Source organism: Euphorbia lathyris, chromosome 2 (assembly GCF_963576675.1).
Source record: "Euphorbia lathyris chromosome 2, ddEupLath1.1, whole genome shotgun sequence".
NCBI lineage: Eukaryota > Viridiplantae > Streptophyta > Magnoliopsida > Malpighiales > Euphorbiaceae > Euphorbia > Euphorbia lathyris.
Window position 1 is genome coordinate 5,853,072 of NC_088911.1, and position 72,089 is coordinate 5,925,160.

The following is a 72,089-nucleotide window of genomic DNA, read 5'->3' on the forward strand; positions in this document are numbered from 1 at the left end:
AATGTAAAAACAAGATAAATAAATAAATAAATAAAAAAGTTGAACTAAAAATAGAAATTCCTCATAAATACTATTATATTCTCTCTTTTTTTATAAACCAAACGAACCCTTAATCTTTCAAAGGAATGTATTATGATATAGGAATAAAGATTAAATTTGATCTTAACAATTTTTAAGCGGTAATATATGAAATGGTACAAATTTAGTCTTAATGTTTCGAAACAAGACCAATTTTAGTCCTAACATTAGCAATAAAATTTTAAAATTTTAAAAGTTAGAGGTCTAACTCATGAGTGTCAACATTAAGTATTTTTATACCTTCTAAAAATTAGACCACGTTCTTTATTACTTAATTTCAGTATCAATAAGTTCAGTTTAGTCAACAATAAGTTCAGTTTAATAATCATTTCAGGTATAATTACTCATGAGTGTCAATAATAAGTTTATTTCAGTAACTTATCATTATTTATTATAATTATAATTATTACTATTTTTAAAGAATTGTGTTATTATTTTAATTTCAGTAGAATTCAGTTCAATTCTTTTTTGTAGTAAAAAAAAAAAAAGCAGAGCCCTTTGATAAAAAAAAAAGGAAAATGGAATAATGAGAAATGATTTTTTGTTTTTTTTAATTAATTTTCATGAAAAGTGTTCGTACGGTACTCCCTTTGAAAAAGGTACTCCACTTTTGACTTCACCAACAAAGATGCTACAAAATTAAAATTAAAAAAAAAATATCATGTATATGCCTAATAGTAATATTTGGAAGCAATCAAAATGAAAAAAATATTCAATAAAAAAGAATTAAGAGCATCTCCAAGAGACTCTTAGTACATTCTTTAAAAATAATATAAATAATTGACTCTTAGTGATTTAAGAGTGATTAAGACATTTCATCTCCAACAATGCTCCTTATATTCACTCTTTATTTATTATTTTATCATTAAAATTATTAATTGTTATTATATTTACCAATAGTGTGAGGAGAGCGACTGCTCAATAATAAATTATTAATAAAAAAATAAATTAAGAGGCACTAAGAGGTGGAGAGAGACTCTCTATTAATAGAGAGGATGGAGAGGCTCTTAGTGATTTGAGGAGCCACTAAGAGGCTGTTGGAGCTGATTTTTCATTATCCCTCCTCAAATTTTAACTTAAGAGCCAATTTAAGAGGCTGTTGGAGATGCTCTAAAGTAAAGTAAAGTAAAGAATGAGATTATCTTCCGACTAAAAGCCGAAAATCTCAAAATATAGATGAATAACTTGAGAGTTTTCTCGACGGTTGGGGCTTTGAACTTTACAGTTATATTAACATCGATAAAGCATGCTACTCATCATTTTCTACAATTTTATTAGTAAATTTTTTAGAAATTTACGTAGAAAATCAATTTTATAATTATATTAAATAATAAATTTAACTATATTAAACTAAGTAAATTATTATTTTCAATATATTTTAAGAACTAGTGTTTATAAATTAAAGGTTTAGAATATGTTTTTTTTAAGGTTTAGTATTTATAAATTGTATCTAAATTTTTAAAATCATAGTATAAAAGCATACTTGGTTTATAATATATACAAACAATAATATATTTAAAATTATTTTCTATGATATGATTTAATTGTAAAGGAAACTCATATAGTGATTTAGACTGGGCTCTAGCCCATCATATTTTGAAGGCCCATTTAGTAAGGTCTTGAGATAAATGATTTAAAACTCTAAACCATCTTATAAGGGTAAAATGGTATTTTACTAGTGTTAGAACGTATATGAGATAAGATGTAAAAATACTCATATGTTTATATATAGAAATAATTTTACCTCTAATATCGTGTAATTTTACCTCTAATGTTGGGAACCAAAAGCAATTTTACCTCTAACTTTAGCAAATTGGGTCAATTTGAGAAATAATTCATCAAACTGTTTTCTCGGTCATGAATCTTGTCATCTACACTTCGCATGTGTGTCATTTTATAACTCATTAGTAATAGATCACAAATATATGATTCGACGTAAAAAAAATAAATATAATACAAGTTTGATAAAAAAAAATTCAAATATTTCGCCGAATTTAAAAATATTAATCTCTAAATATATTATTACATCACAAAAAATATGAATTTTTTTTCCAATCACTCAAATGCAATTGGTGCATAATAAGGAACAAAATATCTGTGTTTTATAATAATGTCTGTAATTAACCCAATTTGTCAACGTTAGAGGTAAAATTGCTCTTGGCTACCAACGTTAGGAGTAAATTGCATAATTTTAGATGTTAAAAATAAAATTGTTCATGTTTGTAAAAGTTAGAGGTATCTTTACACCTAATCGCCTCATTATTACATCAATTATTTTCTCTTACTTCTCTATCTAACTTTGATATTGACCGAGAAGTAATAGAAAATGAACACTTCATCTTAGATGTCGTTATTAGTGTCAAAGTCGTTATTAGTGTGTAGATAGGGCTGTAATCGAGCCGAGCCGAGCCGAGTCAAGCTTTGGCATGTTCAAACTTTGCTTGCTATAAAATTAACGAGCTCGAGTCAGAGCTGAGCTTTGGCTTGCTCAAGCTCAGCTCAGCTTATTAGAAAATAAACAAGCTCGATCCGAGCTTCGAGCTTGTTTCGAGCCCAAAAACCTCTTTGAATTTGGTCCACTAAGAAAATTATCTAACGATGAATTGTTTGTGAGTAAACCGCTAATTATATTTATCAAGTTTGCTCTCAAATAGCTCTTTAATTCTGTACATAAACAAGCTCACAAGCAAAGTTCGTGAATAAATAAATAAGATGCTGACAAATAATTCGTCTATTACTCATTTATTATGTTTGTGAACGAACTCATCTAATAGTAAATAAAATAATATTAAGTTTATATATTTGTGAACTAACACAAAATTATATAGTTTTCTACAAAACTAAAATTTGTTCATAAATGTTCAAATCGAGCTTGCTCACGAGCTTTCGAGCCGAGCTTTAGCCTGCTCAAGCTCCGCTCGTTTACGAACCGAGCTAGTAAATGGTACTCAGCTCGTTTACAAGTCGAGTCGGCTGAGGTTTTATCGAGCCGACCACCGAACTGCTCATGAGCGGCTCGGCTCATTTACAACCCTATGTGTAGACGACCAACCATATATTGTTCACAAAATGAGACATTCCTATTTAGGCTTGTCAGTAGGGCGAATTGGGGATGGGGTGAGCAATTCCATCCCCATTCCCATTCATAATGGGGATTCCTCATCTCCGCCCAGTTCAAATGGGGATAAATTTGTCTATTTCCCCATACTAATGGGTAATAAGAATTCTCATGGATATACCCGTTCCATTTTGTAAAGTTTTTCTAAATTAATATCAAATATATACAATTTACTAAATATAATTTATTTAAAAAATATAAACATAAAATTGTGATTAAACTCAAAAAGTAAATAAAAAAAATATAGATGAGGAGAAGTAAAATTAACTTGCCTTATTAAATGAAGAATAGAGATGAACAGACCAATCTAATGAATTGAGTAAAAATTGTGGAATAAGACTTCCCAATTTATAAGTTTGAATTAAATAGGAAGTTAGAATTTACATAATCCTAATCGGAATTGAAATTTTATTATAATAGGAGATTAGGAATTAACATGTTTTATTTGTTTAGAATTCAAATGAAACAAACGAAAGTTGTAATTCTATTTAAAGTGGATTCTATAGACTATAGGATATAATTGCATTTTAGGATTAGTTTTTTTGCAAATTATATTAGTATTGAATATATATAGTATAAAATATAATTTTTTATATTAATAATACATTTTAATGGATATATTTTTGGGTATCCACATGGTAAACTCTAACGGTAATGAGTTGGGGATCCTCGTGGGGCGGGGATAGCGATTACCATCCCCATGAATGGGGATAATTTTCCTTCCCATCCCTAACCCTATAAAACTGGGTACTGAGAATTCTCCGATCCTAATGGAACGGGACCTAATGGATATGATATTACCCGCCCCATTGATAAGCCTATTCCTATTAGATGGAATTGGACATAAATTACATCGACTAAATTATTATAACGCCATTAATATTATCACCCTTATATTTCATTTTATGATACAAAAATTTATTAGTTTTATATTATTATAATATTAAAAATCTAAATAAAAAATATTCTATGAATTTAATCATTAGGGTCCATATGAACCGAAATAAACAAACAAGAGAATTCAAGGTCATTCAATTCATTTCTTCAATTAAATTTGTGCATGTTATTATCTTGTTGTTTATTTTATTTTTTCATATAGTTTTGTTGATTTGAATTTACTGTTCCAATAATAAAAAATTTAGAAAATTATATATGACCAAATGAAGTTTAAAAAACATATATATCTTGCCCATGGACTTGGAACTAAAATTTTAGGTGTGAATGTTACTAAATAATGGGCTTGATGAGCCCAAGACAACATCCCTAAACTAAGGCCTAGACATTGTGATAGGATTTTCTCAAAAATGGAACTAGCTCAAGAAAGAATAACAAAGGTTTTTTTTTTTTAAATACATGATAGCAAAATCCATGAAGCAAGAAAGATTTAATTATAGATATGGTACACGGATGATGTGATATATCGGGTTAATAGTTTCGTGGAGAAGAGGCGACACATTACATCGTATGTGGCTGTTGTAGTATTCATAGTGCGCATGAAGTTTTTTATGTGGATAGTAGAGTCCCGGGTTTCATTGTACTCTTTCAGCAATGGGTATTTGAACCTTATTGATATTGGCTCGATCATAATCATCGTACATAACAATATTTCGACTTCCATTATTTTGGGTTTCTTTGAGTCGATACATGCTTTGGCAATAGTGTTCTTCAACTCCGTCAACTCTTTTCGGATTGCCTCGTACTTAGCTTCGGAATCTCCGACTCTTTACAGGTTGTCTCTCTCCTTGGGTGGCCATCGATTCCAAATCTTAGGCTCGGTAACCTTTTTCTTATCTTTATGGCTCATGGATCGAGACTCGACCAGCCTGTGTCGAGTCCTTCAGCATTTTGAATTCGGGGTCCTCCTGTTCAGGGAGGGCTATTTTTCTTCTCTCACCCGGTTCAATTTCAGGGGAGATTGCTCGTTGGCACTCCTCAGGTTTCATGCAAGTGGGGTCTTTGATTTATGATGTCTTATTGATGAGTCTTCTCTTCCCATTGGCTTATCGCTCGAGCCTCTTAGCTGATTCATCAACGATCCATCTCGTTGGTGGCGGTAGCTTCAGATAGTGTGATATTTAGTAGAGCAAGTTGTATTCTCATATCTATTAATGTATCAGATGATCTCTTTGACTATCTCTAATTTCTCCTTTACCTCTGACATTTTAAATGGCATGCTTTTATCGCATTATGTTGACAATGTCTTGGACTGATCCGAGGTTTTTCGCCAATCAACTAGAGATTGCGCCCAAGATCCTTTATTTTTGTGGGCTAGAAGTGTCAATATCTTCCTCCATTCTAGGGTTAGGTCATTATTCACATGTTGCAATCGGCACACTTCTTCTGATGTCTTATAGACTCCAGATGTAGAAGTATACTGAAGGAAGTGAAATAAATGAAACTATTTAAACAAGTCATGGTTATATTTGTTTCACGCTTACTGCACCTATTTGATGTGGCTAAATCCTACAGGTCCTTAGGTAAGCCCGAAATAAGACAAAAAAAAAGGGTCAAAGGAGGGATTTGAGTCTAGTTAACCCGCTCTGAAGCCTAAGTCAGCTTTTGGAGACGATTTAAGGATGAACACAATAGTAAATGAAAGCTTGAGTATAAACTTAGTGAATATACAGTAAAACCTCTATAAATTAATACTCAATAAATTAATAAACTCTTTAAAATAATAATTTCTTATGGTCTCGACTTGGGCCAGTTCAAAAAATGATCAATTTTAATAAATTAATAAGATAATAATTTTCTGGAACAACCCTTTATAAATACATTGTATTATTACCTCTATAAATTAATAAGTTCTCAAATATATAGATATATATACTTAGGATAATTTAGCAAAATATGAATCTATAATATTTTGTTTTTTCTTAAAATTTAAATCTAGTTGAATTTCATCTTTAACTATTTTCAGTGCATTCAAAAGTTCCAGTGTATCCTTATCAAATTGTAACAAAAAAAATTGTAAAGAGTGGATGATGCTATAATTGCTTCCTTTCTTGTGACTAGTTTCAAATGTACCGAATCATCCTCAGCTTCATCCTCAATTGAATTTTGCATAACGCTCAACATAATTTCTTCTAAACTTTGGACTTGTGAGCATTCATTGTTTTCACCTGGATAATCTAATATTTGATTGACATTCATTTGATTGCGGTAACCAAGCTGACCAATCATTCCTTCAAGTTCATAAGTGTCTTCTTCAGTGATTGCTTCCTCTAAATTCGTTGTGACAGATTCATCCCTTGTATAAATTTGACAATATTTGAAACAATTTTTTATTGAAACAATTAGTAATTTAAAAATTTATTTTAAAGAAATTTAAAATCACTCTATAAATTAATAATTATTAATTTATCGATTAATTAATATCTCTATAAATTAATACAATTTCATGGTCCCAACATTATTAATTTATAGAGGTTTTACTGTAAATGGATTATGTACCTTAGATGGTGTCTTACTCTATTTATATTGTGCTCGAACAAGAAGAGGCAATTATAAGCTTTGGAGCGTGGTGTTTTATGTCACATGTTGATAGGCGATTGTGTGCCCACATAACGGGGTTCAGTATCACTCAAGCACACTTGGTTTGTGATTAACAGGACGGGACACAAATTTTTAAGAGGTTGATTTTTGACAGAGTCAATTGTTATCTCTTGAATTAAGACTATGAGATTGAGTCGTAGACTATGAGATTGAGTCGTATAAGGAACGGGTGTTGCTTCTTATCACCCCCAATTTACCTCATACCGCCCCCATTTGGACAATTTTACCCTTTTGAAAAAAAAAATTTGAGAAAAAAAAACGTCAAATTTGGTCTAGGTGGGTGCTAGATCCACCCAACCAATGGGATGGGCGGATCCAGCACCCGCCCAGCCATGGTCTGGACGAATCCAGCATCCGCCCAGCCAATGGCTTGGGCGGGTGGTATATCCACCCAATCCATTGGCTGGGCGGATGCTGGATCCGCCCAGACCATGGCTGGGCGGATCTAGCACCCACCTAGACCAAATTTGGACCTATGTACAATCCTATACTTTTTAGCGACGGAAAATATAAAATTCTCTAATTTTTTGTGACGAAAAATGCCAATCGTCACAAAAAATATGCATTATGTTCATGATTGTTTTGACAAAAAAAAATGTAAATTTTATTGTTTCCGACTCATAATCATCCATTTTCGAGATTCAAATTGTCGCATATCAATTATTTTCATAATTTCAATTATTATTGTTCGAGTTTGTGATTTTAGAGAAAGAATTTTTAGTTTTTTATCAAAATTATGAAAAGGACAAAAAAGTCCAAATGGGGGCGGTAACAGTAATTGAGAGGCGGTATGAAGGAATTCACATAAGGAACTAATTATCTTTGATGATTCCATGTGAGATCTGATTCCACGTGAGCATATAAATACGCGTCTTATAATCTTAATATTGCAAAGAAATAGATATTGAGAAACCTTATTTGTAAACAAACATGAGAAAGAAAAGGTTGAGAAAATGTGTAAATATTAAAAATATAAAACATGTTTATAAAGCCGCCGACTGTATATTTCTGCTCCTGTTGAGAGCATACTCCTATTGAGAGTATTGTTTTTCTGTTTTTGTGATATGGTATTGTGATTGTGAGTTGTTTTTCGATCATCTTTCTCAGCGCCGGCTGTCCATCGCCGCCTTCTTCCGTGCGGAGCGTCTGTCATCTCCGAGCTCGAAGCCGCCGTTTGTCCGATGCCTTCCACCTTCTCCGAGATCGAAGTCGTCGTCCGTCCTCTACGAGATTAAAACCGCCGTCTGTCCGACGCCTTCCGTCCAGCGCCGCCGCTTGTCCGAGATCGAAGCCACCGTTGGTCTGAGATCGTTGCTGGTGTCTGTCATTACCATCTATTCAGGGGACGATGTCGTTGCCAATCTGAGAGTGACGCCGTGTTTTCCTCTGAGTTTTCACAGATCTGAGTTTTCTTGAGTTATATCTCAGAAAAGAGAAAATAAATTTTACATGATGGCTATGAAATTTGTTTGAGATTGACGCCACCATTGTTTGCTGGAGTTGTGATATAAAGCTAATTTTTTCCCTGTTTGATCAGATAATAATTCATAATAAGGCTATGGCATTTGGTTGAGATTGATGACGCCGCTTGTTCGTGGTTAATTCTCGGATTTGTGATATAACGCTGATTTTTTATTGGTTGATAGGAAATAAAAATTACAATAAGAATATGGAAGAACAGATTCAGCAATTAAAAATCGTTGACGATGGATTCGAGTTTGGGGTGACAACCACCGAAGAAGAAACAACTGATTATAAGTGGTGTCTAATTGGATCACTTGTAACAAACAAAAACTTCAATTTTGAAATCTTCAAACATCGAATGGCTAGTATATGGAGACCTGGGAAAGGTTTAACAATTTCTGAAATTGGAGGAAAATTGATTTTGTTTCGGTTTTATCATCCGTATGATCTGAAATGGGTTAGTGAAAATGGACCCTGGACTTTTGATAATCAATTGTTAATCTTGTACACTCTGAAAGAAGGGGAAGATCCATCTGCGGCTCAGTTGACACATTCAAACTTCTGGATACAGATTCATGGTCTTACACAGAATCTGTTTACTGAGACAGTGGCACGAGAATTGGGAAATTTTATTGGGACTTATGTATCTATAAACCCAAAAGCAAAATGGATAAATGATCAGAGCTATCTCCGTGTGCGAGTTAGCGTGGATATTAGACAACCATTACAGAAAGGAAAAAAAGTAAGAAGGGCAGGAGGTGATTGGTTGAACTGTGTATTTAAATATGAAAAATTGCCAACTATATGTTTTATCTGTGGCCTAATTGGACATTTGGATAGACATTGTGAGATCTTTTTTCGTAGTAAGGAAGAAGACTTAGTGAGGGCTTGGGATGCTTCTATAAAGGCTCCCTTACGCCGTGTTAGTGTTATGGGAGGAGAAAGATGGTTGAAGGAAGAGGCTAGGCCTGAAGGAAATATGGTGTATGGCTCAAACAGAGATGCTGGTAGTGGCGCAGAGGGGCAGTTGAAGAAACAAATTCCTAGACATAATCTACGGCAGCTATCAAAGAACTTTGGTGTAAGCTTTTGTGATCAGGAGGATGAGGAAACCCCTTCAGTGAATCTCATGCAATCAGAAACCGAATTAGAGGTAGGAGAGGAAAGGAAAAGACGAAGGGGGGAACTTGTCTCATTTCAATCAAAACCAATGGAGACTATACAAGAGGTAACCATTCAAACTATGGAAGTGGATGATCTATCTCCAAACAAGGAAAACAATAGTGATAATAAGGATTGTGAGCAAGAACATAAAAATATGAAGGTTCAAAATAAGGCTAAACAGCAAACAGGAAAGACAGGCTAAATGGTCTGCCCAGAGCAATGAAAATCTTTAGTTGGAACTGCCAAGGTCTGGGCAACACTAAGGCAGTTCCCATTCTGTGTGAGCTAATTAAAGCTCATAGGCCTGATATTATTTTCTTGTATGAAACGTTGGTTGGTCAATCTCGCATTGAAGCTATCAGGGTACGCATTGGTTTCGAAGGTTGCTTTGTTGTTGATCGGATTGGGAGAAGTGGAGGAATTTGTGCTTTATGGAGGAAGGCTAGTATGTGATCCTTAAGATCTTTTTCATCAAATTTTATTGATTTAATGGTAAATGATCATAGGGATGGAGATTGGCGCCTTACTGGTTTTTATGGGTACCCGGAGAGAGCTAGACGAAGGACTTCTTGGGATTTACTAAGGAGCCTTGCTGCCGCCTCTTCCCTCCCATGGTCTATTTTGGGAGATTTTAATGATCTACTTGTTCACATTGATAAAAAAAAAGGGCTAAATGAGCATCCAGAATGGTGTTATAAGGGATTTAGAGATGCTCTGAATGATTGTGGCCTTATAAATATTCCGTTACAAGGCTATCTGTATACATGGGTCCGACATAGAGGTAAATCAAATGAAGTTCAGGAGAAGCTAGATCGAAGCCTTTGTACTGAAGCGTGGGGGAGAAGTTTTCCTGGTAATTTTTGTGTTAATTCTATTGCTGCCACTTCTGATCACTCTCCAATAATTTTGCATACGTCAATAGATTCAACAGGTCCGAGGCAAAAACATTTCAAATTTGAGCAACGATGGCTAAGGGATGAGGAGATTGGGAATGTGATAAAGGAGGCATGGGAATCAGACAGGCAAATGGTATTGAGTTCACGTTTAACGCATGTGGCAGAAGCGCTTATGAGATGGGGCAGGAATATTGATGTGAATTTTCATCAGAGAATTAAAAATTTACAGGCACAACTAGTACAACTACGTGATGTGGGGGGTCTGATTAATAGTGATGAGTATGAGTCGATCCGAGCTGAGTATGTGAGACTTCTAGTTCAAGAGGAAGACCACTGGAAACAGAGAGCAAAAGTCTTATGGCATCAGGAGGGAGATTTGAATACTCGCTTTTACCACTCTTTTGCCAATGGAAGGCGGAAGCAGAACAGTTTAACAGGTCTTAGGAATAATGTAGGAGAATGGATTGATGATAAAGATGAGATGGGGCATATTGCAATACAATATTTTGAATCAGTTTTCTCTGAAAGTAATAGCGAATGGGGTGAAGTGGTAGATTTAATGCAGCCACGTATCACTGATCGGGATAATGAGCAATTATTGCGATCACTTACAAAACAGGAATTCAAGAGAGCACTATTTGATATGCATCCTGATAAGGCTCCAGGACCTGATGGATTTAATCCATGATTTTATCAAAAATTCTGGAACATAATTGGGGATGATATCTTCAATGCTGGGTCAACATGGTTTGATCAAGGTATGTTCCTCTCTGAGCTTAACAATACTATCATTACTCTTATTCCAAAGTGTGAGAATCCTGTTATTATGACTGAACTTCGTCCAATAGCACTGTGTAATGTCATAATCAGAATTTTTTCCAAAGTCTTAGCGAATAGATTGAAAATGATTTTACCTGGGATTATCTCTGAAAATCAATCTGCTTTTATTAAAGGGAGGTCTATTCATGACAACGTTTTGATAGCATTTGAACTTATTCATAGCATTAATAGTAATGTTGCTAAAAAGGAAGGAAATGTGGCAATAAAAGTTGATATGAGTAAAGCATATGATAGGGTGGATTGGAATTATCTAAGAGAGGTAATGCTGAAGTTAGGTTTTGCTGATAAATGGGTTAATTTGATTATGCATTGGGTATCTTCTGTACAATATATGGTGAGAATAAATGATCAGTTAGTTGGTCCTGTTTGCCCAAAAAGAGGACTTCGCCAAGGTGATCCACTATCACTGTACTTATTTCTGCTTTGTGTGGAAGGGTTAACGTCATTATTGGTGGCAGCTGAGAATAGAGGGTTACTGCATGGATGCCGAGTTAAGAGAGGGGCGCCTGCAATTTCACATTTGCTCTTTGCTGATGATGCATTTTTATTTTGCCAGGCTACCATATCTGAAATTAGAATGTTAAAGAAAGTACTCAGAACATATGAGTTAGCTTCAGGGCAAGCTATAAATTATCAAAAATCTGGAATCATGTTCAGTAGGAATGTGGCAAATGATCTGGCTATGGGAATTTCTAGCATTTTGGGTATTACTAGTCCGTTGAATACGGGAAGATATCTGGGTCTTCCATCTTTGGTGGGTAGAACGAAAAGAGCAATATTTGCACATTTCAGAGACAGGTTATGGCAGCGGCTACAACGATGGAGAGTGAAAGGAATATCAAAAGCTGGCAAAGCTACACTTATTCGAGCGGCTGGGCAAGCTATCCCAATCTATTTCATGAGTGTTTTCCTGCTCCCTATATCGACGGCTGAGGAATTACAACGAATGTTGAATTCGTTTTGGTGGGGTAATAAAAAATCAGGTGAGAGAGGAATGAATTGGATGGCTTGGGACAAATTATGTGCTCCAAAATTGATGGGAGGATTGAGTTTCCGAAATTTCACGGCCTTTAATCTTGCTATGTTGGGAAAACAGGGATGGCGATTATTTACCAATCCATCTTCGCTTGTTAGTAAAGTTTTCAAAGCTAAATATTATCCAAAAGGGGATTTTATGGGGGCCTCATTGGGGCATTCACCAAGTTTTATATGGCGAAGTATCTGGAGTTCTCAATTAATTATTAAAGAAGGAGTTAGATGGAAAATTGGAAACGGTCAGTCAATAAATATGTGGAATGAGAGATGGTTGCGTGATGAAGAGGATGGCTATATAAGAACTCCTATGGTGGAAGGGTTGGAGTATTTGAAAGTAAATGATTTGTTTATCCATAATTCCAGGGATTGGGATGAAGAGCTGTTGGAGGAACTTTTCGAGCATAGAGATATTATAGAAATTCATAAACTGTCTGTTGGTACTTTGAGGAGTGAGGATCGGTTAATATGGCAATTCCATTCTTCAGGAAGATATACAGTGAAAAACGCTTACCGACTGGCTACAAAGTTGGAAGCGGGAGAGAGGTTTCATGTTCAGGGAGCCTGGAAAAAATTGTGGTATGCTGAAATTCCACACAAGGTCCGACACTTTGGCTGGCAATTAGCACGTAATTGTCTTCCAACACGGGTAAATTTGCAATTCCGCGGGTTACATGTATGTAGTAATTGCGTGATATGTAATGAACCTTGGGAGGATGGATGTCATCTGTTTATTGAATGTGCAGGAGCTATAAGAGTGTGGCAGAAGGCGGGACTTCTGGAACGAATTAATGTAGAGGCGGCGGTGGCTGAGAACTTGGCAGCATGGTTTCATAATATGATTAGAGCAACCCCGGAACAAATTGTGAAAACATTTTTGATGCACCTCTGGAGTTTATGGCAAGCAAGAAATATTCGTCTTTGGCAGTATGAGATTCGCACAACAGATCAAATAGTGACTCAAGCTTGCACTGTATTGAAAGATTGGACAGAAGCTAATGCCTTGAGGAATCGGACTGGTACGAGAGAACAACAGATTGGAAATACATCAGCAGGAAATATTTCATATGATGTTTGCACGGAGTGGCATACGCCACCAGAAGGATTTCTCTCGTGTTGTGTTGATGTCGCATGTTTTAACGATGATGGGCGTGCAGGGATGGGAGCAGCAGTACGAGATGCAAATGGGCAGTTTGTAATAGGAAGGTGTGCGAGATTGTTGTACTGTCCAACAACACGAGAATGTGAGGTTGAAGCTCTATTACAGGCTATGCAGTGGTTAGAAGCTGATGGAATAAGGAATGTGGTATTCGAGTCTGATGCTAAACAAGTGATTGATGCAATAAATTCTAGCTCCGTTGACGATTCTGAATTTGGAGATAGAATTGTTCAAATACGATCGATTCTAATATCAAATGACTCTTACTCAGTCAAATGGATACGGCGGCAAGCGAATGGGATGACACATGTGTTAGCACAGTCTTCTCGTTTATCCACTTGCCCTTCTTTTTTTAATTTATTACCTAGTTCTGTTTCTGTTTCATTGTTACAATTTTGCCAAAATTTGACACATTAATGCTTTTTTCTGTTTGATTCAAAAAAAAAAAAAAAACATGTTTATAAATTTTGATAATATAATAATAGATTTAAAAACATTATAAATAAATACCTATAAATGCAACTTTCATAGTAAAGATAACTATAATACAAAATAAATAAATATAAAAATAAGCTTTTACCTTTTGAGAGATCAGCAAAAAGTAATAAAATTATAATTATTATTTGTAAATATAATTCGAACCTTCTATAATTTTATATCGCATCCTTAAAAAAGATTGTAAAATTACATGTAGCCTGTAAACATATTATGTGAACCCAACGTGATATTAACAGATTTTTAGACACACATGGTTAACATATTGATCCAAAAATAACATAAAATATTTAGGAGTATAATAGTAAACTAATAATATATCGTCCTATATTTTTAAATATTACAATTAATATAGGTACACAGTATAATTACATATGATCCGAAAACACAATACGAAATCGATACTAATCCAATTAGATGGACACGATTATAATACGAAATTATTTAGATTATGTTAGAATGGACTAATTTTATACTAACCCGATAATTGAAAATACACTAACCCGACTAAAATTTGGGCATCTAAATGGATGAAAGAAAATCAATTAATTATATGATAGAAAAAGACATGAAACATCTGCTGGATCATGCTTACTTTCGTAACTTATCTACAATGTATAAATTATTCAAATTGAAAAGTTTATAATGAAGCCTACTCTTTCTAAAAAAAAACTTGCAATTGACAATCACATACAAAACAGTTCATGATCTTTGACTCCTCTATGGTTCTGTGATTGCGGTTCCTGGATTCACTGACAGTGGTGCTTCGGATGCTCTTTGGTCATCTATAGGTCCTAATTGATATTTTTAAAGTGTTTTTGCAGAAAAAAATAAATAAATAAAGCCACGTACACAACTTCCATGGAGTTCTCCGGTATTTTTGGACGATCATTGGGTGCTCATCGCTCACGCCCCAGGATTCATCCCTGAATGGATCTAAAGGCGGGCTTGAGCACCCACTGGCTGTCAGAAAACTCAATAGAATCTGTATACCGGGTGTTAATTTTTTCTACAGAAACACTCAAAAAGTATCAATTGAACACCCAGAGATCATTTCTAGTCTGTGTCTGCATAGACAAAAATTCATGGCGATCGCTAGATGAACACAAATTTTCAGCATATATATGCATTGAGGTTCCTAGCACCACATTCACCATGATCCTACCACAGGATTGCTTAAAAACTGATTAAGAAACTAACCTGCCATTGCCAACATCCAATGTCTCTGAATTCAATCGTCCAAGTATTCTGAAAGTAATGCACTGCCCTCAAAGAAAGCTTCGAGATTTCCTACAATAAGTTCACTTACATCCTTCAAAGATTCAGGTGTAAACACAGCACAATGTGGAGACAACACAACATTGTCCAATTTAAGTAACTCATGAGGAACATTAGGTTCATTCTCAAACACATCCAACCCAGCACCTGCAATCTCTCCTGAAACCAAACACTTCACCAGTTCCTTCTCATCGATTATCTCCCCGCGCCCGATGTTAACTACAACTCCTTTCTTCCCCAGTGCTGATAACACTTCCTTGTTGATCATGTGCCGGGTTTTGTCAGTCAATCCGCAGCAGATGATGAGGGCGTCGCAGTTGGCTGCAAGTTCAGTTACATTCTGATAAAAAGGGTTTGAAACATGAGGTTTTGTTTTCCTGGAGGTGTAGGAGATGCAGCAACCAAAAGCCTCAAGTCTTTTGGCAACTTCATGCCCAATATTTCCTAATCCCACAATTCCAACGCGCTTGCCTCTCAGCTGGAATCACCAATCATAATATGCGAGACAGGAAATTAGACACGCCATCATAAGAATAAGTAATTTACATGGTTTGAGATTACGGATACGAAAATAATGGGAAAAATTGGATTCAATTGTCAACTGCTCCTATCGAAAATAGGATTGACTACGGATTCTAGCCACTAATTTTGTTGCACGGGTGAGCAGAAGCACATAGTTCATGAGACCTGATTGCAAGCCAAAAGCTTACAAACATGCATATCTCAAGAATACAAGCTCTAAAACTCTATGCGCAAACAAATAAACAAACGTCTTGGCTTATATAGGCCTAAAAGTAAGTTAAAGAAGAAGTTTCCAATCCTATTCTAATTAAGAAAACGAAACTAAATAGGATTCTAGACAAATGTTAACAATCTATAAACATTTATGAAGTCTAATACGGGTACGGCTCAGATGAAACTTTTTAGGACCTAACATGGGTGTGACCACTTGTTAGTAATTGGATCGGTTATTGATTATATCAAGCTCTTAGATCAAATTCCTAACAATAAAGATTGCATAGTTTCTTTTAAATTAGGGTAACCCTCAACTTACCTCGTACTTCATTTATGAAGTCTTACCTTCAAAAAAAATATATGAATTTACCATTTACTAATATAAAAGTCCCTCAACTTAGTTTCGCATTTCATTTCATGGGACTGCCATTTTCGATTTTCTAAATCACTATTTTTCTCTCTCTAAACAGTCACCACCACTCTTTTCTAAGACATAATATATCTCCAGCTCCCCCAAGTTGTCCAAAAACTTCAAATGACGCATGAACTTCAAAATGTTACAACTAACCCCTCAACTTGTTTATTTGGAACAAATAATCCTTCAAATGTCACATGGCAGTGCGTGATTGGAACTTCAAAACATTACAACTAACTCCTTTATTATCACGCGCTGTCACATGACATTTGAGGAGTTATTTATTCCAAATAAGCAAGTTGATGGAGTTAGTTATAACATTTTAAAGTTTGGGGGCCAGTTGCAGTTTTTGGAGAGGTTGGAGATGTATTAGCCCCTTTTCTAACCAAAGAAAGCCTAAACGACTTCAAAACCAAAAAGTTTAAGAATTAAAATTGCTTATCATTTCTATCAACTCTATAATAAAGTACAACGGAGGATTACCTACTATAAACCGTCAAAGGTTGAAAGTCTTTTATCATAATTTTGGGCAAAGTTCATAGGCTTTTATATTCAGTTTAGTTTTGAAGGTAAGAGGTCATAAAGAAAAAGACTGAGTTGAGGAGCTAATTAAACTATATAATAATAGCTGATTCTTAGTTTTATATACATATTTGAACAATGTACATTGAAATTGCAAATGTATATGCTAGCAATCTCAAATACCAAGATAGAAAACTTGCAATACTGATCTTCTCTTTATTTCATAGTTTTCAATCTTACTATCATTAGTAAATTTTTTTGGTAGAAAAAAGTTTAGGTAAGAGTAGGTCTACCACTATCATTAGTAAATAATTGCAAACAAAAAGAACAAACAAATTAAGTAATAATAATAAAAAAATCTAACTGCATTATTGTTAGCAATAAGGACAATTCTGCATCAGGAATTAGAGAATATACCCAAATAATTGAACTGTGTATCCAATAGAAAACGCCGATTAAAGTTTGAGCAGAGAATTAACCTTAACGCCATGAGGATAATCCCCTTCTGTAAGCCAAAGCCCTCGCCGGACATACCGATTGCTAGCCGAAACACTCCTCCAAACATCGATCAACAAACCAACGGCCAGATCTGCTACGTCAGCGGAATACACGTTACCAGTATTGGCGACGGCGATTCCACGGCGGCGACATTCAGGGATGTCGATTTGGTTGAGGCCGGCGCTAGTAGTGACGATGAATCGAACAGATGGAAGTAACTGGAGGAGATCGGCGGTGACAGGAGCAGCTGCGGTAGAGAGAATAGCTCGTACAGAGTGCGCACGAGTGGATAAGAATTGATGGAGAGGGATCGGAGAATCGTACGCTTTTAGAAACCGAAATTTGGTAGAAGTAAAAGCTTTTTCGCCGATTATGGTAAAAAACGGTGGTTCTCGGAAAATCAGTACTTCTGGTTGAAGCTGTTCTTGAGGTTGTTGAGCTTCTTCCATTGAATTTGAAGCTTCTAAACAATCATGTAAAAATGAGTTTTCTCTAATTCAATCATGTGTAATTTACTAAATTGGTTAATTATAACATTTAATTTAAAACTATAGAAGTATATCCTGCATCGGACAATTATGGTATTGGAATAGTTCGTGATGTGTCATTCTCGGTTTTGTGTTTAAAAAAAAATAAGTCTACACCGAACCTAAAAACTTTTATCTCATAATCGTGTTAATCAATTCGATAGTGTAAATTTTATATGGTGTTTTCAGATTACACATAATTTTGTGATATATTCTTCACTTTTTACCTAACAGATTGTTTATTCTTAAAAAAAAATATATATATAATCTTTATATTTTGTCAATATTAATCTTTTGGACATTTTATCTATTCATTTTAGATTTTTAACGATTATATTTGCCATAAATAGATAAACATGAAATAACAGAGTAACATGGTCATTTTGTATTGTACTATGGATGTCCTGGAAGCTAAGATATGTTCGGTTTACATGTAATCGTCTTTACAAGATTAAACTGTTACTCTCTATATTCTGAAATATTGTTTATCACGTATTGTAATTTAACGCCACCTGTATCATCCCACAATGACTTGAAACACATGAAAACTGTCTCCCTAATAATTATGAGTAGTTTATAGTTGTTACCCAAACAAACCTAAAGTATTCACCGCCTAGATAACGTATAGAACCGAGTAATTTAATACTTGTGGGTATAAATCTCGTGGATTCAATACCTGGACTTAACCAGATTTATTACTTGATAACGACGGAGTACACTTATCTCTTAGTTGAATAGTCGTAGTAGTGGGGATCACCTCGAGTGCATCGCTGCTATCTTCGACTCCCATCACATAACAAAAATCAGGCGGTTTGATAAAGTCACTCAGAACTGGCCAAGTGGATTATTACTCGGGCAAAACAGGAGCTGGAGAGCTGGGTTGGTGCCCAAAGCAACAGAGACCTACAACAGAGTGCAGTTCCTCCGTTGACAGTGTCCAAACGATTTTCTAGCTTGCAATGTGGACGCATGAGTTTTTACAGAAAGGGGCTATTGTTCGTATGGTTTCCTGCTCAGAAATTCAACAGGTTTGTGTACCTTCGCTTCACACGCTCTACTCGATGGATTATATGAACCAATTGTTGCTGAAGCCATTGCAATCCGAAAGGTTCCGTCATGGTTGAAACTTCAAAATGTCAGCAATATGGAGGTGAGATCAGATTGTCTTTTAGTGGTTCAGACGATCAACAAACCTTCGTTTCAACTTTCATATTTATGTGATGTTATTTCCAAATGTATCTCATTAATGCGAGTATCAGATAATGTCTCAATTTCTTTTGTTAAGCGTATAACGAATTCTACAACTCACATATTAGCCCGAACTGTAGTATATAGGTATGTTTGTGGAGAGTAGGATGGTCCACCCCCGTTCCCTTGGAATGTTCTTTTAGCATATTATTTAATAAAAGTGTCCTTTGTTCTAAAAGAAACAAAAATACGCAAGGTTGAATTAGAGAGAAAACTACTACAAAAAAAAATTAAAAATTAGAGAGAAAACTCATTTTGCACTAATGGAAGAAGCTCAACAACCTCAAAAACAGCTTCAACCAGAAGTACTGATTTGCAGAGAACCACCGTCTTTTAGCGTAATCGGCGAACAAGCTTTTACTTCTACTAAATTTCGTTTTCTAAAAGCATACGAGTCTCCGCTCCCTCTCCATCAATTCTTAGCTACTCGCGCCCAATCTGTACGAGCTATTCTCTCTAGCGGAGGCGCTCCAGTTACCGCCGATCTCCTCCAATTTCTTCCATCTGTTCGCCTTGTCGTCACTACTAGCGCCGGCCTCAACCAAATCGACATCCCTGAATGTCGCCGCCGTGGAATCGCCATCGCCAACTCTGGTAACGTGTATTCCCCTGACGTAGCAGATCTGGCCGTTGGTTTGTTGATCGATGTTTGGAGGAATATTTCGGCTAGCAATCGATATGTACGGCAAGGGCTTTGGCTTACCGAAGGGGATTATCCTCTTGGCGTTAAGGTTAATTCTCTGCTCAAACTTTAACCGGCTTTTTTCTCTTTGTTTACACAGTTCAATGATTTGGGTATATCCTCTGATTCCTGAAGCAAAAGTGCTAACAATAATGCTATTTGATTTTTTTTTTTTTTAATTAATTTGGTTGTTCTTTTGTTTGCAATTATTTATTAATGCTAGTAGGATTGAAAACTATGAAATGATCTGAATTAGCCCCTCAACTCAGGCTTTTCTTTATGATCTCTTCTACGTTGAACCAGAACAGGACACCGGGAAAAGCTATTTCTAAATTATATATCCAGGGTTAAAAAAAAAAAACCTCAAAGAGGGACTAATCGGATAAAAAGAAACCGTCAAAGAGGGACTAATAGATATGCCATCCAGATGGTCCTGTTTTCGAACAATAGATATACTAACGAGAAATTTTACTGTCCGCCGGGCATACCACCTAATAAAAATGAGGTGGTATGCCAAAACCAATAAAAACATGACACTTCATTATAAATTATTTTAAATCATTTAAAAATAATTAGAATGCAAAAATTATCTAACTCTACCCTCTAGTTTCTCCCTTTTTCTCGATTTTTGCAGGAGTCCTTATCAGAAGCAACCACACCTCTGCCTGATTCTTCTCCGGTTAAACCAATCGTCTTCTCCGGCTAAACCTATAGTCTTCTCCGATTACTTCTGCTTGAGGGTTGCCTTTCCTTTGTCCCTTTTTCTCAGCATCCAATTTAAGAGACACCTTTCTTGATTTAATTTTACAGGAGTTGGTATAGAGTTGGTACAGAGACACCTTTCCTTGCCGGCGAGTTATGTAATCTCGGCAACTTCTGCTTTTTCTGTTTACCTGAGAATTTTAATCATGTTATAATGGTGCAGAGGTGGCGCTTCAACTGTTAGAAATATTAGATCTGCGTCCTTCACATTTATTTTTTACAGTGGGTCACAGCTCTTTGTTCGTTCTCCTCTTCCTTCAACTGTTAGAAATTTTAGATCTGCAGGCCACCACTATCTGCTCTAGCCATATTCCTGCACTAAATTAATCCAATTTTCGTAATGAATAAAATGGATATACAGTTTCATGGTAGATAAGAAGGAGATATAAAGTTTTGTGATAATTTAATTAGGCATTATTTAGAATCAGATATTACATAAAATCATGAATCTCATTCATTTTAGTAACATAAAACTTGAAAAAGAATCTAAATAAAAACCCAACCAATTTATAAGAATTGGAAATATGAGTTTTTTTTGTTCAACGAAAATTAGAACCCAGATGGGAATTTTGATTTGTTGGGAATTTTGATTTTGAAACAAACAACGATGAAAAACTTCAAGGGTTGCATAATAAAACTGCATCAAAAAAATTAGCAGTAATAGTTGCCCATGGAGAACAAAAACAGAGCAAAGAGGTTGTTGGCGGTGGCTTTTGAGAAAGGACGGCAAAGAAAAGAGATTGAAACCAGGCACAGATCTAATTGCAGGAGAAAAGAAAAGTAAAATAAATTTATTTTAATTTTTAAAGAAAATTTAATTGCCACATGTCTTGATTTAATTAGCTATGGCATACCACATCAGATTTTGATGTGGTATACCCGGCGGACAGTAAAATTTCTCATATACTAACATAGAACTCACCGTCCATGATAAAGTCCAAGAATTAAAAATTGTGAATATATATCTAATATAATTCATAGCTTTAGATGAACTATATTACTTGTGAATATATATCCAATAACATGCACATAATTTATAGTTTTTGATGAATTATATTATTTATGTTTTTTTTTTTAATTGTTCCAATGATATTGTTGTTTAAATGTTGATATTTATACATTTTAAAGATATGTTACAAATATATGTTATTGGAATATGCAACCGGATTTTATGAATTATGTGCTTCTCCTCACCTGTCCATGCAAACAAAATTAGCCAAACCATTTGAATTTGTGATTCAATTCTAATTTCCTGTCTCGAATATTATGCTTGTTATAAGCTTATAATAATGGGTCAATATATATATATATATATATATACCCCTGTATTTGTCTGTTTTAACATATATTGCCCTATATTTTTTTTTCTGATAAAATGTCCCTATATCAAACAAACAACTAAATATGTCCTCGTTATTGTAATTCCTTTATTTGAACGATTAGTTTATTTAGTATAACTTTGTTAGTCTAGTCATTACACCACTAATATTAATACAAATTAAAAACAGAGGATGATTAAATTAGTAAATCCAGAATTTTAGTAGGGGACGATTTTCATCATTAATTCTGTCGGTATGGTCTTTTTTAACGATAAATTTGGAGAGATCGACATGTAAAATTCAGTAGTACAAAATTTCGGCGCTAAAATATGTTACGTTACATTTTTTAGTTGAGGTGGAGGTGTTGCGCTGTTAATGCTATCATCAGTCTGTTAGATTAGGGCATTTTTTGTATCATTTGGAAAATATGAGGATATATTTAGCATATATGCTAAAACGGACAAATACAATGACATATATGTGTATAATAAACAATATCCGATACAATTTCTAACATTTATTATGCTTGGTGATTCCAGCTGAGAGGCAAGCAGGTTGGAATTGTGGGATTAGGAAATATTGGGCTTGAAGTTGCCAAAAGACTTGAGGTTTTTGGTTGCTACATCTCCTACACTTCCAGGAAAACAAAGCCTCATGTTTCATATCCTTTTTATCAGAATGTAACTGAACTTGCAGCCAACTGTGATGCCCTCATCATCTGCTGCGGCTTGACTGACGAAACCCGACACATGATCGATAAGGAAGTGTTATCAGCACTAGGGAAGAAAGGAGTTGTGGTTAACATCGGGCGCGGGGCGATAATCGATGAGAAGGAATTGGTGAGGTGTTTGGTTGCAGGAGAGATTGCAGGTGCTGGGTTGGATGTGTTTGAGAATGAGCCTATTGTTCCTCAAGAGTTACTTAAATTGGACAATGTTGTGTTGTCTCCGCATTGTGCTGTGTTTACACCGGAATCTATGAAGGATGTGAGTAAACTTGTCGTTGGAAATCTCGAAGCTTTCTTCTCTGGCGAGGCATTACTTACGGAATACTTGGATGATTAAAGACATTGGATGTTGGCAATGGCAGGTTAGTTTCTTAATTAGTTTTTAAGCAATGGTATGTGGTAGGATCATGGTGAATGTGGTGCTAGGAAACTCAATCCATATATATATTAGAGCCGGCAATTATCGTGTTCGTTTCATGTCATTTTTGGATTCGTGTTTAAAAGGGGTAAATTACACCCATGGGCACTGAACTTTACTCATTTTAACATTGTAGCCACTGAACTTTAATTATTAACGGTATGACCACTGAATTTTATACTTTTTAACACCGGTGGCCATACAACGCTTCAAAACAATCTTTAACGGCCTCAAAATAAAAAATTCAAAGAGTTAATGATATTCTAAGGAACTTTAATTCTTGAAAATTTTCATTTTGATGTCGTTTAGGTGTTGTTTGGTTAGGAAATAGTGATTTTTTAAAGAGGGAAAGCTCCAAAAAGGGTGATTTTGGAAAATAAAAAATGTGGTTTCATGGTAAATGTCGTTTTGAACAACTTTAATTCTTGAATATTTTCATTTTCAGGTTGTTAACGGCCGTTTTGAGGAGTTAGTTAAGGTTAAGTGGCTAAGTGGTCATACGGTTAAGAATTGAAGTTCAATAGCCACAATGTTAAAATGGGTAAAATTCACTAATGGCCATACCGTTAATATGTTCAGGTTACTGTCGATTTGTGTTGTGTTTTCGGGTTACATATATATTAATGATAACTTTTAAAAATACAAAAGAGATATAGTATTATTTTAAAAATATTTTATGTCACTTTTAGATCAGTATGTTAACACTAACTATTGAAAAATATACTAATATAATGTTAGGGGTCATGTAATGTGTTTATACCAATTTAGGAGGTTCGAATCATATTTGCAAGTAATAATTATTGGGTTTTGCTATTCGTCGCCCCTATTTTACTTACTGTCGCCTCATGTTTGACATTTTTTTGCCCTTTTCATTTTTCATTCAAAAAAATGAAATTCTCTCAACCGCGAAGAACAAAACGAAGAAAAATCATGCCTCCAAAACAAGAAAAAATAATTGAACATCTAAGTTTCGTATTTACCAATAATCTGAAATTTAACGAATTTAACTTGAAACGAATTTTTTTGATATCGGACCTAGCTCCCATGGCGGCTTCTTCGACGCCGGCGGCCGGCGACTCGCCGATTGCCATAGCCACCTTTTTTATCGCAAAGCTTTTGCAGAATTCTCTTTGAATGTCAATAGCCCAAACAAAAAACCACTGCCCTCCTCCTCAATCTTGTTTGCTGATGCCGTCAAGGGCACCATTCCCACTGTGATTCCAGCACCATCTCTTCCGAAAATCTCTGAGGAAGGGGGCTTCAGAGCGGTTCGTATTCCTCAAGACATTTATGAGGAAAGGATTAAGGTTGTACAGTTCTCAGTCATTGGACGAGTCACTCTGAGCAAAGGAGATCGACCATGGCGTCACGCAGACCTCAAGCATAAACTGAACAGTGTATGGAAACGGAATTTTGATTGGAAATTGATTTCTTTTGGAAAAGGTTTCTTTCAGATCATCATGCCCAACGAAAAGGCCATTCAAAATATCTGGGGGCATGGAGCAATCGCCTTGAAGCCGGGCATTATCAGATTTTCCCCCTAGACTCCGAGATTCAACCCTGATACACACAAAAACTCCTCTGCTCAGGTATGGGTTCGTTTCTATAATCTACCCTGGGTATTCTGGGACACCAGAATCATTGCCGGCATAGCTAGTGCCGTTGGAGTTCCTATCCGTTTTGATCAGAATACGGTGAATGGCGAATTTGCGCACTATGCCAGAGTTTTAGTTGACATTGATCTGTCCTGCGAAATTCAAACAGAACTCCGTGTTGACACTGATGATAGCAAACAATGGGTTTATGTGGAATATGAAAATCTCCCTATGATATGTGGCTCCTGCTCCGCCATTGGACACTCATCGGCTCTGTGTCGTCGTAATACCAAGCAGAACAAGCAGAAAACAAAAGATAAAGAAATGGCCAAAGAGGTTTGGCGTAAGGCTCCCTCGTCGGCTCCTGAAGATAAGCAGCCTGCGAAAGAGAGCGGAGACACCTCTAATGAGGCTGATAACAATGTGGTGAATCGGCTTCAAATGATTCTTCACAAGCCAGATGGAGATGGGGAGAGAGTTGAGCAGCCCCATGCTAAAGTCTTGAATGATGAGATTAGCAATCAATCTGACACTGATGCTGGGGAGATGGATAATCAGCATTATGAGGTAAACTTTTTATCTGAATCGCTTGAATGGAATCAGCATATTATAAGAACTAAAAACAAAATGAGCAGTGATGATAATGCCTATGCGGCAGAGGGAAGTAACTGGATCACTAATAGGAAGAAATCCAAGGCTAAATCTATCGACTCCCGGCTGAAAGGGAGGACTCGATTGTCTGCCAAATATACATGATCTGTCTGTATTGGAATTGTAGGGGGATCCAAAATTCGGGTACCCAGAGAGCTTTAAAACTATTATGCAGAACCAATCACCCTGATTTAGTTTGCTTGTCAGAGCCTTTAATTGCCTTTGATAGAACATCTGTTTTATTCTGGAATTCTCTAGGTCTTCAATTTCTTTTCAGTAATGATTTTAACACTTTGTGGGTTTTTTGTAAGAATGGCTTCAGTAACTCCTGTCATCCAATTTTATTGCACGAGCAGCACATCACCATTCGATTCAACTTGAGCTCTCAGGACTTTCACATCTCCTTTGTGTATGGAAATAATAATGCAGTAAGGCGGCGTCTGCTTTGGGATTCTGTTCTTAATCTGGACAACAGTGAGAAGAGGTTGGTGCTTGGTGACTTTAATGCAATCACAGGGGCACACGAAAAAACAGGTAGACCTCCTCCTCAAAGCAGCTGCAGAGATTTTCGAGATTTCATCAGAATGGGAGGATTGACGGAAGTAGATAGTTCGGGTTTGCAATTCACCTGGACTAATGGTAGACTAGGGGATGAACATGTAGAGTGCAAACTGGACCGTGCCCTTGTTAATGAGACCTTCATTGACAGCTGGGAAAACATTCAATGTTCGGTTCTACCTAGAAGCAAATCGGATCACTGCCCGATTCTGGTCTCTTGCACTAATGGGACTGCTCGAAAAGGAAGATTTAGGTTCCTGTCGATGTGGACAACTCACGACTCTCTCCATAAATTAGTTGCTGATCATTGGTCATCCTGCTCTATCTCTCTTCCTCCGGCTCAACTTCTGTGCCATAAGCTGAAATTGCTTCCCCCAAGCTCCGAGCATGGAACTTTGAGGTCTTTGGGAGGGTCGAAAGCAACATTAACGCTGCCATGAAAAAACTCGAAGAGGTTCAGATTGGTATCTTCAGAAATGGTCTCGACGAAATTAACGCTGCTCAGGAAGCAGAGGCTAAGCGTGAGCTGGATTTACAGCTTTACAGGCAAGAATTGCTTCTCATGGACAAAAGCAGGGAGAAATGGTTGAATGTTGGAGACCGCAATTCTGCTTTTTTTCATCGGTCTGCTAAGATTAGAAAGGTGCAAGCCTCTATGAACAGTCTTCTTATTGACAATTCCTTAGTGAGCGATGAGAGGGTGATTGCACAACATGCTATAAATTACTATGAGTTGCTTTTCACGGGGAGTATACGGCAAATCAATTATGAAGCGATCAATTCTGTTATTCCAAACATGGTGTCTGTCTCTGACAACGATGAGCTCACCAGGAGACCGAGTGATTCAGAGATCAGAGATGCGGTTTTCAATATGAATAAGGACAGCTCTCCTGGGCCTGATGGGTTTGGAGGGATCTTTTATCAGTACTGTTGGGACATTGTAGGTCCGGATGTATGCAGAATGGTTCTCAGCTTCTTTGATTCTGGTTATATGCTGCCTGGAATGAACTCTAGCATCATTTCGCTCATTCCCAAGGTTGAAGGCGCCAATGAAATTCAGCAATTTAGGCCGGTAGCTATGGGCAACTTCAATTACAAGATCATCTCCAGGATCCTTTCTGACAGAATTGCGCCTATTGCTTCTAGAATCATCTCTGAAAATCAATTTGGGTTCATTTCTGGCAGAAGTATTCATCACTGCATTGCTGCGGCATCCGAGGGTATCAATTTGCTGAAAAAGAAATGCTATGGAACATGGCTCTTAAAATTGACATCAGGAAAGCTTTTGACACCTTAGACTGGAACTTCCTGTTGGCTGTTATGGAATCCTTTGGATTCTCGCTAAAATTCAGGAACTGGATTCTGGAGATTCTTAGATCCGCCAGAATATCTATTGCGATTGGAGGTGGTATTAAAGGTTTTTTTGGCTGCTCCTGTGGCGTTAGGCAGGGAGACCCGCTCTCATCAACTCTATTTGGGCTCGCTGAGGATTTCGTAGGAAGATGGATTGCCAAACTCATTGGGGAGGGTAGATTTGCACCAATTCGTTATACAATGAGAGATGATTTTCCCTCTCATATCCTCTACGCTGATGATATGATGCTTTTCTGTCGTGCAACTCTGAAAAATATGAGGTGCATTAGAGACACTTTTGATCTCTATGAGTCCATGTCTGGACAGGCTGTCAACTGGGAGAAATCTCATGTTTTCTTTGGCAACTTCATCAATGCTACTCGACGGAATCGTCTAGCTGACATTCTTGGCATCAGAACTGGGTCTCTCCCTTTTAACTATCTCGGAGTACCACTGTTTCAAGGAGCTCCTCGAACTCGCTACCTGCAGCCTCTCATTGACAAATTTCTAAACAGATTTAATCTCTGGCGAGGCCAATCTCTTTCATCTGCTGGTCGGCTTACCCTGATCAAATCTTCGATGACGGGCGCCCTTGTCCACTCTTTCATGGTATACAAATGGCCTTGCGAGTTAATTACACGAGTCAACAAGGCTGTCCGCAACTTCTTTTGGACCGGTGATAGAGATAGAAGGAAGACCTTCACGGTTCCTTGGAGTATATGTTGCATGAATAATGAGAATGGAGGACTGGGAATAAAAGATTTCAAGATCTTCAATTTGTCTCTGATATCTAAACTCTGCTGGGATCTGATACAGGGCCAAGGTTTTGTTTTATCGTTGCTCAGGTCTCGGTTCTTGGATATTTCTGGCTTGGAAAAAAGATACATTTTCAATTCCTCCATCTGGTCTTCTTTAAGATTTATGTTTAATATTATCCGGAATGATACTGTTTGGTGGTTTGGTGAAAGCTCTAGTCTGAACTTCTGGACTTCTAGATGGATCGTTCCTTCCATAGCGGACAGATGGATATTCCCAGGAAAGAGCAGGCTAAGCTTTATCAGCCTATACATGAATTCAGGAACAATGGCAGCTGGGACAACCTGCAATCTCTTCCGATTCAGATTCAAAATAATATTCAGTTAATTGATTGCTTCGGGGAGGCGGACTGCTGTATTTGGAAGCCTGCAGATTCCGGATATTTATCAGCCAAAGGAGTTTATGCTAATCTCAAGCATGGGAATGAAGTTGGTTGGAACAAGCTCCTATGGAACTCGTTCATTCCCCCGAGGAGAGCCTTTACGAGCTGGATGATTCTTCACGGGAGGCTCGCGGTCCAAGAACAGATGCAAAAGCGTGGAATTGTCTTGGCTCAAAGGTGTGAATTGTGCAAAGAAGCTGGTGAAAGCATTGATCACCTATTCTTCAGTTGTAGCACTGCTCAGAGCCTTTGGCGTATGGTTTGCAGCGAACATGCAGTGAGATTTCATGGTTTTGATGTCAACGGTTTCTGCAATCAGATCAGACAAGTGCAGATCAGCAGAAATCGGAGAAAATGCTGGTATTTCTCTGCGATTACATGTATCTGGTATATATGGCATGTCCGAAACAGAGCTATTTTTGACCATGAGCTCCCCTCAATCCAAATGCTGCTACACCGCCTGATGATCTTAATTAGGGAAGGTTCGATCTATGCTCGCTCTCGTCCCCCGCCTAAACCAAACTACAAGATTGTGAGATGGATTCCTCCTCCTATCAACTGGTGGAAGGTAAACACAGATGGAGCCTCGAGCTCAGTGGGTAGCGCAGGGGCCGGAGGAATTTTTAGGAACTATCGAGGATTCGTAACTGGATGCTTTGCAAATCCACTACCGAATTCAAATGCTCAGTCAGCTGAGTTGCAAGCAATTATTCTTGCGGTTAATACTGCCTGGGAGAAGAACTGGCGAAACCTATGGATTGAATCTGACTCCTCCTACGTTGTCATGCTTCTGAACAGATTATCCTGGAAGGTGCCCTGGAGAATCAGAAGAGACTGGCGAATCTGTCTTCACAAACTCTCCAGAATGAATTGGCGTGCAACACATATTTTTAGAGAGGGACACCAAGCAGCGGATCGCCTTGCAAATATTGGACAAGCAGCAAACTCTCCGCTTTGGTGGTCTCAGGCCCCGGACTCTTGCCAGAGTTTCGTTTTTTATGACAGCTGCAACGTTGCACATATTCGTTTTCTTTAGTCTAGCTTTCTCTACTTTTCACTTATCATTTTTTATTTTTTGATCCTCCCTCTGTATTCTTTTTTATTTTATTAATAAATTTCGGGTTGTTGGCGGTGTCGGGGGTGCCAACCTAGTTGGGATGTCCGGCCTGCCTTCGCGTCTCAACTTTCATTCAAAAAAAACGAATTTTTTTTTTTCGTTGAATTTGCTCTAAACGGGTAGCCTATACGGTCCGGTCCATGGACCAGTAGGATGAACTACCCGTTTTACCTAGGTAAAAACGGGTAGCCTACCCGTTTCTACCTAGGCAAAACGGGTTTATTTATTTTTTTTAATTATAATAAATATTAAAAATTGATTGGACGCTTCAATACGTATTTTTTATTTCCAATTTATCTATACGTTTTTTCTATCCAATCAATACATAATTTATCAATAATTAAATTTACATTCTAAAAGATAAATAAATATAAATTAAGAAATAAAAATTAATTGCACTCGTTAATACGTATTTTTTTATTTCCAATCAATAATTTATATATACGTTTTTTCTATCCAGTCAATACATAATTTACGTATAATTAAATTTACGTTCTAAAAGGTAAATAAATATAATTTACCAAATAAAAATTAATTGGACACTTCAATACGTATTTTTTATTTCCAATCAATAATTTATCTATACGTTTTTTCTATCCAATCAATACATAATTTATCTATAATTAATATTTATTATAATTAAAAAATAAATAAACCCGTTTTCCCTAAAGGAAAACGGGTAGCCTACCCGTTTCTACCTAGGCAAAACGGGTAGCTTACCCGTTTCTACCTAGGCAAAACGGGTAGCCTACCCGTTTTACCTAGGTAGAAACGGGTAGGCTACCCGTTTTGCCTAGGTAGAAACGGGTAGGCTACCCGTTTTTATCTAGGTAAAACGGGTAGTTCATCCTACCGGTCCATGGACCGGACCGTATGGGCTACCCGTTTAGAGCAAATTCAACGAAAAAAAAAATTCGTTTCAAGTTAAATTCGTTAAATTTCAGATTATTGGTAAATACGAAACTTATATGTTCAATTATTTTTCCTTGTTTTGGAGGCATGATTTTTCTTCGTTTTGTTCTTCGCGGTTGAGAGAATTTCATTTTTTTTGAATGAAAAATGAAAATGGCAAAAATGTCAAACAGGAGGCGACGGTAAGTAAAATAGGGGCGACGAATAGCAATCCACTAATTATAATGTTATTATCGTTATTAATTAAGTGACATATAAAAACAGGAGAGAATATGACAATAATTTAAAATATTCGTGTCATTTTTGGGTTAGTATATCAATCCTAACCCAATCCAAAAATTTGTGTGTCAGTTCCTTGTCAACCCAAGAATGACACATTGCCTACTAAGCAAAATTCAAACATTAAAATTCTCTGTATAATTGGGTCGAATGTGCTTTTGCCACCTCTATATTTATTGAAAAATCGGTGTTCCTCTAACGATCATGTTGAACCTTTGTCTATGCAGACACGATCCCACAATCCAGGATTCACTGATAGGAAATGCTCTAGTAATCTATAGGTAGGGTTGTAATCAAGCCGAGCCCAGTTTTGGTCTGCTCATGCTTGGCTTGTCAAAAAATTGACGTTCGTGATCTCTGAATTTATGTTTATTAATTATATTGATTTGAAAAATTTCTTTAACACAAAACTACATAGTTTTGAAATCTACCAAACTATATTGTTTTACATTTCCCCCTTTATAGAAATGCTATTATTAAAAAAGTAATTGAACCAAACTTGCTCACGAGCTTATAATCGAGTTTGTTCATGAATTTATAATTCAGCTTTCGAGTCGAGCTTTGTCGCGCTCAAACTCGATTCGTTTATAAATCGAGCCGAACATGGTCGAGCTTTTATTGTACCGAATACTGAACCGCTCATAAGTGGATCAACTCATTGACAACCGTGCTCAATTGATATTTTATTAGTATTTCTTTAGAAAAAATTACTGTGCGGTATACTGTCTCTATGAAGTTCTCCGGCAACCAATAGGTGTTCAAGCCTCCGGTTAGATTCATTCATAGATGGATCCAAGGGTGCGGGCGATTAGCACCTACTGATCACCTAAAAATACCGGAAAACTCCATGGGGTTTAAGTTTTTTCTTGGAAAAAACACTTAAACAATATCAATTAAGACCTATAGATCACCAAAGAGCACCCCTAGATCCGTTCATGTATGCAGGGTATAAAACCGCCGCAAACGCGGAGCCATAAAGTAGTCAAAGATCATGAACTGCTTTTTTTGTCGTTGTAAATTGCAATTTCTTCCTATTTAATCCATCACTTATTAACACCGAAAAATATTTTATTTTCCAATAGAAATTTTTTCATTATCCATTGTTTTCAAAACACAATATTTTCTGGCAAACAAATGGAACTAAATGTGTATATTATTTACTATGTTGTGTGGATTTAACGAAAGATTAAAAAAAAACAATCGAAACACAGATTTACGTGGTTCACCAACGTTCGTGAGTTGTGTTCATTAATTATTAGGAGGCGGAAAATTAGATTATAAATTAGGTTTACATAATGGAGTATTTATAATACTCAATCTAACCTAATCCGACTTGGAACCCATGATGTCGCTTCTAAGTAGAAAACCGAAAGCCAATACGAATCCGAATAGAAAACAAGATATATCGTCCGTTGTTTCCTGTCGTAGTGTGTGTTCAAGGCATTACGACATACTAAAAAGTAAGCATGACCCAGAGATGCTTCATGGATGCCCAAATGTTAGAGGTAACAATTTCGGGTTAGTGTCTTATCAATTATCGGGTTAGTGTGAAATTAGGTGAATTTTTTATTATGATTATATCACATTCCATTTTTTATTTCGAAATTTGAACTAATCCTAAATGGAATACATTTATCAATTTTTGTAGTGAATATATTTATTTGAGTTGGAAGACGGGGCCTTCAAGAGTGTGATACAAAATGATACAATTAGGTCCTGTTCTTTTTGACTTAATTTCAGCATAAGTAAGTTCAGTTCAATTAAGTTCAGTTCAGTTCAGCAGCATTCAGTTCAGTTAATTTAATTTCAGTAATTATCATTATTTATTATAATTATAATTATTTATATATAATTCATCATTATTTATTATAATTATAACTACTTATATTCAATTTATTATTATTATTATTATTTATAATTTAATATTATTTATATTTATGATTATTTGTTATAATTATAAGTATTTATATATAATTTATAATTTAGCATTATTTATATATATTTCATCATTATTTATAAATAATGTATTATTATTTATTATAATTTTTTTATAAAATTCATCATTATTTATTATAATTATAATTACTTATATATAATTTATAATTTATTATATATATATATATATAATTTTTTATTTTTTATTATAATTATAATTTTTTATATATAATTTATCATTATATATATATATATATATATAATTTATCATTATTTATTGTAATTATAATTATTTATATATAAAATATATCATTATATATAATTTATTATAATTATAATTATTTGGTACAGTTAAGTTAAGTTAAGTTCAGTTCAGTTCAGTAGAATTCAGTTCAGTTAAGTTAATTTAATTTAATTTCAGTCAAAAAGAACATGGTCTTATACTTATACTTCTAACTTATAAAAATAAGGTACAATTATACTTCTAGTGGTCTTTAAAAAGGACTAGCTAGCAAATACAAAAAATATAAAATGAGTGTCCAACCATTGGAGAGGGTAGAAAGTATTGTATCTAAATTTGGTGGGTGTCTAAATTTGGATACTGATCTCTTATGGTCCCACATAAGAAAAAGTATTAAAAAAATTGTCATTTTTTTTAATTTGCTCCATTTTGTTTTTTTAATGAAAAAATTAAACCAAAAATTATTATTTATTACACTAAATTGGACGAATTTTTTTTATTACTCACCTTTATTTAATCTAAAAATCGAAATTTAACTCATTAATTAAATTATTCTCTAAAAAAACTCATTAACTAAATTAATAATATTTATGAAAAATAATAAATAGTAAAAATTATTTTGAATTAATAATAATTATTCAATAAAATTGAATATTATTGAATAATTTAATATTAATAAATATTACTAATAGAAAAATTAGATTAAAATAAAAGTATCCAACCACTAGAGATAGTATTTAAGAAGTGTGTTTTAATATGGAGAGTGTTTTATAATAGTGTATTTTGGTGAGGTGTCAATGGTTGGTGTATCCAACCATTAGAGTTTCTCTAATTATACTTTTAACGTCTGCAAGTAGGGCTGTAAATGAGTCGAGCCGCTCATGAGCGGCTCGGTGGTCGGCTCGATGAAAGCTCGGCTCAACTCAATTCGATAAAAGCTCGGTTCGACTCAGCTCGACTCGGCTCGATTTGTAAACGGGCCGCTCATGAGCACGGTTTACTGGCTCGGTTCGTAAACGAGTCGAGTTTGAGCAGGTCAAAGCTCGCGAGCAGGCTCGATTGGAACATTTATGAATAAATTTTAGTTTTGTAGAAAACTATATAGTTTTGTGTTAGTTCACAAATATCTAAAGTTAATATTATCTCATTTCTTATTAGATAAGTTCGTTCACAAACATAATAACTGAGTAATAGACGAACTATTTGTAAGCATCTTGTTTATTTATTCACGAACTTTGCTTGTGAGCTTGTTTATGTACACAATTAAAGAGTTATTTGTGAGCAAACTTCACAAATATAATTAACGATTTAGTCACAAACAATTCAGATGATTTTCTTAATGAACCAAGTTCAAAGAGGATTTTCGGCTCTAAACAAGCTCGAAGCTCGGCTCGAGCTCGTTAATTTTATAGCGAATCGAACTTGAGCAAGTCAAAGTTCGACTCGGCTCGATTACAGACCTATCTGCAAGTTGGATCAATTTTAGCAACAACTATAATTATACTCAATACGAATCGAAATTGTACAATTATGTCCCTAAAGTGTAAAAATAAGGTACAATTATATCCTTAATCACTTTTCAAAAGTAAAGCCGTCTGGACAGTCTAGGTCTTGTCTAAGCGTTCGAAATCGAGAATCCATCCCGATAATTTCCGATTAGTCCCTCTGGGCGTTATTTTAGTTTTTAGGCGATTTTTAACTGTTTGTGCTCCGCTTAGATCGCTTCGACGCTGTCTAGGCACCGTCTAAGCGACTATGAATAGAACATTTTTTACTGAATTTATTTTTTTACTTTATTATAATTCGTTTTTTATTTGTTTCTTGTTTAGGATTTTTCAATATAGAATATTTGTTAAATTTGTACATGCATTATTTATATATGGTTTATTAAATTTATCTTTTGTTAAATTTGTAATATTGTTTGTTTTATGTATTTATTCTTAATGGGTAAGGGCAACAGCAGGTACCGCGATTTAAATGCATCGAGTATGAGATTCATGAAGTATATTTTTTTTTTAAACAATCATGAAGTATATTAGTTAGGGTAATGAAACGGATATGAGTAATGAAAAAAATAAACGGATATGGGTTTGGATTGGTAGTAGCCACGAATACTCTACCTGTAGCCATCCCTAAACACGAGATAGTTTTCCCAACTTTATTTTAATAAGAACCAACATGTAAATTACACTCATGGCCACTGAACTTTATCTATTTTCACAGTTTGGTCACTGAATTTTAAAATATAACATAAAAGCCACTATTTTACACTAAATTACATTCATGGCCATTATTACCACTGACCCACCTTTTTAATTTTTGACTCCCTCTTCAGCGTTAACTCCTATTTCTCTTTATATTTTACCTCTCCCTTCTTTCATGTCTTCATCTCTTTCTTTTTTTTTATATATTTTTTTGGCTGAATACGTCATTTGCACTCTGAATTTGTTCAAAAACCTTGATTGATGTTATCGTCGTAATTTATAGAATTTTTAGTATTTAATTACTAGTTATTTTGTACCATTTTAATAAATTTTAATAATGATTTTTGTATATTTTCTTCATTTTATGTATCTAAGCCAATTTGTGTGTTTTCTAGGCACTTTCACAAGGTTTTCGGCACAAATAACCAAATCGGGGCTTAAGGCGGCAACTCGGGAGTAAAAGGGACCAGAAAAAGGAGTTTTAGTGACACCCAGCGTGCACTTCGTCGCGGATAGGTGCTGTAAAATAAAGTCCAATTGTTCACACTAGGACAGATTTGACACATTTTCGTATTTTCAACTTATCTCCCTCATACGGACTCGGATTGAGGCGATTCAAAATGCGTTGGAAAGCTAAGAGAAAGATGAACAAATGTCTAATAATAATCATCTCCAAATTCGAATTGCATCAGGCCCATAAAATTATCCAAAGTTGATGAATATGTTGAAGCCTAAGATTCCTTTGACATTTCAACTCCTAAATTATTAAAATCTTCCCCCATGCTCTCTTAAATGCTAAATTCAGATGATAAGGAGTGGGAGGCCATAAGGATGACTTGGTCTTTGGAATTTTGTGTGCCATTTTACTATAAAAGGAGGTCTTGGGTGCCATTTGAAGACACACCAAGCTTAGGCTTAATTCCTCCCTCTATAATGTTATTTTGTTGATTCTTCTCCTTAAGAATCAGTTGTTTGTGTTGTTGTTATTGTTGTTAGAGTGTTGTTTGTGCAAAAGTTCATCTAATAAAAGTAAGTTTCAAGTTACCGAAGAAGTTCGTTCGGTAATCGTCATTACGGTTTCTTCTAAACTTTAATCTCTTTTATTAATATGAACTCTATTATCTATCTTTCTAAAGTGTGTTTTAATCTAATGATGGGCTAAACCCCTCTTAACTAAGGGTAAAAGTGGATCTTAACCTTAATTATGTGGTAATTACGTTTAACCTATTTAAGTTATCTTTATCCTCTTTGAGAACTAACTTATGATTCTTAATGCTTGTAGGAGATGGGCCAACTCTCTACTCGGATATAATTAATCGTTTATATTGACCGTGATTAAATTGATTAATCGAAATTCATAAGTTGGACCTAATGACCATTTAGTGTGGCTTATCGGTTTTCCAAGGTCTTTCATGAATCTTATTACAAATCTTTAATTTATTACTTGAGCCGGACCAAGGGAAAGTAATAAATCGAAGGTTTGGAAATAAGAAAACTTAATGCTTCTTTGGATTAATTACTTGAGCCGGACCAAGGGAAAGTAATTAATCGAAAGTTTAGAACTAATTACTCGAGCGGTTTTTCTTGAATCTTAGGTAATCACTTTAGCCGGACCAAGGTAAAGTAGGTTAAAAAGGTTTAGATTTAATCTTGTTACAAATCTTAGATTTATTACTTGAGCCGGACCAAGGGAAAGTAATAAATCGAAGGTTTGGAACTAAGAAAACTTAATGTTTCTCTTGATTAATTACTTGAGCCGGACCAAGGGAAAGTAATTAGTCGAGAGTTTAGAACCGATCTCGAGAACTATTAGTTAATAAGAAAAATCGCCGTCTTAAAAAGGATAAACAACTTAAAAGGGGTTAAGTGTTTTACCAAGCAAAGAGGTTAAGTGAAGCTAGAAGCCTTAGTTTCTTTTATTATAAGTAATCTCTCACTTAATTTGTGTAATTTTTATTTCATTTCTTGCTTAAGTCTTAGTTTGGTTGTCCAACAAACTCTACATTTCGGTTGTTCAAATAATAGATAGTAAGCAAAGAGATTAGTACTTATAATCACCATCCTCGTGGGAACGATACTCTACTTTCACTTTATTACTTGATACACGACTAAGGTACACTTGCCTTCACATGCACGTATACGTAAAACGCGCACCAAGTTTTTGGCGCCGTTGCCGGGGATAGTAGAATTATAATATTAATCTAGTCGAGCTTCTATTAATTTAGACGTTTTTTTTATTATTATTATTTTATGAACACAAGAAGTTTGAGTTGGCCTTTATTATTGCCCGATCCTGAAATTGAGCGTACTTTCCACAGGAACTTGGCTAATCGAAGAGCAAACATGGCGCAAGAGGAACGTTCCATCATGGATCTACTCACTCCAAACCGTTTGGACATGAATTCAAGTATCGTGGAACCTACCATTGGAGCAAACAACTTCGAGATCAAGCCGGCAATGATCCAACTTATACAAAACTCCGGTCAATTTGGCGGAGATCCGAGAGAAGATCCAAACTCCCATTTAAATAAATTTGTTAAACATTGTTCTATGCTTAAGCAAAATGGGGTACCACCAGAAGCTATTAAACTAAAATTGTTTTCTTTTTCTTTAAGGGATGATGCAGCTGACTGGTTGGATTCTCTCGAGGCCGGATCCATTGGAACATGGGATGAGTTAGTTAAGAAATTCTTAGCTAAGTACTTCCCTCCATCTAAAACGGCGATGTACAAAAACGAGATAAGTTCTTTTCGCCAAACCGAGAGAGAGACATTATATGATGCGTGGGAGCGATTCCGTCGACTATTGAAGAAATGCCCACATCATGGATTTGAGAAGTGGCAACAGGTTAGTATTTTCTATAATGGTTTATCTTCCGCTAACTGTGCCACAATTGATTCCGCCGCAGGTGGAAACATCCTTAAGAAGACCCAAACGGAGGCTTATGATTTAATCCAAGAACTGGCGGAAAGGTGCTCTCATTGGCAAGCGGAGAAAAACCTCGAAACAAGAGCGGGAACATATTTGGTTGATTCGTCATCAAGATCCGGCTTTGATGAGTTAAATAAAAAATTGGATCTATTAATGGCTAATTTGAACCAAAATAATTTGTGTGATTTATGTGGTTTAAGTGGACATAAGAGTGAGGATTGTCAAGCGGCAAACCCATTTCTTGGGGATACCGCTAGTGCAAACTTTGTGGGAAATTTTAAGCAATCTAATCTTTATTCCAACACATACAATAATGGTTGGAGAAATCACCCTAATTTCTCATGGACTAATAATCAAAATGTGCAAAATCTGCAAAGACCTCCACCCGGATTTAATCCTAATGAAAAGAGAAATGTTGGTGATGAAGCTTCGGCTATTGTAACAATTCTTGCAAAAATGGAATCTCGTCTTGCAGGTATGGAGGAGTGGAAGAGAAATCAAGAGACGTTTACAAAAGGGCTTGAAACGAGCATAAGCCAATTAGCAAAAGCCATATCCGAACGTCCTATGGGATCCCTTCCAAGCAACACGGAAACAAACCCAAGGGAGCATGTGAAAGCCATCACATTGGGAAACAACAAAGAGTTACAGTCGGCTCCGAGCAAACAGGTAAAAGATACCACGAATGAGGTAAGTACCTCTCAACCTCAAGTTTCATCTCCTCCTAAGCTTTTTGCGGATCAACTTGTTCAACCTTACAAAACAAAAATTCCATTTCCCCAAAGGTTGAACAAGGAGAAACAAGAAAAACAATTCTCCAAATTTCTCGACATTTTCAAGAAATTACATATAAATATTCCGTTTGCGGAAGCCTTGGAAAAGATGCCCATGTATGCTAAATTTTTAAAAGATATACTTTCCAAAAAGAGAAAATTGGAGGATAATGAAACAGTGAAATTAACGGAAGGATGTTCGGCTATCCTACTCAATAAACTACCACCCAAATTGAAGGACCCGGGAAGTTTCTCTATCCCGTGTACTATCGGTGGTATGTATTTCAAAAGAGCTCTATGTGATCTTGGAGCAAGCATAAATCTCATGCCATTAAGTATCTTTCGGAAATTGGGTTTAGGAGAGCCGAAACCCACTAAGGTTTCCTTACAATTAGCTGACCGTTCTCTTGCATACCCCAAAGGGTTTGTAGAAGATGTGTTGGTTAAAGTGGATAAATTCATCTTTCCGGCTGATTTTATTATTCTTGATATGGAGGAGGATGATCGAGTCCCGATAATTTTGGGTCGTCCTTTTCTAGCAACCGGGAGAACACTTATAGATGTGCAACAAGGGAAATTAATTCTCCGGTTACAAGATGAGGAAGTGATTTTTAATGTTTTCAATTCTTTAAAGTATCCTTCCGACAATATTGACCATTGTATCTTTCTTGATATAACAGACGAAGTTGTTAAAGATGTTTTTTTGAATGACATGTGTGAAGACCCATTGGAAAAAGTAATGTTAAATGGTCTCGGGTTAAATCCAGAGGAGGTCGTGATAGATCGAGAAATTGCCAACTTGACTTATGACCCCGAGGATTGCATGTGGATCCGTGACCAATATGAGAAAATCGTTCGAGGGGACAAACCGAGGTCCAAATCATCATTGGAAGAGCCACCCGAATTAGACCTTAAACCCTTACCATCTCATTTGAAATATGCATTTTTAAGTGAAAACTCAAACTTACCTGTTGTAATTTCTTCTTCTTTGACAGGTGAAATGGAAGAAAAATTGATTAATGTGCTCAAAGATCACAAGAAAGCTTTCGGATGGACATTGGCGGACATCAAAGGAATAAGTCCTTCTATTTGCACACACAAAATTTTCATGGAAGAACAAGTTAAACCGACGGCCCAACCTCAAAGACGCCTAAACCCAAGCATGAAGGAAGTGGTGAAAACTGAAATTCTAAAACTCCTTGATGCAGGTATCATCTATCCAATATCGGATAGTAGTTGGGTAAGTCCGGTACAAGTTGTACCTAAAAAGGGAGGTATAACTGTTCAAGCTAATGAAAAAAATGAACTAATTCCGGTAAGAAAGGTAACCGGGTGGCGCATGTGTATTGATTACCGAAAATTGAATGATGCCACTCGGAAAGACCATTTTCCTTTACCTTTCATCGATCAAATGCTTGAAAGATTGTCGGGACATGCTTATATGTGTAATTTAGATTGCTATTCCGGATACATGCAAATCCCGGTTGCTCCAAGCGACCAAGAGAAAACAACTTTTACATGCCCATATGGAACTTTTGCCTATCGTAGAATGCCTTTCGGATTATGTAATGCCCCGGCTACCTTTCAAAGGTGCATGATGGCAATTTTTGATGACATGATTGAAAACTTCATGGAGGTTTTCATGGACGATTTTTCCGTGTTTGGAAAAACATTTGATAGTTGCATGCATAATTTGGAACTAGTGCTTAAAAGATGTGAAGATACTAATTTGATTCTAAATTGGAAAAAATGTCAGTTTATGGTTAATGAATCGATTGTTCTAGACCATAAAGTATCATGTCAAGGCGTAGAAGTAGATCCGGCAAAGGTGGAGGTGATTGCAAAATTGCCACCGCCTAATTCTGTTAAGGCTATCCGAAGCTTTCTAGGACATGTAGGATTCTATAGGCGTTTCATAAAAGATTTCTCGAAAATTTCAAAGCCATTGACCCAACTATTGATGAAAGATGTTGAGTTTAACTTTTCCAATGAATGTTTATCCGCTTTTGAACTATTGAAGGAAAAGTTAATTGATGCACCAATAATGATTAGTCCCGATTGGAGTTTACCTTTTGAACTAATGTGTGACGCTAGTGATTTGGCAGTTGGAGCATGTTTGGAACAACGGAAAGATAAGAATTTTCAACCGATATACTTTGCTAGTAGGACGTTGAATGAAGCACAACAAAATTATACAACAACCGAAAAGGAGCTACTAGCAATTGTTTTCGCTTTTGATAAATTTCGTTCTTATCTTGTGCTCTCTAAAGTTGTTGTTTGCACTGATCATTCCGCACTAAAATATCTCTTATCTAAACAGGATGCAAAACCAAGATTGATAAGATGGGTTCTCCTACTCCAGGAATTTGATTTGGAGATACGAGACACGAAAGGGGTAGCTAATGTGGTTGCCGAACACCTTTCACGATTGGAGTCTGAACCACATAAAACCAACGCGCAAAGAGAGATCAAGGAGTTCTTTCCAGATGAATCACTGTTTAGCGTATCAACATTACCATGGTTCGCCGACTTCGCAAACTTTCAAGCAGGTAATATACTTCCTCACGGGCTCACATACCAACAAAGACGTAAGTTCTTCGCCGACGCAAAACACTATCTATGGGATGAGCCTTTCCTTTTTAGGGTTTGTGGAGACAATGTAATTCGTAGGTGTATTCCAGAAGAAGAGGTAAGATCTATACTTGAGTTTTGTCACTCACGTGAACCCGGTGGCCACCACGGTCCAAACCGTACGGCTGCCAAAGTCTTACAATGTGGGTTTTATTGGCCTACGATCTTTAAAGATGCATATGCGTTAGTAAAATCTTGCGATAAGTGCCAACGAACGGGTAACATATCACGTAGACACGAAATGCCCCTATCGAGTATATTGGTTTGTGAAATTTTTGATGTGTGGGGCATTGATTTTATGGGTCCTTTTCCGAATTCATTTGGTAACCAATTTGTGCTTGTTGCAGTTGATTACGTATCCAAATGGGTAGAGGCGATTGCTTCACCTACTAATGATGCTCGGGTGGTTACGAAGTTCCTAAAGAAAAACATCTTCACTAGATTCGGAACACCCCGAGCAATCATTAGTGATGGTGGCACGCACTTTTGCAATAAGCAATTTGACCAATTGTTGGCGAAATACGGAGTCACCCATCGGGTAGCCACCCCGTATCATCCCCAAACAAGTGGTCAAGTTGAAATATCAAACCGGGAATTAAAGAGCATTTTAGAAAAAACGGTAAATTCATCCCGAAAGGATTGGTCGATTAAGTTAGACGATGCGTTGTGGGCCTATAGGACGACTTTTAAAACCCCTATAGGTGCCTCACCATATCGTCTAGTTTTCGGAAAAACATGCCATCTACCCGTAGAGCTAGAACACAAGTCGTTTTGGGCTCTAAAGTTTTTAAATTTTGATATGTGTTCTGCAGGAGAAAAACGTTTGATGTAGCTCAACGAACCCGATGAATTCCGCCTTTCGTCATATGAAAACGCGAAATTATATAAAGAACGGACTAAACGTTGGCATGACGAGCATATCATTCCACGAACATTCAAACCGGGGGATAAAGTTCTTCTATACAACTCTCGGTTACGACTTTTTCCCGGTAAGTTGAAGTCGAGATGGCACGGGCCGTATGAAGTAACCGAAACATTCCCTTCAGGAGTGGTCGCGGTTCAACGAGAAGGTGTGGCACCATTCAAAGTAAACGGACAACGAGTGAAACTATACGAGGCCGGAGACACAAGCATGAACGATTCCGTCGTATACCTCAATGCCCCGACCACGAGCAACTAGCCACTCAATAAACGTCGAGCTGATCGACGTTAAACTTAGCGCTTGTCGGGAGGCAACCCGATATTTCTAACCTCTTTATCTCAACTTTCACTCTTACTTTTATAATATATATTTATTTCAATTTTATTTTCGTTTTGTTTTTCGTCTTAAAAAAAAAGGCTACAGGTACACCTCGTCGAAGTGTAAAGTTCCAGAGACTTTGCAAGTCTTTGGAACTCCTCACCTCGACGAGGTGGTGTAAAGTTCCAGAGACTTTGCAAGTCTCTGGAACTCATCACCTCGACGAGGTGCATCCCGACCGCGACGAGGTGAATCCCAACCTCGACGAGGTTGGGCTCAACTTCGACGAGGTGGGTGATTAGGAGGGCTTAATGCCCCACTTTTGTTCTCTTCCTTATTTCTAACTTCTTCTCTCTTCCTTTGCAGCGCAGCCGTCCATCCCTCCCTCCATCTCTAGCGACTTTTCCAGCGATAACCTCCATTAAGCATTTAATTTCTACCTCCGATCAACCCCACACACTATAATCCTCACAGTTGCCTTCGACAGGGAGTCCTTCTATCCTTTACTTTCTACTTTAGTGTTAGTTTTTATTTCGCATTTCGGGACTAAATGCTACACTAATGGGGGATGGGAGTAAAGGATAGAACGTTATTTTTATTTTCTCTTTTATTGTTATTTTCGTACTTTTGTTTCAGTCGTGTGACGTACCTCCAATTTTAATGTTGTTTTACACTTTATTTTTACTTTGTTGTTATTTTGCACCTTATTTTCACCACCTTTATTTTTCTCTTTATTCTTACTATCTTTATTTAGCTTTTAAATAAATATTTTTGTTAAATAATTTTGAATAAAAACCCCACTCTAAAGTTTTGCTTTAATCGAACAAGAAAATCAAACAAAATTTTGTCTAGAATAAATGTTAAATTTTGATAGGATGAAATTTTATTTGAAAATCTTAAATTTTGTAAACGAATTTTGGACTATTTTGAATACGTAAATTTTTTTTGATTTCACTCAGTATTTAACAAATCGACATTTACATTTTGAGGAATAAAATTGAGTTAATTGGCACACATTACCTTTCCAAAGTGAGTTTTTGAGCCTAATTTAAAAAGCATTCACTAATGCTTCATTTTTGTCTCACGAGTGTTCCATAATTACACGAAACTTGAGAATTTGCATCAAATACCGGTCAAAACCTCACACGTCTAGCTCAAAACACGACATGATTAAGGCCTTCCTTGTTTTACCCCCACATTTCATACTCAAAATGATAGCCCACCTTAAACATATTTTCCGTCGTTCACCCCTTCGAGCCTAGACATTCCATTCATTTCACCACGTTACAAGCCGCATTCCCTTCATAAATACCATTTTTGTTCCCCCTAAATTTATGGGTAATTAGTAACCAATATGCTTGAGATGATGATTCACAATAAATACGAAATTCAAACAAACACTTCTACCGATATATAACGGTTATACCTCTCTATTTTCGTATATTTCATACTTTCTATATATATATATATATATATATATATAAAATTCATATTGATATTTATATATATAAAGTCAAAAAAAAAAGAAAAAAAATATATATATATATAAATAAAAATATATAGTATCATATATTTATAAATAAAAATAAAAGAGAGATTTCCGTTACAAAAATTCTGAATTTCCGAGAGACAAAATTCCTCTTGTGAATCTATCAAATAATTACCCGTGAATTTATTTACCCACAAATCTCCTCTTCTCCATACCTTTACCTTCAACCAACGTTACAACCCGTTAAAGACCTTTTGATCGTGTTTATAGTCAGTCGTGTTTGGTAAAGATTTGGATGACCATGCAAATTTTTAATAGTTAGTGTTTTTATCGGATTTGAGCGAAAATTTAATACCCTAAACACTTGAGCGTAAGAGTGACTTCCATGCGAGGTGTTTAAATTGGTTCAATTTTATTCAACATAATGAAAAATGTTGGTTTGGAAAATAAGAGTGTAAAAACAAATCATTTTATCCAAAGAAATAGTCCGAGATTTGAATATAGAATTTTTGCTCATTTTCGAGTAAAATAATTCCTGTCTTTACATTAACTTATTCGACGATAAATTTTGTTTTCAGCTTTTCTTTGCTTGAGGACAAGCAAAGCTTAAGTTTGGGGGTGTTGTTATCGTCGTAATTTATAGCATTTTTAGTATTTAATTACTAGTTATTTTGTACCATTTTAATAAATTTTAATAATGGTTTTTGTATATTTTCTTCATTTTATGTATCTAAGCCAATTTGTGTGTTTTCTAGGCACTTTCACAAGGTTTTCGACACAAATAACCAAGTTGGGGCTTAAGGCGGCAACTCGGGAGTAAAAGGGACCAGAAAAAGGAGTTTTAGTGACACCCAGCGTGCACTTCGTCGCGGATAGGTGCTGTAAAATAAAGTCCAATTGTTCACACTAGGACAGATTTGACACATTTTCGCATTTTCAACTTATCTCCCTCATACGGACTCGGATTGAGGCGATTCAAAATGCGTTGGAAAGTTAAGAGAAAGATTAACAAATGTCTAATTATAAACATCTCCAAATTCGAAGTGCATCAGGCCCAGAAAATTATCCAAAGTTGATGAATATGTTGAAGCCTAAGATTCCTTTGACATTTCAACTCCTAAATTATTAAAATCTTCCCCCATGCTCTCTTAAATGCTAAATTCAGATGATAAGGAGTGGGAGGCCATAAGGATGACTTGGTCTTTGGAATTTTGTGTGCCATTTTACTATAAAAGGAGGCCTTGGGTGCCATTTGAAGACACACCAAGCTTAGGCTTAATTCCTCCCTCTATAATGTTATTTTGTTGATTCTTCTCCTTAAGAATCAGTTGTTTGTGTTGTTGTTATTGTTGTTAGAGTGTTGTTTATGCAAAAGTTCATCTAATAAAAGTAAGTTTCAAGTTACCGAAGAAGTTCGTTCGGTAATTGTCATTACGGTTTCTTCTAAACTTTAATCTCTTTTATTAATATGAACTCTATTATCTATCTTTCTAAAGTGTGTTTTAATCTAATGATGGGCTAAACCCCTCTTAACTAAGGCTAAAAGTGGATCTTAACCTTAATTATGTGGTAATTACGTTTAACCTATTTAAGTTATCTTTATCCTCTTTGAGAACTAACTTATGATTCTTAATGCTTGTAGGAGATGGGCCAACTCTCTACTTGGATATAATTAATCGTTTATATTGACCGTGATTAAATTGATTAATCGAAATTCATAAGTTGGACCTAATGACCATTTAGTGTGGCTTATCGGTTTTCCAAGGTTTTTCATGAATCTTATTACAAATCTTTAATTTATTACTTGAGCCGGACCAAGGGAAAGTAATAAATCGAAGGTTTGGAAATAAGAAAACTTAATGCTTCTTTGGATTAATTACTTGAGCCGGACCAAGGGAAAGTAATTAATCGAAAGTTTAGAACTAATTACTCGAGCGGTTTTTCTTGAATCTTAGGTAATCACTTTAGCCGGACCAAGGTAAAGTAGGTTAAAAAGGTTTAGATTTAATCTTGTTACAAATCTTAGATTTATTACTTGAGCTGGACCAAGGGAAAGTAATAAATCGAAGATTTGGAACTAAGAAAACTTAATGTTTCTCTTGATTAATTACTTGAGCCGGACCAAGGGAAAGTAATTAGTCGAGAGTTTAGAACCGATCTCGAGAACTATTAGTTAATAAGAAAAATCGTCATCTTAAAAAGGATAAACAACTTAAAAGGGGTTAAGTGTTTTACCAAGCAAAGAGGTTAAGTGAAGCTAGAAGCCTTAGTTTCTTTTATTATAAGTAATCTCTCACTTAATTTGTGTAATTTTTATTTCATTTCTTGCTTAAGTCTTAGTTTGGTTGTCCAACAAACTCTACATTTCGGTTGTTTAAATAATAGATAGTAAGCAAAGAGATTAGTACTTATAATGACCATCCTCGTGGGAACGATACTCTACTTTCACTTTATTACTTGATACACGACTAAGGTACACTTGCCTTCACATGCACGTATACGTAAAACGCGCATCAATTGACCTTCTGAACTTTCAAAGTGTTGATAGCCTCCTCAACCTGCATAAAATGTCCAGTTAGCCACCCGAACTTGCATAAAATGCAATCAATTAATTACTAAGTTGCAAAAAAAGTAAATTCAATGCGGAAGATGTAAAGCACGCATCTTAAAAAAAAAAGTAAAACGACCAAGATCGGTGTATGTTGTTCTAATATTAGAGAATACAATTTTTACAGTTGAATAAATAAGAACTTCCTTTTAATTTATTATGTGAATTATGTAATAATATTCTAAGGTGCGTGAACACATTTTCCGTAACATTATTATAAAACATATATATTTTGTTCCTTATTCTGCACTAATTGCACGTAAGGTGATTTTAAAAAAATATTTTTTTTTTGTGATTTAGTAATAGAATTGAAGATTAATAATTTTAAATTCGGTGAAATATTTGAATCTTTTTGTCCAATTCGTACAAATATAGTATTTTTTTTGAAAAAAAAAATTAAAAATCACGTTTAATCTTATATTAAGTGATAACAATGACGCACATGTGAAAGTGTAGATGCCAAGATTCATGATCGAGAAGATAATCTGATGAATAATTTCTCCAATTGACCCAACTTGTCAACGTTAGGGGTAAATTTGTTCTTGACCACCGACGTTAAGAGTAAAATTGCATCATTTTAGACTTTATGGATAAAATTGCTCCTAGATGTATACACCTTATCTCATTATCGTTTGAAAAAATCCCCAATTTTCTGATGCATTTCTTATCTCCTTCCATATCTCAACACTCCTTTCGCACTTATAGTACCCTTGCAAGTCTATCAGAGGGAACTTCTTGACGGCCAAAAGTAAGAATCTCCGACGCGGAGTCTTTGGTGTGTGGATGAAGAACGTCGGGATGAGAGAAAAATATAGAAAGAAAAAGAGGTGGAGATGTAAAATAAGAATGGAGGAGTAAAATAGAGATAGAGAAAAATTCACTGATTTTTATGTTATGATTTAAAGTTTAGTGGCAATACTATGAAAAGGGGCAAAGTTAGTATCATGGTGTAATTTGTGGTGAAACTCTTAGCCTAGTGGTTGAGAGCTTACCTATAACTAGGAAGATCATGGGTTCGAATCACATCCGGGTCTGATGGTGATTTTTCTTTCTTCTTTAATGTTATGTTAGCGCATTGTGCGCAAATTTTTTTAAGAAAAATAAAAAAGTATCCATGGTGTAATTTACTTTGTAAACAAATGTTTATTATCTATTTTATTACTAATAAATGATAATCTATTATTTCCTAGACGTAATACTTTACCTTTGTCCATGTGTTTTTTAATATTCCAAAGCTTATTCTTAATCACAACATGAAAGAGAATTTTATTAGTTAACTAATGTAAAATTTATTAGTTTGACTCTATATTAATTATATTTTTTAATTTATGAAATACATTAAATGAATAATATGGGAGAATGGAGAGAGTAACAGTCAGGATGCACGTGTGAAATGAAAATAACAAAATTCATTATCGTAAAATATCTCACCAATAATGACTAAAATTGACACATCTCTAATTATCTTTAATCTTATGCAAAACACGATATAGTTTTTTCTAACTTTATTTTTAAAAAATCGGCACATAAATGCAAAACATGAGATAGTTTTATGCAGTATGCGAACACATATTTATAATCTATTCTATTACTAATAAATGGTAACGCAATATATGAAATAAAGATAACAAAATTCATAATTATAAAACATCTTATCAATAATAAACAAAATTGACCCTTCTCTCAAATAGAATAGGTATAAAACTAGCCCAATTTACACACACAAAAAAAAAAAAAGAATTACTAGTAAAATTGACACATATATCACGTAAAATTCAATAAATTTTAACACAATAATTTGGGAAGCTAATTTTAACCGTGCGGTTGATGGTAAATTTTTATAGTCCATTCCGTTAGGGTTGGACAAAAAATTTTTAGCCTACAACGCGTTAAAACTGTAAAAATATTATCATTTTTTAAAAACTAGCATTGAACTAATAGAAAATTAAACATGTTTACTTTTTTTTTTAATGGTAAAGAATATTAAAAATGAATTCAAAAGTTTTATCAAAATAAATAAAAACTTTTTAAAAGAAAATGAGATTGAAATGAGTTGAACATAAAACCTCTCAAATAAAAGTAAGCATCCTTAATCATCTCATCTATCTTTAAATATTGAAATAATATTATATAAAGTCAATATAATTCTCTCCAAGATATTATCAGACACAATTACTTAAAAAAAAAAAATTCTCAATTCTCCGACGGCCTGTCGGAATCGAGCGTACCCCAACCCCCTAGTTCCGTCATCAAACTATAATTATTAAACTTTAAAATGTGACAATAAAATCATTAAACTTATTTTCCAACCACAATAAAATCATAATGACTAATTTAGTGTCCACGTGACACCAAAAACATATTGAGAACGACTAGCAAAGAATTTCAATACGACATAGCATACGCATAGATCCATTTTGCCAGGTGGCAGACACGTTTCTGCCACATGGTAAAATGGATCTACATGTATGCCATGTGGTATTGAATGACATTAAAATCTCTTGCCAATCAATCACGTCTATGTTTTTAGTGTCATGTGAAAACTAAATCAATTGTGATTTTACTGTGGCCGAAGTAAAAATTTAAACTTTATTATCACGTTAGCAAATTTCCCGTTAGCAAATTTGAGTTACATGGATATCAATCCTATCACACTCAATATTTATTGTTTTGAGCAAAACAAAAAAAATCAAATTAAACTAAACTAAAAGGGCAGTCTCAAAGCAGATATTATTCAACAAAATCATAACAAGAAAACTAAAATCATTATCATAAAATAACAGATATCGATAACTTCACCGTAAGAAAGAAAACTACATTAGGATTATTTATACAGCCCCCACTAAGTTTTTGCTTTAGTTGGCTTTCAAAACCATGCAACTAATATGATCATAAATTACGAAGAAGAAAAAAAAACAACGAACAAATGCGACAACTAGAACTCTTTAGCTAATTTTGCTAGAGATGTGAATTAAATAAAAGAAAAAGCCCAACACTCTAAATTACATGATCTGGGCATCATACCATATACACACAAATCAAAAAATTTGATAAAAAATGGAGACTTTTACAGCCTTAAACTTAAACATAATTACATCTAAATACTAGGATGCTCTTCTATCACGCTCGGGTAGGAACATACGGTTCGAAAAGCGCTACACAGGGATTTGGATCGTACTGCATTATATTCGCAGCACGTTCAAATTCTTCCCTCAAAACTTTGATGCTGTACTTATCCACCACTCTACCGAGATCATGAGATGTCTCAAACGGGTCCTCGATGCATATCAAATGACGATCGTTCCCGATTCTCCTTGTCCAGTCCTTTTCTCGTTTACTGCGAAATAAAAAAATGAGGAAACAGCTAGATTTCAGAACATTTTCTAAGATTGGGAATCCGAATTACAAAATAATTCATAATCAGCAGGTTTGCAGAAAATGTCAACAGGAGACTTGAGTATATTACCTGATTAAAGCTCCTCTACGGACGGATATAACATCGTTTGCGTAATCATGACGATATGCCCAGTAGTTAAAAAAGGCCCACACTAGTTGCGAAATTGTTTCCTTGTTCCGGGATCCGTAACCACGAAGTTTTTCCACTTGATCAAAGTAGGAACACTGAATGTCATCTACAGTGACAAAATATGTTGTCTCCATTCCCTGAATGAGCAAAATATTAGTACATGTACATTCAAAGAGGAGATCTAGTAAAATTATATGGAAACAACATAAATTCAGGGAAACGGATACGGACACAGACACGGAAACGGACACCACCGAAGACATTATTTCTAAAACATAACCTTCTGACATGGACACGAAACGCAAAAACACTACGAAATAGAAGTATTCGTGCAACATAGATATCCAATAATCAATTTTTATCCACATTCGAGTATTGACATAGAAATTCAGTGCTATGACCGATAATTTTGCAAATGATTGGTCGAGCAATTACTAGACTAATATCTCAGCAACAGCACGGTAGAAAAGGAAATACCAGACAGTTGTTGGGTTCTAAAGTATGCAGAAGTACATTCGAAATTTTAACCTCCGAAATTGGGTAAAAGAGGAAAAACAAAATGTAAAATGACGGAATGGGCAAAGATCCACATACCTGTAAGCACGGAAGGATAGCAGGTCTTCGCTGCTGTAAAAAATGAATGCACATCAACACATACCTGAAATTAAAAGAAAATTGGTTAACCGAAATGCGATAAAAGGAGCATGAAAGGTCATCAAAATCTACTACTAGAATAGCTGTTAACAGTATAGTTTAAAGAGAAAAAGAAGTACTTACGCATAACTAGATAGTGTTCCCTGGTAAGTTTCATTAACACCTCTCGACTTTGCCCAGTGTTTTACTATAAAAGTCAATTGCCTTAACCTCACATCTATTAGCGAGTAATCCCGAAGAAGCTTCGTATTAACAACAGCCAAAACGTTGTTTATACATATGTCGCAGGAGAGTCCAGTCACTGGATCCATGAGCTTTACAATTGGGACCCTAGCACGTGTCAGTGCCTGCAAAAAAACTTGGATTAAGGACTCACCGTGAAGAGGTCATGCATGAATTAAACCAACGGTAAAACTAGTCCAAAAAAAGATAAACGAAAGATCAAACTCTAGAGCCAAAAAAAAACCATGACCACCATTTGAGTCGGGACCATAAACATATTATCAATTTACATTTACTTAACACTAAGCATAGCAATAAATCACCCAAAGAATATGCATAATTCCATTCTTATTACCACATGGAAATGGAAATAGATACGAAAAATTGAAACCGAAACAGAAAACGGGAAGCAATAATTTGTAAAAATTATAGGAAATGAGAAATGCGGAAGAAACATGTAAACATTGAAAATATATGGATATATCTATAAATTAATCATTTCCTCGGACATTCATTTAAGTCTTCTAGAGTGGCTACCTATTCATAAATAAATGATTACTAAGGACAGTGATGCATCAATTAAGGCATAGCAATTGAGGTTGAAATGATAGAGCCAAATCTAAAGAAGACCCTAATCTCTAGCAACGAGAAACAACCAGAAAAATAACAGAACACAAACACGTTTATGCATAAAGAATAGATAAAGATTTAAAGTGCCCTTCGCTGCACTTATCAAAGAGCATGTTATCATAACAGAAAAATGTTCTTGGCCACTCTGCCTCCTGATAATTTCTTAACATCTATATTCTTAAAACCAAGGCGAACTTTTGTTCTGAGTTTTGAGTCTGGTTGACAAACTGAAGAACTCAGCAGAGCAATGTAACTAATTATCGTATTAACAACATGGTATCAACAATGAATTTATAATGATGCTAATTTGACTCACCTGCACATTCTGGAGGTTATCTGATTGCAACAATTCTGCCAACTTCAACAATATTTCAGACTTGTTAATATCTCCATCTCCAATGGCAAGGCAAACATCAACATCGCTCTTCAAAACCCCAAATGAGTTGGCACACGAACCATATAGATATAATCGTGCTTGGGGCCATTCTTTGTTTACTAATTTCTCCAATAATGTCAAAAGTTGCTTTTGCTTTGCCTTTTCTTCCTCTGGAGGTATTAGAGACTCATAAATTGAAACAAAATGAGCATTCAATCTGTCTATGTCTCTATGACATTCCATCTGCCTTTTAAGCATTCTCATCCTTTGGCTTAGTATCTGCTGGCCCCGATTATCTAATCTGGTTTCCTGATCATAAAAGGAAGTTCAAAATCAGATGATTGACAATTGAAAACTACATTTTCCTGAGCAACAAACAATTCCTTACACTGACCTCAGTGATAATTTCATCAATAATACACCAATTATCATTTAAATAATTGATGGCATGAAAATTTTCATGTACAGATGCTAATTTAACCATTATTCCAAAAAGGCTTAAACCACTATTTGGTCCCAGACCTATGCTTTGGCAACATTTACCCTGATCTATCAAAATCAATAAAATTTGAACCAATTTGAACAGAACCATAGTTGTTAAAGGCACGCCTCACTCAAAGTAGTGAGCATTGATTGCAGAAAGCAAGGCACGCCTCTGTGTTTTCACTAAGGTTTTTTTTTATGTTTTGTGTAAAACAAATGTTTTGTTGTTGTTGTTGTTGTTGTTGTTGTAAAACAAATGTTTGACTAATCTCAAACACTAATCTAATTTAAATAAGATTAATATTAACCCTTGATCTAAATAAGAATAGCACGCATAACTAAATGTAGAAATGGATTAAGAGCGGTCACGTAAAGAAAGTCTCCTCCACTCCACTCAATATCAAGTGACAATGAATGTTTTATTAGTTTAGTAGCACTAGTTAAGACATTAAGTATATATTAATGTATCTATGAAGTATGAACTTAACTTGGTGGTTTTGACATTTATGATTTAGTATTATGTTTTAATGTGGTTTAGTTTTGTTTGTCTGATCACAAGTGTGTTTTTTTGGTTTATGCTTTAACTAGTAAAAGAGTTGTTTTTTTACTAGCTTTTCGGTTTAGGCTCCAGGATCCCCTTAGCGCCTTAGTGCGCCTTGTGCCTTTAACAATTATGGACGGAATTAAGAGATGTCATCTAAAATGTTTAGAGTGACAAAAACGAAATAATTCAAAAATATCATTCTCGCCGCCTTGACAAATACTGTACCAAGAAAGGCAAGAGAGACCTTTATCTTTCTATTTCCATTTAAGGATGAAAGTTTTGATGACTTAGTACATTATTTGGCAAGTTGGAATGACAGTTTTAAACTTGTATTTACCAAATAGAGGTGTAAATGTCATTAATTTTGGACCAATTAGTGCTTTAAGACTTCCATAAATAACTAGTACAATTAATAGATAAACAGATATTTGAACTTCAGTAAGAAACACATAGCAGAGACACAGTATACCTTCTCACGAGAATAGCGATTTTGCTTCATGTTATTCCTGCTATCCGAATCACCGTCCAGCAATAAAGAATCAACAATTTCTTCGCCAATATCAATCAAGTCATGATGACCATCATCCTTCCCATCTTCAACGACCACATCATCTAAATTCAACAAAGACGCCTCCACCTCCAATGCTGAAACAGATTGAAGATGTCTAGTGAGCCCAAAATCTCCTGAGCGATCAGCTTCCTTTACACTACTATCTTCACTGCTGAAAATAGCATGCTTGTTACTTAATTGGCCCTGATTCCCCCTTTCCATATTCACATTATGGTCTTGACCTCTGTTTCTGAAATCGAAGTCCCAATTCACTCCTCCTGCTCCTGAATTATTGGAAAATCCTGGAGGAGGCACTGGAAGTTGCAATTCCAGTGACTTATAATTACCTCCTCCATGGAGCTGCATTCCCCATCCACCACTAACTCTCTGATCCTTCTCGTGCAAATCGAAACTTCTCGGATTTCTCTCCAATCCGTTTAAATTTCTGATCCCCAATCCAACAACATCCAGCTCCTTTGAATTGAATACACCAGGAGGAGTTCCGATATCACTACGAAACGAGCCAAATTGTAGCTTCGGCTCCACTTGCTGCTTTGGCTGTAACAGATTATGAATTGGATGATTACCTCTGATATCAGTACTTGAAAACCCTAACCGCTGAAGATCATCACCAAAGAGTCCTTGAAATTGATTCGGCGGTGGCGGTGGCGGCGGCAATTGGTATGGATTTTGGGGAAACCCATACAAACTAGCAGGATGAAGATGAGGAGGAAGAGGAGGAGGAGGAGAAAGATTGTGAGGCCAAGGAGAAGATAAGAAATCCCGACCGTTGGATTGCCAACGTGGCTGTTGTGGCGGCGGCGCGTAGGGCATACTGGGGCCCACAGCCGCAACAGCAGGATCGAGATCGAGATGATACTGCTGCTGCTGCTGCTGCTGTTGCTGCTCAAACTGATATTGCAGTGATGTAGACGGAGTCATCGGAACCGGAATCGGAAATTGAGACTGAACATGCGAAGTAAGGGTTTGAGCGTGATGATGGTTGTTATTAGACCTCTGAAGCAAAGAAAGAAGAAATTCACCACCGGTCGACGACGGCTGCAACGGCGGCACATCACCTCCTCCGCCCCCGCTCATGGTGAGGTTTTGCAGTGAAGCGAAGAGGAAATAATGAAGAAGATAAAATAAAACTCCAGAGAAAACTACTACCTAAGAGTGAGTAGGGATCTTATACATATAGTCTTATCGTAAATCCTATCCGATTTAGGAAAGGAGTTAGGATTATCCAATTAACTGTCAAGGTGTGACGTAATCAACAGGATAGTGTCGTGGAATGCTGTAGGTGATCATTGGGAGTGAGGGTAATTTTGTCAATTCATATAGCCGAACGTCGCCTTGGTGAGTAAGTAGATATATAGAACACTACAATACAACGTCTTCTAGTTCTAATCTAACTGGTGTTGGTTTCGGTAGAGAAGTAAAAAAAAGAAGATGTACACGTGTCATAATTAGAGCAATTTATTTGAGTTGTATTTTGATAAGGTTTAATGAGTTTTTATATATATATATATTTTTTATTTTTATTTTTTTTTTGAACTCAAATTTCATTAATAAGCCACAACGGGAGTTTTTATATATATATTTAATTTAAATTCGTATTTTATTATATATTTAATTTAAATTTGTATTAATTTCAGTTGAGTAATATTTAGTTAAGTAGTATCATTATTTAATTATAATTATTTATAGATAATTTATTAGTATAATTTATTATTATTATTATTAAGTTTAGTTCAATTCATAGCATTCCGTTCATTTTAGTTTGGTCAAATGAGTTATTATCTTGTTAACTCATTCTGATGTTTAAGTCAGTTTATGAAAACACAGGATGATAGTCATATTTGGTAAATAAAAGTTGTAATATAAGCTTAATATAATAAACATATGTAGTTTGAGCTGTGTTTACTCTATTTATACGGATGTCGAACTATGGAAAACGGTTATGAGTTGAGTAGCAAGATAGGCCATGTGTCTTTTGTTGATAAAAGGAAGTGCATCCAAATATCGAGGTCTGATATCTCTCAAACCCACTAGACCCGTGATTTTCGGGATCATGCGTGATTATGGTAACGAGTAGATCATTAATTGCATTGAACTGAACTGAATTCTACTGAAACTGAAATAATAATATAATCCTTTAAAAATAGCAATAATTAAAATAAAAATCTAAATAAAAATCTGATAAAAATAATAACGGTTCTAATAATAATAATAATGGAAAAAATTATAATTAAAATAAATAATAATAAATTACTGAACTAAACTGAATTGATTACTGAACTAAACTAATTGATACTGAAATTAAATAATAGAAAACTGAGTCTAAGACTTTCTGAATTAAGCTTTCTGATATACGCTTATATTGTTTTCTTTCTAAGGAAATGTCATGTGTTTTCTATCTTTAAGATTTGAGTCGGGTCTCTTAAATGTTACGTGTTAAAGTTACACTAGTGTGATACCAATGCTTTTTTTATTATTGTACTTCTCTTTTATGTTTACTTTCCTTTATTAACATTCTCAATGAAATAATTAACGGATTATTTCCTAGTACAAATTTATGATATCATTATTGTTTGTAGATCTAATTAAGGAAGTTTTGTGAGTAATTTTTTTTTTTTTTTTTGAAATTATGCTATCATTTTATGAATATTATGTGGTTGATGCAATTTTATTTGTTGTGTTGTGGTTTGGTTACTTTGATTTGGGTGTCAAATTCTTACTTTCCACATTTGTACATCATCTAAATGATCCAAATATGAATACCGTTTTATAAAGTATAAACTCGTTGACAAAATTGCAGCGAAAGAACAGATCACTATGATCTCGTATTACCAATCACGAATCACCCACGCGGGGTTAATCAGGAAATGAAAATGATAAGTCGATGAGCTAAGAGCGAGCGACTAAGATAGAGAGAGGGTAGCGCAGAAAGGGAGTCGGAGTGGGGCAAGTGATTTGTCTTTTTTAGACTAATAAAGAGCTTATGTGGCTTAAGCTATCTATTTATAGATTAAGGACCAGGCAAACTCTAATCCTAATCCTCTATCTATTTAGATGGATCCAACCTATTACTATTACGGGCATAACTATTATTTACGGCTCGAATAATGATAACATCTCCTACTCGCACATAATCGAACAAATCCCGAGTCTCATCTTAATCTCATATATACTTTGCAAATAGTTCGTACGACTGACATACTATTAAGAGCTCTAGTGTTATACAGTCGTCTGAGATATATAGTTGCTCGATGTGCATGTATCAAATTCGGAACTATACACTCGTTGAAGATATATAGCCTTTGATTTTAACATGTATAATCCATAGTGTATGTCGTATCTTATATTCCATATTACATCCACTGTGATAACTTTGATCTCTATAATTTTTTATTTTTTCACAAATATGTACACGTGCATAAGTGTCCAGATAGTGAAATATGAAAACTCTAAGATGTGAACTCATGGATATCTTTCCCACCTACTATATTCTTTCCATCATAATATAATTCGGTTATCTGCGCGGGTTCTTTTCAATTGGAATTATCACGTTAACCTAGAGATTATCCTTCCAAGGTAGCCACATCAATTTATACTTTCAGAATAAGTTAATGGTCCTAAAGATAAATGATGTCAAGAAACTATAGTTTCATGATGTAAGTCTCACACTAGGAAAAGGCAAGATTGTTTCTTTTCCATTTTATGATCGCAAAGCACATATGGTATGAAAGCATGTGTTCTGGTGGTCAATCCTTTCTTCGAAATAAGAGCATGACACTCTTTCTAACACCATACAGAAACATATGTTGAGATGTACCAAAACATCTAACTTTAGTCTACTACATTTAGAGACTACTTCCGACTATAAAGACACAAGGGTTTAAGTTGTCTTTGACTTTCCATAATTACTTTCATACTTCTTGCAAGGCAGCTTTTGTATTAAACACGCTCTCAGATTGTTCAAAAATAACCTCATTCTTATCTTTGTCACCATGTGACAAAACAAGGGTAAACACTCGTGTGAGTGAGCTACTTCTCTGTCTGACATGCATTCTTATAACACAACAGTAAACATCAACAAATAATATTTTTACTTGTGTATTGGAAAAATTCATGAAACTTTTATTAAACAATCATGTTAACAGAATATATGAAAAAAAGTATGATTAGATCCTACTTTATCCGGGTAAATTTCATTAATGGTGTACAACTTTTACCAATTTTCACACTTTGGTGTACAACCTTCAATTTGTCTCATAAATATGTACGAACTTATAGGTGACCTCCCACTTTAGTGTACAGCAGGTAAAAATGACCGGTCAACAAAATCAAAATTTGACCAACTAATCTAAAATTACTTTTATACCCTCATCTTCCTCCTTCTCCTTCTCCTTCTCTTTCTCATTCTCCTTCTCATTCCCCTCTCCCTTTCTCTCTCTCACTCCTCTCTCTACCTTATTTCTCTTTATCTTTTCATTGTCTAAATGAATACTGAATTTTATCTTTGTGAGGAATTTGGGATGTTATCGTTGTTGTTCAACGATTTCCGCAAGTGCACGGTTTCACTTGTAGTAATAAAAAGATATCGATCCCACAGGGAACGTTTTTCAACAAAAACTTACTTATGTGTAGATTAAATACGACTTAAGGTTTATATAAATAGATAATCGTTATTTGAAATTGGTTTTGAAATTGATAGAATAAGAATTAGATTAGAATATGTAGAATGTTAGAAATCAATTCTGTTTTGAGTATGAATTCACAAAACAAAAACGTTTAGTGCTTAGAAAAAGAGAATAAAAGTATTCGTTTGCATTAAGTAAAGAAAACAACTTTAAACTTTGTATAAATTATGAAAATGTAATAACGTAAACTCCTTCAATTAAAGGGCTTTGAACCGCAGACAATCCTCCTACGGTCGGGTTAGATTTCTACCTTAACCAAATTAGTACTTATATGAATAAGAATTAATTTGCCTAAGTGTTCAACAAAGTTTCCTTGTAAAGATATTGAATTCAACTACGTATTAATGAAAACACCAGAACTCACTTCGGATCAATTACAAAAGTGCTACATAAAAACCTATTGAATTGCATAAACTTTATTAGATGAAGTATAAATTTGATACAAGTTTATAGAGAACAGAAAGCATGGAAGCATTCAAAACGACATTCAAGTTCCAGGTCGTCAATCCTTTCCTCAAACCTCGTTAGAGTTTGTCAGGCTCCGGGGTCGAATCCGCTACTTAATCTTCTCGCTGAATCTTCGGAATAGAGATGGGTCGTCTACTACCAAAATGTAAACTAATATAAACAGATCTTAATCTAAATCTAAATGCTACTGTGTTTGTAATTATTTGATAAACAATGTGTGTACATCATATTGCTTTTTACAAAATCGAACTTCTAACTTTGAATTACTTGACTCAGAATTTCTGCATTAATTCTGTACTAAATCTTCTCTTCATTATACCATATCAACTCTTTATTTATAGATGTTGAGGAGTCGAGTCTAAGGAACGTGTCTGCTATGAAGAGACGTTCTTATCCAATCGAACGGACGCGTATCTTTGAAAACGAACAAGTGTATATTGGGCTGCCTGAAAATCTAAACTTACCGAGAATGTAAATTCTCGGCCGAGAATGGAGAAACAGTTTTTCCAGCCTTCGAACGAAAGGGGGAAGTATCTGGGTGACGCGTGTCGTGACCGAGAATGGAGGATTCTCGGTCGCGATATGGGAGGTTTTTCTCCGTCTCTGACTTCGTCTTCATCCTCGTTTCGATGCGTTTGATTTTCGTCGTCTTTGACTCCTTTTGTAGGGTTTTTCCTTCGTTTTTGACCTCTTTTCGTTCCTATTTGGATTTTACCAAATATTTAGGTACCTTGCATGAAAGAAACATATTCGGACGTAAAAGTACTCTAAATAGATATAAACAGCACGATTTCATAGCAAAATTGATGTAAATATTAATGATATTTTAGGTATATTTTGGGCTTAACAAATCTCCACACTTAATCTTTTGCTAGTCCCGAGCAAAATTTCATTGAATTTATCCTTTAACTAATCTCATTATGAAAATAAAACATATATCTCTGTATTACTTTTTAAATTAGTTAAGCTGAAAAGACTAACTTCGCATGGCAAATTTATACGCAAAATATCAAATTAACTAAGTATAAAGGTGATATATCATTCGTCTTGTATTTTAATTTTAAATTGAAGTATTCGAGACGATATAAGCACGCATGTTATTGAGTCTTTCGTCTCAAGGCATTTCAAAGCACAAAATTTCCTTTCCCAAACCTAAACTATTACATTAAATGAGTAAGTATTTGGTTTAATGAATTGCTTAGTTATGCCCGAGATAAGGGTGGTCTCGATCGTAACTTTATATGCATTTTATTTGCTTTTGTGTTCGCTTAAGAGGTACCGACCATGCCATGGGTGGACGCAATCGTTACTTTAAACTTAAACACGTTTAATTTCTGCTTTTAAACGTTCCTTCCATACCTCGATTGTGATAAGGGTGGTCGCAATCGTGGCCAAAAGTAAACGATACTTTATTTTCTTCCCTTTCATACCTCGATTGTGATAAGGTTAGTCTCAATCGTGGCCAAAAGTTAAAAATATGACTAATTGATTTAATTAACATGAATTATGAAATTGTAAATTATAAATTGGGAAAAAGAAAAATAGCACATTCATCCTATATTGACTTTAAAATTCAACATGTATTATGGCTAAAGTTTCCTTAAAAACTTCAATTGGTATTAATGTAAGACGAAATCAAACCGAGCTAAAAACTGTTAGTTCAATTTAAAGCCTATAAACCTAATTGAAAATTTTAAAATAAGATTTATTGTATCATGGATTCATGATATAAGATAGAGATTGAAAATAAAGAATTTATTTACTTAAATACATTCAGTCGAGACGTTTTTACTTAAAATCGTATAATTATGAAAACTTAGTCAAATTTATATTGCCCGTATAGAAATATTATTTCTAACGATAATGATAACCTAAAAAAATAATCATAAGTTAAATATTTTTTAAACATATGAAAAATAATGTAAAGTTTATGAAAATAATGTTTACAAAATGTGTTGCAAAATGTGTTGCATATTGAATAATGTTAAAAATGTTGCTTAAAAGTTATTTTGTTGCATTAAGTCGTAATAAAAATTAAATGATATATGCAATATCTCCTCCCACACTTAATTTGGACCATGTCCTCATTGGTGCAAAAATTGATAAAACACGAAAAATATACGAAATAACATATACAGGATAAGATAAAAATAAATTCATCGAAGAAAATAGAAAAAGCATTCATCATAATTGAAAAATAAAATTGTACCAAACAAAATGGAAATAAAAATTGAAATAGAAACATTGTACCAAACATAATATAAAACAACAAAAGAAATGTGAAAGAAAAGATAAAACCTAAACATGTGAAGGTGAATCCGGTGGAGATGGTGAAGTTTCAACATTTTGACGACGGAAGAACGAGAGCATCCGACGACGGGTGGACTTGTGCTCCCTCCTCATGTTGTTGAGATTGTCATTCATCACCATGTTATTCTCAACCAAATCATCAATCCTTAAATTCATTTGTCGATTATGGGAATTGATTTGGTTCAAAATCCGCCTTAAATCAACCGGATCACCTTCTTGTGGTGCTTGGGCTTGGGGTTGTGCTTGTGGTGCATCTGCCGCTTCCTCCTCCTCTCCTCCTTCTTCGGTACCTACAAATTGGGAACTCGAAGCTCCTCCTCCAACATTACCACGAAGATGGGCAATACGTGACTCATAAGAAACAAAAACCGGAGGAACCGAAGTAAGCAATAAGTGAGCTCGTTCAAGAGCCGGAATATTCAAAAGAGGAACATATCCATGGTAGGAAGACATATCATAATCGGCCAATTCTCCACATGCACCCAAAACTATAGCGGTAATAAAATTACCTAAAGGGACTTGAATAGTGTGAGCCCTCGAAGCACGATACAAATTATCAAACAGCATGCCAATGCTATCAACCCTTAAACCTTTCAACAAGCAATCAATAGCAAACAAATCCCGAACTTGAATCTTGGAACTCTCAACACGACCAAACAATAAAAAACTCAAGAATTTGTGAAAGAAAAACAAACAATTGTCCTTAATCATCTTGCTTGAAGTGTTTTTCGAATTAAAATAGTCTTGACCCGAAAGAGTATTCCAAATGGTATCATTATCAAAATCCTTTGGCTTGTCAAAGAAATCACTTGTAGGGAAACCAAACATATTTCCCATTGCTTCATAATCAATGGTGTAAGTCACACCATTATTTCTAAAAGAGATGGAAGTCTTCTTCTTATTAATTTTCAATGTAACCAAAAACTCCACAATGTATTCCGTAATTCTAGGAAATCTCATTGAAACAAAATTTTGCCAACCTAAAGTATCAAGGTAAGCATTAATCCGAGTAGAGAAGTTTAACTCTCTTACCGAATCAAAGTCAAGGAAGTGCATGTCCACAAACTCCCTCTTCGAATTTGAAAAATGAGTGAAGCGAGCGGCCTCTTCCTCGGAAGCTATATCAAAATAAGCTCCGCAACGAAGACGAAGACGATTCACCTCCGTAATCTTAGTTCGATTGGCGGAAACCTTGGTTCTAGGCATGATGGTTGGTGTTAGGGTTTGAAAAATAGAGAAGAAGAGATGTAGAGAGAATATCAAAAGGTTAAAGAAGAGTTGGGAATGGTAAGGGTTAATTGAATGAAAGAGAAGGTAGATGAAGGGGTAATTGATTGTGAATAGTGATGAATAAATTGGGAAGAGTAAAAGTAGTGTATTGGGAAGAGTTTAGAGTGAGGGATTGGGTAAAAATTGAGGTGATTTGATGTTTGTGTAAGGAGTAGGTATATATATGGTTGAATAGAGTGAATTATAGGTAGATTAGGAATAAGAATAGGCTAATTTTTGTGCCAAAATCGGACTCCATCGGCGATAAATCACGCGTGTCGCGATCGAGAATCCGGATTCTCGATCGTGACACGTCAATTTCAGAGAGAAATCTCTCTAAAATTTACACGCTCTCGCTGATCTTACCGAGAATATTTAATTCTCGATCGAGAATCGGCCCCTGGTGGCTGAAATTTGCGTATTTTAACTCCATTCGTGCAATTTTCTGAGTAATTATGTCCTGAACCGAACTAAAACTGTACCTGTACTTAAAAACATAAATGAAAAGGCATTAAATACAAGGAAAACCAAAGGTTTATCCTAATTAATTGGAAAATAATGAGACATGAATGCCTTAATGAGTTTTAATGAATCATTAATGTACATTAAAACATATAAGTTAAATGAATCATCATAAATGTAATTAAATGTAAATTTATGTATGTAGTAATTCATTGTTTATAACCTGAAACTGTTAAGTTTGATATAGATACAGAAATTAATCAAAATAAGTTCAACGAGTGATAATCATTATATAAGATCATATAAGTTCATTAAAATCATTATCATGTTCATTAAGATCATTAGCATGTTCATATGAGTAGAATTCATTAACATGAAATGGATTTAATAAAGATTTGATGGATTATCATATAGAAATTGGAATTAATATAAACCAGAATCAAACTTAAGAAATGAACTAAAATGAATTGAAATTTTATTGAATAACACATATGTACAAAAAACATAAATACAAAGAAAAATATAACAAAATACAAAGATTTACAAACTCAAAATCAAAACAAACTAAACATCCCTATGAATTGGGATTCGCATGGCCCTATAACATTCTAGTTTTAACTGCACGAAAGTTTACCGTTCTGGTGCAGAAAGAAAACGCGGGCCTGTCCTAAAGATACGTCTCACGAGGCCTTCACTTTCCAAGAACTCATAGTCCAATGCTGGAAAGGATTCAACATCGCTCTAAGGAACAGAAATAGTCCCCCTGGCCCCGAGAATTATCCCACATATGATATTGCCGAAACTAATCTTCTTATCCTTGGATCGAGAAGCGGCAACAAGACCTTCCATCAAAATTTTGGAGGTATCAATGGTATTACCTTGGAAAATATCTCCAAGGACATATAAGTCTGTGTCTTTGACAACACTGTTAAACATGCATCCGAACAAACTGTGACACAGAAATTTATGTAAATATAACATCGAATTGGAGTTGATGGATTTGTTGTAGGCGAGACGAGGATTGAAACGCCAAAATCCTGTTAGGATCCTCCAAATTTCGCAGGATGTCATATCTCTGCCAGGACGATGTATGGTTGTATCCCTTGGGGGAAAACCAAACCAGGCATGTAATTCAGGGTATCCAAATGTAAAGGTTTCACCATCTCTACGAAAACTGAGACGCACCCGTCGCTTGTTCACGAAGCGTACTGTACAGAAAAATTCGAGAATCCAGTCTCCAATAATAGGAAACCTCATTTGGGCGAACTTGGTCCACCCTAATTTCTCTAGATAGCGATTCATATCATCGATGATTCTGAGTTTATCATTTAAGAACTCATTCATATACAACATGCCAACAAAAAACTTGTAGCGATGTTGGTAATATCTTCCGCCTTCATCATGATTGTATATAGGAAATGGCGCACCATAGCGCTCTGACAAGTCAGGACGCTTATTGCGTGAAGCGGCAATCTTCTTGGAAGATCTGTGCTTAGTTGTCATGGTGTTTGGAGGAACAAAAGGTTTCTGGAACTTTGGTTGAAAATGGTATTTAGAAGATCTGAATTTTGTCTGACAGAGATGAATAGAAAAGTAAGTAACAGAAATCTGAACCTCTTGAATTCATTTGTAGGGATCATAGGATGAAATAATGTGTCTTTTTTATTCTAAAAGGCATAAAACCAGACCTCTTGGAGTTGAAGAAACTCAATTTTTCGAGTTTGAATAGTTGTGTCTGCAGGAGGAAAAATAAACAAGGCTGACATGTGCTAAAAACACCCGTATCGCGACCGATAATCACGCTGATTTCCTCAGGGAAATCAGGCGTCGAAACCCTAATTTTCTGATTCTCGGTCGAGAATATAAATTCTCGGTAAGATCAGAAAATCTCTTACCTTCTTGGAAAATTCTGAAAGAGTGAATTCTCAACTGAGAATCTAGGATTCTCGACCGAGAATTGCTAATTTCTTCTAATTTGAACTATTTACCTAAAATCTGATTAAAACCATGTCTTAAATATATTTTTATGCATCTATAACTTTATATAAATTCATCTAAAAAACTAAAAATCATAAAAATGTGTAAAAATAAAATAAAATAAAAGCTAAACTAAGAATTTAAACAAAAACAAAATAAAATAAGTACATGAAAATTAACGAATTAATCTTCATGAAATTCTGTTATGAACTCAATTTCCTTAATTGGAGTGTTTTCATAATAGATTTTGCATCTATTACCGTTAACCTTAAAGCGAACTCTGTTAGGTCCTTCAAGTTCTAAGGATCCATAGTCGAATGTTTTAACGACTAAATATGGTCCTGTCCATCTAGACTTAAGTTTACCTGGAAATAATCGGAGTCGTGAATTAAATAACAGCACATTATCTCCAACGCTAAAGCTTTTGACTTTAATTTTGGCATCGTGCCATTTTTTCACTTTCTCTTTATATATTTTGGCATTTTCGTAAGACAAATGTTGTAATTCATCCAATTCATTTAAGTCGAGCAAACGTTTCTTACCTACTTGTTGTAAATCATAGTTAAGTTCTTTAATAGCCTAATAAGCTTTATGTTCTAATTCTACTGGCAGATGACATGCTTTCCCATACACTAATCGGTATGGTGTCATTCCTATTGGTGTTTTAAATGCAGTACGGTATGCCCATAACGCATTGTTAAGTTTACAAGACCAATCTCTCCTTGAAGACGAAACTGTTTTCTCTAGAATCCATTTGAGTTCTCTATTTGATATCTCTGCTTGACCATTCGATTGAGGATGGTATGGCGTAGATACGCGGTGGCGTACTCCATATTTTCTCATAAGTGATTCAAAACTACGGTTTATGAAATGGGTACCTCCATCACTTATCACAACTCTTGGGAATCCAAATCTACAAAATATATTATCAAGAAATTCAAAGACAACCTTAGAATCATTCGTCGGGGTTGCAATTGCTTCAACCCACTTTGAAACATAATCTACGGCTACTAAAATATAAGTTTTACCAAAAGAAGGGGGAAAAGGTCCCATGAAATCGATCCCCCACACGTCGAAGACTTCAACTTCTAACATGTTTGTGAGAGGCATCTCATCTTTCCCTCCTAAATTCCCGGTTCTTTGACATTTGTCACACCGAATAACAAATGAACGAACATCCTTAAACAATGTAGGCCAAAAGAATCCACATTCTAATATCCTAGCTACTGTTTTACTAACGCCGTTATGCCCTCCATAAGAGCTTGAATGGCATTCTGACATTATAGACCCGTATTCATTTTCACTAATGCATCTCCTAATCATACCATCACCACAAGTTTTGAACAAGAAGGGATCTTCCCAAAAATACTGTCTAACATCGGAAAAGAACTTTTTCTTTTGCTGGAAACTTAATCCTTCTGGAACAATATTAACTGCGAGATAATTTGCTATATCCGCATACCATGGTGACATGACACTTTTTATCTGATAGAGATATTCATCAGGGAAATCATCTCGTATACCGATAGTTTCTCCTATAGGACCATTTTCATCCTCAAGTCTCGATAGATGATCGGCGACAAGGTTTTCTACTCCCTTTTTGTCTTTAATTTCTATATCAAATTCCTGTAATAACAAAACCCATCTAATCAGACGCGGTTTTGCATCTTTTTTAGCAAATAAATACCTTAAATTTGCGTGATCGGTATATATAATAACTTTAGATCCTAGCAAGTACGGCCTAAACTTATCACATGCAAAAACTGTTGGTCCCGTGTGATTATTTCCAAGGGGGGGTTAGGAACTAATGTAACTTTTTCGCTTAATTATGCTGACTTAATCAATTCTTTAAGTTACTTTACTTAGTTTAGGTCAGCACGGCCGAGAGATGTAAGACAGCTTTAGTCAGATGCTGACTAGAACTGTTTTACTTGTGAGTTGGGAATTAACACTTGAGGTCAGCTTCCAACTCAGCACCAAGATTACTCAGTGTCAGCTTTTACAATTTGTATCCTGAGCAATTTAATCAAGAAACACATACACACACACACACACACACACACACATATATATATATATATATTGAGAGAGAGTTAGAGATTACTCAGCAGACTTATCCTGGTTCGGCCTCTCCGCCTATGTCCAGTCCCCAGAATCCCTCCGGGCTTTTTCAATCCAATACTGAGCTCTTTAAAGGTAGAGCACAAACCGTTTACAAGGCAGTTGAATATGCAAGAGTACCTTCCTCTATTCGTCTACTCAACTCCTACTGAGCGCTATAACCGAACACTCAGATTTTTCTCTACCGCTGAGTACTAAAACCGAGTACTCAGCACCACTCTCTCAATTTTACAATTGATACAATCTTGTTCTTTCTAGATGAAGAACACTTTAGATGAATACAAATTCAATCTAGCTTTTACACAGAAATAGAAATTTGGTGTAAGATCTTCTTTCTTGTTTGAATGTGCTTTGTATGTATGCTCTTTTCTTTTTTGTATTTCGGCAAAGGATCCAAGAGTTGTACTTGTCCTTTTATAGTTGATTCTGAAGCTCTAATCATTTGAATCCGGAAGTATCCATTGGATTCAAACGGATCTATTATGTCATTTGATGCTCGTAAAATATATAGCATTTAATAGGACAAGTGTATCATATCGCAACAAGTAATATTGTGCTAAGCACGAGATCAAACCACAAAGACTATTCGTTATAACTAGTAAATCTACCTAGAATGATCTAATTGTTTAGAGGGTTGGATAAAGATTTGGGTTTTTAATAACTAACTAATTGAATTAAAGGAGATAAACATAACAAAATAAAGTGAACAATTGACAGGGTAGAAGGTGAATTGACGGATGGCACAATATAGGTTGAGGATTCCTTTGATTACATCCTAGGTATGGGTTTAGGGAGTTTAGATTTGTGTTTTACCAATGATTGAAGGTAATTGTCCTAAGTGAAAGACAAATTTGTACGGGATTTGTCTAACCTATTCACATGCATTCGGGTGATGGCTTGATTAGGCATATACCCTAGGTCATGCAAAGCATTAGGTTTATTGACAACTAAGGCTAAAGCCGTAGCCCAGCCACAAAGCCTCATTCCTAGTGGTCTCTAGCGAAGTCAGATTTACACAATTTCGGTATAGACGATTCCATGGTCAGGTTCTCATCTATCTATAATCCTATTTAATGTCAGGGTCACAGGCATTAAGCACATTATATACATAAACAGGCTAGTTGATCATTATCAATGTTCATTCTAGCATAAATCCTGTTCCTAACAATTTCTAGGCATTAAGCATGCATAAACTAATCAATCAAAGGTCCTAGATCCCTAATCATACATATTCATACAATCAATTTCATCCCCATCCCAAATTGGATGGAGATCAGTTCATAGACAAACCAATCATAGCAATAGGAAAATAGGAACAATGGAAAAAGCTTCAATTGAATATAATCGCAAAAGATGAAAGGGAAAGAGATAGGAATCCAAAACCCGTTTTGCCGATTCCAATTATAAAAATAGAAGATGCGGAGCTTCTCCCATCAATCGTTCTTGACAAAAGAAAATAAAAACTGAAATAAACCTAATCTAGAAACATGAAAATAAAACTGAAATAAAAGCTAAATCTACATTGTGGAGGAGAGAAAGCCCTAGCGGCTCTCCAATTTATTGAATGGCTAATCCCCCCTGGAAGATTAGGTTTAGCTCCCTATTTATAGAGTTAGGGAGTAAACCCTAATGCCTCAGGGGTAAAAATGGCATTTATAAAGTGTTAAATGGGCTTTTAGGGCCTTGATCCGCGAATTTCAGCAAAGGGGAAGGCGCAGGCGCGCCTTCCCCCGCCTCGTCTCGTCGAGACAAGGCCTGTCTCGACTAGACGAGGGCCTGTCTCGACGAGACAGGTGATGTCTCGCCGAGACAGGTCCTATTTGAGGAACTGTGGCTCCGGCTTTTATCTGTTTAGGTCCTTGGGCTTCCGAAAAGTGCTCTAATGGTCCCTGACGAATCCCAAAAGTGCTCTGATGGTCCCTGAATGATCCGAAAATGCTCCAATAGGCTTGGGTCTGGTTCGGAAATGCACGAAAGGTCCCTGAAAATCCCTGAAAACACCAAAAATACCATAAATAAAGGAAATTACTAATTTTAACTAAAAAGTAATAAAACGATACTGAAATTAAATAGAAACAAAGGGAAAACAAACTAAATTAACACTAAAAACCCTATATAAATGGGAGCTATCAACCTCCCCACACTTGAATCTTGCTTGTCCTCAAGCAAGACAGAATCCAAAGCAGAGAAAAATCAACAAATAGCTCCCTTACAAAAACAAGAATCTACTACACTTTATTATTCACAACAGTTCAGACTACTCATTTTGCAATTAAAAACATAATGAACCTCAGACGAGTCTCCAAAACTGATTAATTTGGTTTTATCGATCAACACTTCATGAAAACGAAAGAAAAGAACTAAAATTGATAGCTCACAAGTGGTCACTCTAACGCTCAAGTGTTTGGGTAAATTTTTTTTTGTAAACGCTCTACATGTTATTGCACAAAGTGGTCACGTTGGGATTGCATCATCCATCCGGTCAAAATTAATGCATTAAAATTAAACAAAATCATAGGTCTTTAAGGGTTGTAACGTGGGCTGAAGGTTAGGGTAGGAAAAAGGGAATTTTAGGTAAAAAGTTAATGACTCAAAATAGTTAAATTTTTTTGCAAAAATGACATATTTTTAGCATTGGGGAGCTATAAACCACCTCCCCACACTTAAAATCTTGCTTGTCCTCAAGCAAGTCAGAATCCAAAAGGGACACGTTATCTGCTATGTATAAAAAGGTTTAAGCTTAAGGTTGTGTTTGTGAGGCAATGAAGTATTTGGGAAGCAACTAAAAATATAAACACGTCTTTTATCCTTTCCTCTATTTTTTTTTATTTTTTTTTATTTGGTTTTTAACCATTTTTTTTAATAGAGGGGATAAAGAGTGAAAATCAATTGGGTAAAGGTTGCTTCTTCTATTAAAATTACAACCTTTTAATGATTGCTAGCGAGAATTTGAAGGATAAGTGTGTCTAAGGATTTATTAAAACTAAATTGAGTCAATTAACTTGGGTGAGAAAGGATATTTAAGAAGGCTAAGGTTTGTAACAGGGTTGATCAAAGAAAGGGGTAAAAGGCTCAAAGGGGCTTATCTAGTGGAATTGTTAAGGGATTTTGGCTAAACAAAGAAATAGGCTAAATTTCACAAAGGGCTATACCTAGGTTGCCTAATCATTTCAAGTTTAATAGAAACACAAAATTCAACCAGTATTGGATGCAATTCCTATGAGCACAAAGACAATAAATGTAATCTCACACCTAAGAGATCAATTGTTCCTAATCATGAGTCTAAAATATTGATCTTTATGGCTCTAACTCACAATTGAAGGGTTATTTGTATCAATTCTAGCGTCAACTAACGTTCCGTTCCATGTCAATTTTAGGCAAATAATACTCTTTGGAGACTCAAACGTTGTTCAAGATTTTTCGCATGCATAAATTTCATTTAGAATGTGCAAATTTTTAAGCGCATTGTCAACTGTATTACGGGATAGCTAAATGTATCAACTTCAACTGCCTAGGATTCTTTTATTCCTAGAATTAAAAAGCAAACAAAAACAAAAAGCATGAAATCCTAAAATTAAAACAAAAACATGCAACCTAATATAGAAAAACAAAAAGAAATTAAAAACATGCAAATGGCAGAATCAAAAATCATCATATCCTAGTATCTCCTCCCCACACTTACAACATGCATTTACTTCCATCATTACATAAAAGTAAAACATAAAGTGCAGAAAAGAAATAGGATAGAAAAACTCCCTTAGGGTTGGCTTGTCAATCCAACCCCGAATTTCCGATGCTAAATTTTCAATTCCAAGCTGCAGTCTTGAAAATCAATCCGGCGTCGGTGAGTATTCCGATTAGAGGGTTCTGCCAATAGAAAAAAAAAGAAACAAACATAAGAATAGAAAAAGCAAAAGAAAAAACGTTTAATTTAATTTTTTTTTCTCGTGCCCGTCTTGGCGAGGTGAACAGTGTCTCGCCGAGACGAGACGGAATTTTTTTTTTCGGAAAAATTTTTCGGGGAAATTTTTTTTTTTTTTATGTGTCTCGTCGAGACAGCCAGGTGTCTCGACGAGACGACACGAAAAACCCGAAATTTTTTTTTTTCGGAAAAAATTTTTCGGAATTTTTTTTTTTAATTTTTATATACAAATCTAAACAATTGTTTCAACCTATTCAGTTTACACAGATTATAAACGAAATAGTCCCCGGCAACACTTGATGGTGTTGTTGTCGGGTATTCGAAATATAATCTAGTTATAAATAAAATAGTTCCAAGCAAATTTAATCTAATTATAATCAAAATAGTCCCCGGCAACGGCGCCAAAAACTTGATGGTGTTGTTGTCGGGTATTTTGAAATATAATCTAATTATAAACACATTTGTCTAGGCAAATTTAATCTAATTATAAACAAAATAGTCCCCGGCAACGGCGCCAAAAACTTGATGCTCGTAAAATATATAGCATTTAATAGGACAAGTGTATCCTATCGCAACAAGTAATATTGTGCTAAGCACGAGATCGAACCACAAAGACTATTTGTTATAACTAGTAAATCTACCTAGAATGATCTAATTGTTTAGAGGGTTGGATAAAGATTTGGGTTTTTAATAACTAACTAATTGAATTAAAGGAGATAAACATAACAAAATAAAGTGAAAAATTGACAAGGTAGAAGGTGAATTGACGGATGGCACAATATAGGTTGAGGATTCCTTTGATTAAATCCTAGTTATGGGTTTAGGGAGTTTCGATTTGTGTTTTACCAATGATTGAAGGTAATTGTCCTAAGTGAAAGACAAATTTGTACGGGATTTGTCTAACCTATTCACATTCATTCGGGTGACGGCTTGATTAGGCATATACCCTAGGTCATGCAAAGCATTAGGTTTATTGACAACTAAGGCTAAAGCCGTAGCCCAGCCACAAAGCCTCATTCCTAGTGGTCTCTGGCGAAGTCAAATTTACACAATTTCGGTATAGACGATTCCATGGTCAGGTTCTCATCTATCTATAATCCTATTTAATGTCAGGGTCACAGGCATTAAGCACATTATATACATAAACAGGCTAGTTGATCATTATCAATGTTCATTCTAGCATAAATCCTGTTCCTAACAATTTCTAGGCATTAAGCATGCA

At 35.2% G+C, this 72,089-nt stretch overlaps 3 protein-coding genes and 1 non-coding gene across 9 annotated transcripts; 1 reads left to right on the top strand and 3 right to left on the bottom strand.

The window, feature by feature from the left end:
• Window positions 1-14,330: 14,330 nt before the first annotated feature.
• On the bottom strand, window positions 14,331-17,769 carry LOC136220904 (glyoxylate/hydroxypyruvate reductase HPR3-like). Of its 2 annotated transcripts, XM_066008741.1 has the most exons (3): window positions 17,231-17,769; window positions 15,002-15,557; window positions 14,331-14,868 (listed from the first exon to the last, which is right to left on the bottom strand). In XM_066008741.1, exons 1-2 carry the CDS (start codon window positions 17,696-17,698, stop codon window positions 15,033-15,035), a joined length of 993 nt encoding a protein of 330 aa, XP_065864813.1. In that variant the 5' UTR covers window positions 17,699-17,769; the 3' UTR covers window positions 14,331-14,868; window positions 15,002-15,032. The 2 variants fall into 2 exon arrangements, with proteins under 2 accessions (XP_065864813.1, XP_065864812.1); XM_066008740.1 differs by having other exon boundaries at window positions 14,331-15,557.
• A 1,433-nt stretch (window positions 17,770-19,202) lies between these two features.
• On the top strand, window positions 19,203-35,513 carry LOC136220906 (glyoxylate/hydroxypyruvate reductase HPR3-like). Of its 5 annotated transcripts, none has more exons than XM_066008746.1 (3): window positions 19,203-19,755; window positions 22,327-22,876; window positions 35,371-35,513. In XM_066008746.1, the coding sequence occupies exons 1-2, from the start codon at window positions 19,288-19,290 to the stop codon at window positions 22,849-22,851; spliced, it is 993 nt and encodes a 330-aa protein (XP_065864818.1). In that variant the 5' UTR covers window positions 19,203-19,287; the 3' UTR covers window positions 22,852-22,876; window positions 35,371-35,513. The 5 variants fall into 5 exon arrangements, with proteins under 5 accessions (XP_065864818.1, XP_065864819.1, XP_065864816.1 ...); XM_066008747.1 differs by lacking the exon at window positions 35,371-35,513 and adding an exon at window positions 32,244-32,262; XM_066008744.1 differs by lacking the exon at window positions 35,371-35,513 and adding an exon at window positions 30,823-31,080.
• Window positions 35,514-37,699: 2,186 nt separating this feature from the next.
• Window positions 37,700-37,806, bottom strand: LOC136221337 (small nucleolar RNA R71). Its single transcript, XR_010685108.1, has one exon. It is a non-coding gene; the product is annotated as a small nucleolar RNA R71 (small nucleolar RNA).
• Window positions 37,807-49,574: 11,768 nt separating this feature from the next.
• On the bottom strand, window positions 49,575-54,775 carry LOC136220907 (UTP:RNA uridylyltransferase 1). The gene is made up of 6 exons (XM_066008748.1): window positions 53,552-54,775; window positions 51,996-52,364; window positions 50,951-51,174; window positions 50,768-50,831; window positions 50,114-50,310; window positions 49,575-49,984 (listed from the first exon to the last, which is right to left on the bottom strand). Exons 1-6 carry the CDS (start codon window positions 54,728-54,730, stop codon window positions 49,768-49,770), a joined length of 2,250 nt encoding a protein of 749 aa, XP_065864820.1. The 5' UTR covers window positions 54,731-54,775; the 3' UTR covers window positions 49,575-49,767.
• Between the last annotated feature and the right edge of the window lie 17,314 nt (window positions 54,776-72,089).

Bases quoted from the DNA above. Each gene is read 5' to 3' on its own strand.
- LOC136220906 (XM_066008746.1), top strand. From the start codon at position 19,288: ATGGAAGAAGCTCAACAACCTCAAAAACAGCTTCAACCAGAAGTACTG. The intron at 19,756-22,326 runs GTTAATTCTCTG...TGGTGATTCCAG, and splicing joins ATTATCCTCTTGGCGTTAAG to CTGAGAGGCAAGCAGGTTGG.
- LOC136220907 (XM_066008748.1), bottom strand. From the start codon at position 54,730: ATGAGCGGGGGCGGAGGAGGTGATGTGCCGCCGTTGCAGCCGTCGTCG. The intron at 52,365-53,551 runs GTATACTGTGTC...TTTTATGATCAG, and splicing joins ATCGCTATTCTCGTGAGAAG to GAAACCAGATTAGATAATCG. The intron at 50,832-50,950 runs GTAAGTACTTCT...TTTTAATTTCAG, and splicing joins GGAACACTATCTAGTTATGC to GTATGTGTTGATGTGCATTC.
- LOC136220904 (XM_066008741.1), bottom strand. From the start codon at position 17,698: ATGGAAGAAGCTCAACAACCTCAAGAACAGCTTCAACCAGAAGTACTG. The intron at 15,558-17,230 runs GTTAATTCTCTG...TGGTGATTCCAG, and splicing joins ATTATCCTCATGGCGTTAAG to CTGAGAGGCAAGCGCGTTGG.